The sequence below is a fragment of the Polypterus senegalus genome, unplaced genomic scaffold, assembly GCF_016835505.1.
Source record: "Polypterus senegalus isolate Bchr_013 unplaced genomic scaffold, ASM1683550v1 scaffold_4688, whole genome shotgun sequence".
NCBI lineage: Eukaryota > Metazoa > Chordata > Cladistia > Polypteriformes > Polypteridae > Polypterus > Polypterus senegalus.
Genome location: NW_024378926.1, coordinates 212 through 72,300, shown reverse-complemented (window position 1 = coordinate 72,300; position 72,089 = coordinate 212). Strand labels below are relative to the sequence as shown.

Genomic DNA, 72,089 nt, shown 5'->3' with positions numbered 1-72,089 from the left:
GCCACACCATTGACTAGGCGATTTCTAAGAATGTTGTGATCAATGGTGTCAAATGCAACACTCAGATCTAGAGGATGAGAACAGATAAATGGCCTCTGTCGCATTTCCCCAAGTCATTACTACTTTAACGAGTGCAGTTTCTGTGCTGTGATTTGTTCAAACCTGACTGAAATTTATCAAGAATAGCATGTTTATTTAGGTGGTCATTTAACTGCATAATGACTGCCTTCTCTAGAACTTTACTTAGAAGGGCAGGTTAGAGATGGGTCTAAAATTTTCAAGAGCCGAGGGTCAAGATTATGTTTCTTAAGTAGGGGTTTAACTACAGTCTTAAGACAGTCTGGGAAGACCCCAGTATCTAGTGACGAATTACTATGTCAAGAACATTATCAATTAACGCCTGATACTTCTTTGAAAAACCTTGTTGGTATCGGGTCAAGGACCGGTGGAGGGTTTTAATTGAGATATTATTTTTGTAAATCAGGTAAATCTATCCTAGTGAAAGAGTTTAATTTGTTTATAAAAGGATGTTGGGGTTTAGGGGATCCTTAGTGTTGGGGAGATATACTATGTTATTTCTAATATCATTAATTTTTGATTGAAGAATACAGCGACAGCCTCACAGTTTCACTGGAAGCACTAGGAGGCATTCCTTTGAGCTACCTGGGTTTAGTAGGCGATCAATTGTTGAAAATAAGACTCTGGGATTACTAGCATTGTATTTATAATCTTGGAGAAATAGCAGCGTCTCTCAAGACGGACAGTGTGATTGTATTCTGTTATTTTGACTTTTAATATTTCGTGGTGGATAGTAAGTTTAGTCTTCCTCCATTGACGCTCAGCTCTACGGCATGTTCTCTTTAAATCAGACACTCTTTGGGTCTTCCATGGTATACCAATGCTAGAAGATTTTTCACTGTCTTTTCAGGTGAATCTATGTCAACAGCAGCTCTCACTTTAGAATTAAATCTTCCACTTACTTTACATTGTCCTCGCTATTATAGCTGGCATATAAACGGACTGATTGCTTAAAATGTTTGTAAGTTTTAAAGCTGCTGTAATCAAAGCGTTTTTCAATATGCTTCTCATGAGTGTTTTTATCATTATTTCTATATTAAAAGTAGAAAAAATGGTCTGATAGACCTATATCAATGATCTGTTTTATATCAACTTTCAGTCCTTTAGTAATCACTAAGTCTAACGTGATGACCTGCTTTTGTGTAGGCTGATTTCGAGCTTTCTCAAATCAAAAGAATCCAGGAGGTTCATAAATTCTTTTACTTTTAGATCACACTGATTATCTATATGAAAATTAAAGTCGCCAACTATTAGGAGTGTGTCATAATTGTAATTAAATTGACATTAAGTCAGAGAATTCCTCAAAAAGCCGGTTATATTTAGGAGGTCTATACCGGATAGTATTAGAACTTGAGAATCTCCATGAATAACAACGCGCGATACTCAAAGGACTTGAACTTACAAAACTGACATCTTTACATTTTAATCGGCTCGAGTAAATGTTAGCCAATCCGCCCCTTTCCCTGGCGTTTGAATGAGAAACGTAATCCGGGGCTAGATTCGATTAAAACTGCCTGACATCTAATTCATGCCATGTTTCATTTAGTGCAATAAGATCTATTTTTTTATCACTAATAAGATCGTTGATAAAAAAACGTTTTGTTAGTTAAAGCTCTACATTTAATAGTGCCATATTTAATGTTTCGAGGTGCAGAGATGAGTACTATGTATGTATTGTTATTTGGAATAGGAACTAAATTATTATTATTAGCGCCTGTGTATATTTTTGTTTAATCTCAGATCTGTTTTTATAGTTTTAATACATTGTTCCTCTAAAATAGTGATTTAATTAGATTATTGGAGTTTATGCCGTTTCCTAGGTTTTCAGTGCATTGAGATTGCTTATTAGCAGTATTAATGGTGTGAACTTTAACGGAAGACTCTATTAAACATTCATCATGTCCTGGCACAGCAGTATTATTTCGGAAGGGGTTAAGAGCAGAGATAGATAGTCAAGAAAACGAATTACCTTACATGTTTCGGAGAGGACCGGCTCGACTGTTCGGATGCAGGCCATCACGCTTGAAGAGCCTGCCTTTCAAAAGGATTCAATTGTTGATGAGCACATCCTTCTTCTTGCAGAAACCCTGTAGCCAGTTGTTCAACCCTAGCAGCGACTGTAGTACTCGTGGATCGTCTGGACGAGAGTGTAGTGGACCAACGGAGATCTTTACCGATGGGGTCCTCTCCTTCGTGTTCTAATCAGAGCAAGTCAGCCTTCAGGATTTCTGATTGTCGGTGCCTTATCGTTTACGCGCATGCAAGACGATTGATCAACTGCCCTCTCCTTGTGTTTCTGTAGACTGCTGGCGACGTTCGTTACATCTCGGACACGAGGACCGGAAAACAAGAAACAAACGTTTTGATTAGGGCATGACATTAAGGTTTCTAACGATGGAATCACCTACTACTAATACATCACCAGGTGCTGAAGGCGAAATGGGGACGTGAGAGGTCAAGCCGGTTCTGAGATAAAATGTCCTGTGCCGTGGAGGTGTCTGGCCTTGGAACCCCGCCTGCATAGCTGAAATCCACCGAGGTCAGCAGCGCGCTCGCCTCACGCAGGACGCTGGGTGAGGTCGGCACAACGCGGGTTGATGTTCCGTTCCAGATGGCAGGACGGTTTATCCAACAGCTGGGCCTTCAGATTTCAGGTATTTCCCGCGGGCAGAGTTTCTGAATCTTTTCATCAAGTGCTGAGTTCCTCAATTACGTTTCAACTGAGTTACCCACTGTCGGCCATTTTACTTGGCCCTAGGAGATGGGAGGAGAGAGAGAGAGGTTGGTCTGGACTTCCAACCCTGTCGAAAATTACCTAAAAGGGAAGGATCTAAACCATCAAACCATTGTTGTTATTATCAATGTAACACTAATATTACATTTGCTTTGTCTAATGTCAGAGGTGGCTGGTGGCGACGGCTGGGATGCCAGGAGGGACTGGAGGAGGCTGCCTTCCCCAGACCATCTGAGGCGACCGCCCTGGTTCCTTTGGGCACGGGTGCAGAGCTTTGAAGTTCCACCCTGTTAGGGGCCCATGGTCATCGCCAGGGTTGCTCCCATGCCTTTGGAGACCTGGACCTCAGCACTTCACACCAGGAAGTGCTGGGGAAGAGGTGATAGGACACCTGAGTGCTTCCAGGATACAGCCAGCACTTCTGCCATACGGGGGTGTTTGGGAGATTGCCGGAAGCACCTGGAAATACATCAGATGTGAATAAAGGTGGCGCGTCCCTTCATTCGAGGCGAGAGTCAAGAGTGGAGTGGACTGAGCTTGCTGGAGGAGGCAAGGAGGCAGCCTGAAGAAAGTAAGGCAATGTGTGGCCAGGACTTTGGGGACTGTGGGGGGTTGTGGTGCACTTTTGACTATGACTGTGTACATAAAACGTGTTTGTGGGTGACATGATCGTGTTGCTTGTCTGTGTCCGGCCAGCCGCCATACATTAAGTTACAGATAAAGGCATACAAATATTTATCAACATGTATGCAAAATTTCACATCACAACAAACACATACTATAAATGAAACAGATATTAAATCATTATTAAATAACAACAATTACCATATTAACTACATTTATTCATACTGGAAGAGAAAGTGTTACCACAGAAACTTACCAATCAACATTGTGACTAAATTCATCTTCTGATGAGCTACTAGTGTCACTTTCAACTAGAATTGGAGCATAAAACTCTGCATATGTTCTTGGAAAAATAAGAAAGCAATTACATATTGAGCTAGAAGGATCAATAGTAAAAGTGATGAATTTCAAATTTTGTCTATAGGCAAGATGGACCATCCCCCATGAAATCTGTTTACTGAGTTGTTCTTCCTGTCTTATTGTGTTTTTATATTGTAAGAAATTTTAAATTAATTACATTTATTATTACTTTGCCCATAGGTAACAATTTGGCTAATGTATGACACTACTACATCTATACTAATAAAGGCAAAGCCTTCACCGACTGACTGACTGGACTCACTGACTCATCACTAATTCTCCAACTTTCCGTGTGTAGGTAGAAGGCTGAAATTTGGTAGGCTCATTCCATACAGCTTACTTACAAAAGTTGGGCAGGTTTCATTTCTGAAATTCTACGCGTAATGTCATAACTGGAAGCTATTTTTCTCCATATACTGTAATGGAGTTGAGCTGGATGGCCGTGGGGGCGGGAGTTTCGTGTGACATCATCACGCCTCCCACGTAATCACGTGAACTGACTATCAACGCAGTACGTAGAAAACCAGGAATAGCTCAAAAAAGCCCTGAAGAAAACATGCATTATATAATTGAGAAGGCAGGAAAAACAATAAGAAGCGAGCGACTGACATATACAACCATATTCATGAGTGCTGCTACTTCGGAAACAAACCACGGTGTAAACCTAAAGTTTAAATTAAGTTCATAGACAGGCTGCTGCTGGCGTTTGTAATTTAGTGCATATAAGGCCGTCTGTCAGCGGCAATCCAATAGAAACACTGCCGCTAAATATTCACGGGTGAAGGACTGTGCTTATGCAGAGGAAGATGAGATGGTCAGGGTGGTGTTTGGCACAAACTCAGCGAAACTGCAAGAGAAACTTTTAAGTGCCGGGTCTTAGCTAACATTACATACAGCCGTGGGGTGGAAAAAGTCAATGTCACGCTAAAGGAAGACAGTATAAAAAAAATCCCGTACATGCAGTGTGTCACGTCTCAGATAAAGAGAAACACGAGCTGTTTACTGATGCAGTAAGAAACAACCACACAATGTGGCGTAATGGTAGAGGCTTCGCCTCTAGCGCCGACGTCTGAGGTTCGATTCCCGAGAGGGAGTGCACTGAGTATGTACGTGCGCTTCCTGATTTATTTTACCCGCGCATCCCCTTGGTTTGAAAAAATATGCGGTTAACGCAGAAAGACAGATCACCAATTGAAACTTGATCTGAATTGTGCAATCACATTCAAAAAATATATCTTTTCAAGTTCTATTTAGTCTAAACAAATATCTTTGGTTGGAATGTAAGGCGAATTTACTCTTTACATTTGTATGGTGAAGAAAAATTTATGCAATGATGCCTACATTTAACACATTCCTACCAAAGATATTTCTGTCGACTAAATAAAATTCCTTCTCATTTAAAATTTAAATAGAACTCTGAACAGATACCATAGTTCATAATATCCACGCAGATTCCATCGTGAAGAGCGGGAGTCATCCGTTTTAACAAACAGCGCATTGCACTGATACGAAATAGCCTGCCCATTTAATTATTTAGGAATGGATAAATAAATTAAGATTTTGTACAAATAATGTTTTTCATTTTTCTTCCTCGATGGATTCTGGCACCCCTAGCAACAGTTGCTCGCAGTACCGCCGCTCCCTATACGCAGAGTATGCAGTCTGCGTAGGGCACCAACTCCCAGGGGGGCACCATACCACCTGCTAAAAAAATTGTTTTAATATATTATAATAATAAATTAATATTAATAATATATATATACAAATAAACAAAAATATAAACGTATATACAGTGGTGTGAAAACTATTTGCCCCTTCCTGATTTCTTATTCTTGCATGTTTGTCACACAAAATGTTTCTGATCATCAAACACATTTAACCATTAATCAAATATAACACAAGTAAACACAAAATGCAGTTTTAAATGATGGTTTTATTATTTAGGAGAAAAAAAATCCAAACCTACATGGCCCTGTGTGAAAAGTAATTGCCCCTTGTTCAAAAATAACCTAACTGTGGTGTATCACACCTGAGTTCAATTTCCATAGCCCCCCCAGGCCTGATTACTGCCACACCTGTTTCAATCAAGAAATCACTTAAATAGGAGCTGCCTGACACAGAGAAGTAGACCAAAAGCAACTCAAAAGCTAGACATCATGCCAAGATCCAAAGAAATTCAGGAACAAATGAGAACAGAAGTAATTGAGATCTATCAGTCTGGTAAAGGTTATAAAGCCATTTCTAAAGCTTTGGGACTCCAGTGAACCACAGTGAGAGCCATTATCCACAAATGGCAAAAACATGGAACAGTGGTGAACCTTCCCAGGAGTGGCCGGCCCGACCACAATTACCCCAAGAGCGCAGAGACTACTCATCCGAGAGGTCACAAAGACCCCAGGACAACGTTTAAAGAACTGCAGGCCTCACTTGCCTCAATTAAGGTCAGTGTTCACGACTCCACCATAAGAAAGAGACTGGGCAAAACGGCCTGCATGGCAGATTTCCAAGACGCAAAACCACTGTTAAGCAAAAGAACATTAGGGCTCGTCTCAATTTTGCTAAGAAACATCTCAATGATTGCCAAGACTTTTGGGAAAATACCTTGTGGACTGATGAGACAAAAGTTGAACTTTTGGAAGGCAAATGTCCCGCTACATCTCGCAGTAAAAGGAACACCGCGATTTCAGAAAAAGAACATGATACCAACAGTAAAATATGGTGGCGGTAGTGTGATGGTCTGGGGGTTGTTTTGCTGCTTCAGGACCTGGAAGGCTTGCTGTGATAGATGGAACCATGAATTCTACTGTCTACCAAAAATCCTGAAGGAGAATGTCCGCCATCTGTTCGTCAACTCAAGCTGAAGCGATCTTGGTGCTGCAACAGGACAATGACCCAAAACACACCAGCAAATCCACCTCTGAATGGCTGAAGAAAAACAAAATGAAGATTTTGGAGTGGCCTAGTCAAAGTCCTGACCTGAATCCAATTGAGATGCTATGGCATGACCTTAAAAAGGCGGTTCATGCTAGAAAACCCTCAAATAAAGCTGAATTACAACAATTCTGCAAAGACGAAAAGTGGGCCAAAATTCCTTCAGAGAGCTGTAAGAGACTCATTGCAAGTTATCGAACGCTTGATTGCAGTTATTGCTGCTAAGGTGGCCCAACCAGTTATTAGGTTCAGGGGCAATTACTTTTCACACAGGGCCATGTAGGTTTGGATTTTTTTTCCCTAAATAATAAAAACCATCATTTAAAAACTGCATTTTGTGTTTACTTGTGTTATATTTGACTAATGGTTAAATGTGTCTGATGATCAGAAACATTTTGTGTGACAAACATGCAAAAGAGTAAGAAATCAGGAAGGGGGCAAATAGTTTTTCACACCACTGTATTGCATTTACGGTGAACGCAGAGTAGGCTAAGCACACGTGATGCGCGCAACGCCGCCTCACCTCTGTTACGGCTGCCTATTTGGCCAAAATGATAATAATTGAACAATATGCCTGGTTCTGGAAAGAGACATCAACAGTCCGCCGGAGAAACTAAAGAAAAAAGCCCAAGATGAAGCCCATGCATCACTTTCAGGTACGTTCATAATCCTGTGAAACTTTATTTTATTCTGTCGACATTAATATTGTGTTTTAATGTCGGTAAAAATTTCACGACTAATGCATCTTTCTTAATATGAATCCAAGAATATCTAAATAAACAAAATGACTTAAAATGCATTATATTAAAACACAGAGGCAATTATGATTATTGATTAATAATGACCATATGGTGTCATTAAGTAGGTGTTTTTTTTATTATTTTATTTTTACTGTAATATTTGGGGAGAGGGGCACAAAAAGTAAATTTCTGTTAAGGGCACCCATTTGTCCAGCACCGCCCTGGTTGTCTCGCACCCCAAAGAGTGTATATACTGTATATACTGTACACATACATATATACATATATATGCACATACATATCTTCATATCTATATACATATCTACATATACACATATATATATACAATATATATACATACCTATCTACATAATATATACACATACATACATACACACACACAAATTATATATATCTGGTGTGTGTGTGTATGTATATGTGTGTGTATATATATATATATATATACACATACTGTACATACAAACATACACACAGGTATATATATATGTGTATATATATGTATGTGTCTATATGTGTGTGTATAGCTTTGGTCACTGAGTGCAAAGGAAAAATAATAAAATATAGTCTATAAGTTATTAAACAGTAAAACATTAATGTTTTAAGAAGTACAGGTACATTGAGCACTACTGGAGTGGTTGCGGGTAAACTACCTTTTAAAGACGGTGTAACACAACAGGTAAGTAGAACTAACAGCAGCTAAAATGTATATGGATCATCTCTCGGTAGTAGATCCCTTTTGAAAGGCACTACACGGCGGCTGTGGTGTAGAAATTACATTTTCTATGTGAACGTTCAAATTTCTGCCTCTGGTAATGTGCCTTACCGGCATTACCAGCAACTAAAGAAAATTAGTTTTGTGTCCTCTGCAGTGTTAAGAGAGAAAGGATTTGGTTTGGAATAAAAGGAAAAAAGGTGTAAAGAAAGGAAAGTTGCCTTTTTCTTTTATATAGTATAGAGAGATGTGTTCGCTGACGATATGATCGCCTTTTTGGGGACGGTCGCTGTGGGTCTTGTGTAGACTGGTGAGACGCCCCTGCCATTAATCGGCTGTGATGGCACTGTCAGTCCTCCACTTGTGTGCGTGTCTTCATAATCCGAGCTGACGACCTCATAATCATATACACGCAAAAAAGTGCTTGAATCGCCTTAATATTAGTTTGCCGCTGAGGTGTAGAAAAGGGGTCCGTGTTTGCATTTGTCTGGGCTATAGCTCAGGGGAGTGATGAAAAAATTAAAAGTGCTCACTTTGACTTAAGGCAGAAGCGCAGTCAGCGTCTCAAAGGCCAGCACAGCTATGCACGCGCGCTGGCTGCTCGACTTTTGCTGGGCAGGAGACCCCAGTTTTTGTACACACGTTTATGATATCAAAAGTCTCAGCGCTCTTTGGAGGTCATTCATATATTATATATATAGCAAAATACCCGCGCCTCGCGGACATATATATGACAGCAACACTCATGACAATGTCAATCATGTTACGTTATTATTAAAATGTTTCCTTTTCTATTTCATTACTTTTTAACACACTACTTCTCCAGCAGCTGGCTGGGTATTTTGCTATATAGGATAGTGCCCCGAGGTCCAGCAGGGCCTCATGGACTTTGTAGTATTTATACACAGCCCTGCTGGATACCTTGGGGGCCACCAGGAGTCGCTCTGGGGGGAGGCTTATGGGCTCTTTTGTGCCTTATGACCCAGGAGTACGTCATGGTCACGTGACTGGAAGGAACGACGTGCTCCCGGGTTGAAGAAAAAGACTGTTTGCCCTGACCCGGAAGGAATAAGGATCACATGTACTGAGGATTGAGAACACTTCCGGGTCAGGGAATATAAAGGGACTGTGGGAGGTCCCAGACGGCGAGCTGAGCTGGGTGGATAGGTGGCAACGCGTCTGGGAGCTGGAGGATTGGTTTGTTAGTGATTATTGTGTAGTATATGAGTATTGTGGATAAGAGTGTGCTTTGTGCACTGTGGCAACAAAATAAAACCAACAATTGGGCTTTTACCTGGAGTCAGGAGTCGTGGACAGGGGTTCAAGGGAGCGAGAGCGCCCCCTATCTACCACTATATATATATATATATAGATATATATAGATATATATATATATATATATGCATATATAGATATATATATATACTAGCAGAATACCCAGCCTGCGCATGAGAAGTAGTGTGTTAAAGAAGGTACGAAAAGAAAAGGAAAAATTTTAAAAATAACGTAACATGATTGTTAATGTAATTGTTTTGTCATTGATATGAGTGTTGTTCTCATATCTATCTATATATATATATACATATATATATATATATCTATCTACAGTATCTATATATATATATATATATTTTGTTCTCATATCTATCTATATATATATATCTCTATCTATCTATATATATATATATACTCGCGCTTGGCAGCGGAGAAGTAGTGTGTTAAAGAAGGAAAGAGAAAGAAAAGGAAACATTTTGAAAATAACGTAACATGATTGTCAATGTAATTGTTTTGTCACTGTTATGAGTGTCGCTGTGATATATATATATATATATATAGCAAAATACCAGCGTTAAGCGCGATGTCATGTGTTTAAGAAGTTATGAAAAAAAAAGGAAACATTTTAAAAATAATGTAACATGATTGTCAAAGTAATGGTTTTGTGTATTTGGCGGCAGCGTCAATAAGTTGTTTTCGTAGCTGCATCAGAAAATGTACCTGACGTCTGACACGCCTCCTTTTTACTGTTTTCTCAAAGCTTGATTGCTGCTGTCATATATATATAAACACACACATACACACATACATACATATATATATAATATAACGTATATATATACACACACACATACATACATACATATATATATATATATACATACACATACATATATTCATATCTACATATCTATATATACATATCTACATATACACATATATATATACATACCTATCTATTATATATATATACACATATATACATACATACACACACACAAATTATATATATGTGTGTATGTATGTATGTATGTATGTGTGTGTTTGTGTGTATATATATATATATATATATATATATTGTCACACACGTGTGCATGGGAAGCAGCTGAAGGGCTTAGACAATACTGTTTATACATCTGCCCAGGGGGGGGCGGGTACGCTGACGCTCTTTCTGAGTTCTCTGCAGGTCTTACCCGGGAAATCCCACCAGGAGCCGCCATTTCCAGGAAGGACACACCACCTCCGGCCCCCCAAGAATGAGGTCACTTCCGTTCCGCCCCAAGGGTGATGTCACTTCAGTTCCGCCCAGAGGACTACATCATTTCCGCCCTCTGAGCTATAAAGCTCACTGCCTTGCTTAGGCAGGCAGTTCTGTTTTGGACTCTGTTGTGTAAACTTGACTATGATGCCTCAAAGCTTTGCAGCCGGAAACCGAATTAAACGGGTGGCTGCCCCAAACCTTTCACGCCTCAAGTCTCTACTTATTACAGTGGCGTAGTCGGCAGGATGGTGTCCCCTGAAGAACCCGGGACACGACCTTCAAGGAACCAGGTGGGTGAGTACCGGGGCCGAAGTTTCGGGGCAGGGAGTGCGCCGGAGGGTCAGGAAGGACGCGGTGCAGGCTCTGCTCCACGAGCATAACCCGGGCTACCAACCCATCTCGTGGAGAAGGTAGAGGGGACCCACAGGCGGGCTGGCTTCTGGGGAAACACACGAGTGGCTCAGTATGCTCTTCCTGGGCAGGAAAGCCGAAGGCCCATCGGGACCAAGGTCCCTGTTAATGATGGGTTGTCCCCAGGCCAGCAGGTAAAGAAATATTAAACTGGGAGTTTAACCCAGTAAAGGGCTGTCAGAGCAGGCTATGGCTCTCTGGCAACAGGTGGGTGAGTGGCTACGCCATTTGATTGACCCCTTACAAATAGTGCAGCAAGTGGCCTGTTTTTGCTGCTACAACACCTACCCCAGGAATTTGCCCAGCCGCCTGGGGCTTAATTCCATTCAATGGACGAGCTACAGCTCCTAAAACCCAGAGGCCGGCTGTGAAACCTGGGAGGGCAGAACAGCGCTGTGGACTACCCGGAGTTATGTCCCACTAAAGCAGTCCCTTCCACGCAATCCAGAGCCTGTTCAAAGTCGCCGGGCCGCCTGGCTTGCGACCTGTCGGGAACAAGGCGGACCGTAGGGGACAATGGCGGGTTGTTTGTGTGCCCTTAGCAATCCCTGGCGGATAAACATACGGGAGAGCTTATTATTAATGGACATAGGTAACAGCGCTGTTTGATTCCGCAGTAACGCGTGTCTGTCGTTGCTCGCCGCTTTGTTCTACCGCAACAATGGATTAAGAAAAGACCAGTCTAAAATGTATACACGGAGATATCCGCTCGTACAATACCGCCGGTGTTACGTATGTCTCGGAGGAACCCTTCGGCTTACCGTGCGGTACACCGGATCCTCCGCTTCCGTAATCCTCGGGCGGACTGGTCTGACAGTAACGCGGTAGTTTAGAAAGCATTCCCGAAAAGCTTTTGGCCTCGTTATAGATGATAAAGACTCATCTCAAGCTGCTTCCACACCGTGTAATCAGCCGACAGGGTGGGCGGTGGGCCAAGAGAGTGACGAAGATACTCCCGGACCGTCGCGGGCTACTACGTCATCCACTAGCGCCCCGGCAGCGAGGGAGGATTCTCCGCCCCTTGAGGTCAGACCGGACCCGCTCTCTGAGTTGCACTTTCAGTTTAGAGCGACTCCGGCTTCTTTCAAGAGAGAACAGTGGAATGGCGACTCTCTGAAGCACATAAAGAATGCAGTGGTTCTCGTTAACGCCAACGACGCATTTGCCCATGCCACAGGGACCTCACTTTGTCATGGATAATGAATTATTGTATCGGGTTGCTGAACATGAGGGGAAGGTCCGGAAGTTGTTGCTAGTCCCGGACCTACCGGCGGCAGGTTTGCGAAGTTAGCCCACTCTCACCTTCTTGGAGGCCATCTCGGCTCCGATAAAACATTAGAGCGCATTAAGCTCCGTTTTTTGGCCGGGGATTAATGAGGAGGTTCGCCGCTTTTGCATTTCCTGCCCGGAGTGTCAACTGCGGCAAATTCCTAGGAAGGACCGTGCTCCTCTGATTCCCCTTCCCTTATTGACGTTCCTTTGACAGGATTGGGGTGGATATAGTAGGACCCTGGAGCCCTCAGCCCGAGGATATAAATATATACTCGTCCTCGTGGATTATGCAACCCGATTCCCTGAAGCCGCTCCATTGCGCCGCTACCACTAAAAATATTGCACGGAACTAGTAGGAGTCTTTTCACGTGGGCATTCCTAGAGAAGTCCTGACGGACCAAGGAACGCCTTTCACCTCGGAAACGTTCAAGGAGACTGCCAAGTTACTGAAAATAAAGCATTTAAAAACCTCGGTGTATCATCCTCAAACCGATGGGCTAGTGGAGAGATTCAATCAAACTCTCAAGCAAATGCTACGTAAGGTAGTCAGCAAGGATGGGAGGAATTGGGACCAACTCCTCCCCCTTGTCCTCTTTGCCTACCGGAAGTCCTCAAGCCTCTACGGGTTCTCTCCCTTTGAATTACTATACGGAAGACAGCCCCGGGGCTTATTAGATATTTTAAAAGAGGGCTGGGAAGGGGAGGCACAGCCCTCCACTAACATTTTGGAGTATATCGCCCAATTCGCGATAGATTTGATGTAATAAGACCTATACTAAAAGTCATATCGAGGAGGCACAATCAGCACAGGCCGCCTGTATGACCGTGTACGACTCTCCGGGAGTTCCAACCGGGGATCGCCATGGTATTGGTTCCTACTTCACACTCTAAACTGCTCGCATTGGCTAGGCCCCTACTGAAATTAAGGAGAGGAAGGGATTGGTCGACTATTTGGTGAAACAGCCCAATCGCCGACCAGCTGAGCGAATATATCATGTAAACCTGCTGAAACCGGGAAGGAGAGGGATCCCGATCCCTCCTCCGGACAGCCCTGCTCTCTCTGCTGAAGTAAGTGCCCTTAATTTCGCGAACAGCTATCTCCCAGACAGAGACAGGAGCTCGAAGCAGCTATCCGCCGGTCCCAGAGGTGGTAAGTGAACAACCAGGTCGGACCTCTCTGATTGCGCACACATATTGACTGACCGGGGTGATCGTCCGTGGCGACCCTACAGACTCCCGGAGGCAAAGAAAGTAGAAGTGGAACTGGAAATCAAGCGAATGCTGGCACTAGGAGTGATCGAGGAAAGTAGTAGTCCCTGGTCCAGCCCCATCGTCTTGATTGCTAAGCCTGACGGCAGTTGGAGGGTTTTGCAATGACTTCCGCCGGCTCAACCAAGTTTCCGATTTGATGCTTATCCCATGCCTCGCGTGGGCGACCTCCTCGAGACTGGGACCAGCCAAATTCTTGACTACACTTGACATGACAAAGGGGTACTGGCAGGTTCCTTTAACGGAGTCCGAAGGAAAACCGCTTTAGCACTCCTAGCGGACACTGGCAGTATCGTGTCCTTCCATTCGGGTTACACGGGGCGCCTGCGACTTTTCAGCGTCTGGTGGACAAAGTGCTCCGGCCCCATAACTCGTTCTGTGCTGCCTATCTGGATGACGTTGTCATCTATTCCAGCACCTGGAAGGAGCACATACAGCAGGTCACAGCAGTATTACGGACATTGGGAGGCGGGCTCGATCAACCCCAAGAAATGTTACTTGGGTTGAGGAAGCCAAATATTTGGGCTACCTAGTGGGCCGGGGTACTGTGAGGCCACAGTGTTCCAAGTTGCAAGCCATAATGGCCTGGCCCCGTCCGCAAACCAAGCGGCAAGTCCAATCCTTTCTCGGTTTGGCCGGGTACTACCGCCGGTTTGTGCCTCGCTTCTCCGAGAGAGCGGCGCCCTTGACCGACTTGACAAAGAAAAGAGCTCCTAATACGGTGGTATGGTCTGATAAAGCGGGGGCTGCATTCAGTGACTTAAAAAGGGCTCTGACTTCAGCACCTATCTTAATCTCCCCTAACTTCTCTCTCCCTTTTGTCCTCCAGACGGACGCTCGGACACAGGCTTGGGAGCCGTGTTGAGCCAAAGCGCCGACGGTGTTGAACACCCCGTTATGTACCTGAGCGGAAACTGTTGGACCGGAGACCAGGTACGCGGCGGTGGAGAAGGAGGCTCTGGCGATCAAATGGGCGGTGACGCAGCTGCGGTACTACCTCTTGGGTCGCGTGTTCACTCTGGTGACGGATCATGCGCCTTTAAAGTGGATGGCCCTTCACAGGGAGTCGAATCCGCGGGTCACGAGGTGGTTTCTTGACCTGCAGCAGTACAAATATGCGCTCGTTCATCGACAGGGGTCCCTTCATGCCAACGCCGATGCCCTCTCCGGGCCCACGACCTCGGTGCAGGTCGCCCGACCCGACGGGTCTGGGCTGAGGGGAGTCTTGTCACACTGCGTGTGCATGGGAAGCAGCTGAAGGGCTTAGACAATACTGTTTATACATCTGCCCAGGGGCGGGTACGCTGACGCTTTCTGAGTTCTCTGCAGGTCTTACCGGGGAAATCCCACCAGGAGCCGCCATTTCCAGGAAGGACACACACCTCCGGTTCCGGCCCCAAGAATGAGGTCACTTCCGGTTCCGGCCCCAAGGGTGATGTCACTTCCAGTTCCGGCCCAGAGGGCGACATCATTTCCGCCCTCTGAGCTATAAAGCTCACTGCCTTTGCTTAGGCAGGCAGTTCTGTTTTGGACTCTGTTGTGTAAACTTGACTATGATGTCTCAAAGCTTTTGCAGGAAACCGAATTAAGCGGGTGGCTGCCCCAAACCTTTCCGCCTCAAGTCTCTACTTATTACAATATATATATATATATATATGTATATATAATATATGTGTGTGTATATATATATACACATACATACATATATATACATATATATACTTGTGTGTATGTTTGTATGTGTCTATACGTGTGTGTATAGCTTTGGTCACTGAGTGCAAGGGAAAAATAATAAAATATAGTCTATAAGTTATTAAACAGTAAAACATTAACGTTTTAAGAAGTACAGGTACATTGAGCCCTACTGGAGTGGTTGCGGGTAAACTACATTTTAAAGACTGTGTAACACAACAGTAACTAACAGCAGCTAAAATACTGTATATATGGATCATCTCTCGGTAGTAGATCCCTTTTGAAAGGCTACACTACGCTGTGGTATAGAAATGACATTTTCTATGTGAACGTTCAAATTTGTGCCTCTGGTAATGTGCCTTACCGGCATTTAAAGAAAATTAGTTTTGTGTCCTCTGCACTGTTAAGAGAGAAAGGCTTTGGTTTGGGATAAAAGGTGTAAAAGAAAGGAAAGTTGCCTTTTTCTTTTATATAGTATAGAGAGATGTGTTCTCTGACGTTATGATCGCCTTTTGGGGACAGTCGCGGTGGGTCTTGTGTAGACTGGTGAGACGCCCTGCCATTAATCAGCTGTGATGGCACTGTCAGTCCTCCACTCGTGTGCGTGTCTTCATAATCCGAGGTGATGACCTCATAATCGTATACGGCCAAAGAAAGTGTGAATGCCTTAATATTATTTTTCCGTGGTGTAGAAAAGGGGTCCTGTGTTTGCACTTGTCTGGGCTATAGCGCAGGGGGAGGATGAAAAAAATGAAAAGTGCTCACTTTGACTTAAGGCAGAAGCGCAGTCAGCGCCTCAAAGGCCGCATTAGCTATGCTTGCCGCTGGCTGCTCGACTTTTGCTGGGCAGGAGACCACAGTTTTTGCAGACACGTTCATGATATCAAAAGTCTCAGCGCTCTTTGGAGGTCATTCATATATTATATATATAGCAAAATCCGCCTCGCAGCGGAGAAGTAGTGTGTTAAAGAAGTAATGAAAAAGAAAAGGAAACATTTTAATAATAACGTAACATGATTGACATTGTCATGAGTGTTGCTGTCATATATATGCCTGCCTAAATAAGTCACCCTCGCTTTGCTCTTACTTTATTTACCGTTCATTTAATCATGGCTATTGGGGAAAAATTATAAAATGGAAGGAGGATGGCTTTACCAAAACAATTATTGATGGCTTAATCGATTATTCATAAAGCTTGAATTGGTGATGTTTTTCTGTGTTAACCTCATATTTTTCAGACTTCTTCTCAAACTAAGGTGGTGCGAGGGTAAAATGAATCGATGCGCTGATCAATGTAATCCGTGTACCAGGAAATCATGCATTGACAAAAGCTCCCCTTTGCTTGTAATGCAAAGTGTGATTAAATGCATTATTTTAACGCTTATGGAGCACATGCATCGAAGCTTCTCAGCTGTGCTTGTGCTAAGAAAAGGAAAGATTTTACAAATAACGTAACCGATTGTCAATGTGACCTTTGTAAGTAGTGCCTGGAGGATTCAGTGTGGAGAAACTCGAGAGATAGCGTGTGTATTGACTTGTGGATTTTTCTGTGAGTATTTGGTGGCAGTCTGGCGGTTGCTTGAAGACGGCATTACCTGAGCTCAGCTCAGACCGAAATTAGATGAATGGGGGGAGATGATGACGTGACCCCCCCACCCGCCTTAACTGTCAATCCCCCACAAACACAGTCTCTCAGAATTTGCATAAGCACACCCCTTCACCTACAATTTTAACTTAGTTACAAAGTGATCAAAACTCTCGTTTATATCCTGCGTCCTCTCATTAAACTTGTATCCCGCATTACCTGTGGGCATGTGAAACGCCAGCGTAGCCTGTCTATGAACTTAATTTAAAGTTTAGGTTTACACCTTTCTTTCTTTCGAGGCAGCAACACTCATGAATATGGTAGTATATGTCACTCGCTCGCTTCTTATTGTTTTTCGCTGCCTTCTCAATTATATAATGCATGTTTTCTTAAGTGCTTTTTGGAGGTCTTCCTGGTTTTCGACGCACTGCGTTGACAATCAGTTCACGTGATTACGGGAGGCGTGATGATGTCACACGAAACTCCCCCACGTCATTCCAGCTCAACTCCATTACAGTTAATGGAGAAAAATACCTTCCAGTTATGACCATTAGCGTAGAATTTCAAAAATGAAACCTGCCCAAGTTTTGTAAGTAAGCTGTAAGGAACAGCCTGCCAAATTTCAGCCTTCTACCTACACGGGAAGTTGGAGAATTAGTGATGAGTCAGTGAGTGAGTGAGTGAGTGAGTGAGTGAGTGAGGCTTTTGCCTTTTATTAGTATAGATACATATATATAGAGATATTTATATATATACATATATATAAGATATATATATATACAAATATATAGAGATATATATATAAATATATATTGAGAGATATATAGATATGACAGCAACACTCTTATCAATGACAAAACAATTACATTAACAATCATGTTACATTATTTTTAAAATTTTTCCTTTTCTTTTTCATAACTTCTTTAACACACTACTTCTCCTCTGCGAAGTGCGGGTATTTTGCTAGTTGAATATAAAACAGAAAAAGAAAATAATAACACAGCTAAAAATGCAGTGACAAATTTCGGCAAAAGTTAAATGCTTGTGTCATGAGCACGAGGCGGCTAGTGTCTGCAACGGACGTGGCCATCCGCCCGCGCATAAGGTACCTTATTGACATCGGCGGCTTAAGGAGCCACCAATTCTTCCTCTGCCCAGTGCCACCACAAGCCTAGAGCCGCCCCCTGAGTACTGCTGCAATAAATTATTTCATCGAAGGTCTTGACACAATCACTTTTCCGTGAAAGCCATGTTTAATAACGTGCTTTAACTCTTATCATCATAAAAATGATATCACGTATAAATCTCAGTATTTTAGTTATTCAGAGAGCTGTAATATCACAAATGTAATGGACTCTGTGTCCAGTTGGAGGAAGAGAGCTGGTGTAAGAAGTAATTAGTGATTCACACACATTGAGCACATAGAAGATCAAATACAAAACAAAGCATTTAATGTGCTACTTTAATTACGATGTGATTTGAGAAATTGGTTAATTAAAAGATTTTAAGATTAAGTTTATGATGTTCTACTTTAATGACAAAATAAACTACATGATTAAAGTGGAAATGTCGAGATTGAAGTTGACATTTCGTGCTTTTTTCCCCACTTTGTGCCTTTTTCTCTGTACCCTAATAAGCTTTCATATGACACTCAGACAGTGGGCTTACAACTCGCTTTCACGGCGACTTTGATATGTGACTTCTTTTTATTTCTGGCAAATAAAATCGTGCGATTTTGTGAACGCAGCTTTCAAGTTTCTCCAACACGCTATGTCACTCGATCAATTTCCTTTTTTGTTGATTATACCACGGGTTATTTGAACAAATAGTATGTTTTTCCTTTGCCTCCACTTGGTATTCGCTGAAATTCTTATAATTCCCCCCGTGCTTTTCCCATTGTCTTTTCACAGAAGGCTGAGCTTAAGGGTGATTTATATTGGTTTGCATATTCAAAGAGGCGTAATTCTGGGAGGAGTTGGGGCGTTACAAAGCGCAGCGTGCCTAGAAGCATTACTTTTCACGCTGATCGGGATTTATGTAGCTGAAGAATGTGGAAGTTGAGCACGCACAGATTCCTGCATCTGGATTTTTCTGTGCGTAGTAATACATTTTGTGCTTGTCTGCGCCATGTCATAGTGCGAGTTCTACACCACGGTGTTATACATGAGGCCCCAGCGCCTTTCTCAAAAATCATCCAAATTAATCACAAAGACTCTTCTTTTATTTGAATGCCAGATCTCAAACCAGCACAGAATGGAATGCAATCTGTTATACACAACATCCTCTCTAATCCTGCTGTGGACAGACACAATTAAATTCCAACTTTTTTTTTTATCTTTAGTGCAAAAGGTTAGTAAATTCCTGTTTAATACAACAAGATTGCTGAAAAATTATATTATTAGTGTCACCATGAAGCAGGTAGATAGTATATGTATTAGTAAAGTATATCTGAGTATTAGTATAAAGTAATCAAAGATAAGAAAAAAATATTAAACCGTGATACACAAGATAAGCATGAATATACATTTCACATTTACCATATCGTTACTAATTTGCAGTTAGATTTTCATTTTTCCCGGGGCTGTGGGCCGAAAGCCTGAAGATAAAAGTGAACTCAAAAAAGCAGCAACTGGATTTCTACACAATGCTTGCTAGTTAGCTGTTTATAAGGAATTGGAGTGAAACATTATGAGAACTGTTTTATTTTTATAAACAGGCTGCACACAGGCAAGCGGGCAGTGAGTGGAGATAAAGACGCTAGATACATTGTATACAACAGGCAAAATAGCGACCACTTGATAACAGTATTAGCTATAATGAATGAAAGCATGAATTAATAACAGAAATAACTGCAATCAACATTTTAATTTAAATGATTTACTTAAGAAAAAAAATAAAAATAGCCCCAGAACACAGAAAAGACGCTTGCAGGCAGGCAGGGGGTGAAGGTTAAAAAGAAAACAAAAGTAACACTTTCCCCCCAGCAGGGAATCAAACTCGGGTCTCTGAAGCACGGTAAGTCTGCTACGCCCTGAGAAGCAAATCTTAGCGCTACGCCACAGAACCTTTTGTGAAAGTGTTTATTTGATCTTTGGAAATCAGGCTTCACACATTCTATAATTTATGCCTACACATTGTAACATTTATTACTAAAATATGACAAAGTTTCTGTTTTAACAATGTGTTTAAAAGATTTGTAAAAACGGAACACACATGAAATGCATGTGTTCCAAATAACGATCTATTATTTCCACTCTAAAACTCCAGCAGTTGAGTCACTCCCAGATAATCAAACAAGGCATGAGCTGGAAAAACTTAGTGAACGTTCTGCTACTGTTGGGGATGGAATAGCCGGCTGCTTGCTGCTTGTCTTAATTGGCACATTTAGAAGACAAAGCGGTAGGAGGGGGTGAAACGGTTTTAAGGTGGGCCCAGATCTATGAGTTTTTGCGTAGACTCTGGTAATTCTAGTGTTAAGTTCATTTAAATATTCATTCATATGTTTCATAAAAAATAAATGAGTAAGACCTCGTAAATAATGATGCCTTTAATTGTTAATTGGACAGATTTTTAAATAATACTTCATGTGTGTAATTTTAAAAAATATTCGGGCGTACCTTACAAAAATACTGCAAGCTTCTGAGACTTATTTTAGTGGTAAAACTAACGTATTTTTTCTTTTTTATTTTTTGAAATGAAAACCTCCATCAGTGTTGGAGAATTTTCAGGATGCTGACTTAGCAAACATTTTCCAACGGGTTATTCGCTTAGCGCGCAAAAAGTACTGTAGCAAGAAAATGACATATACTTAAATGCAAGAAACTATTTACATGTTGGTGGTTCTAACGGGCCACGGACATTGGTAACCTGACAACAGAAAGGCAAGTGATTGCCCACAGGTGTAAAAAAGGTGGCGCTTCACCCGTACCCAGCTGACTGCCACAATAGGGACAAAACATTGTCCGCCTTTGGAGAATGAGAACGTTTGTTACAGGAAGAAGTACAGCATTGTAACAAAACAGTAAAATGAATGATAAACTGCACTAGATGCACTCGAAACTTTATGATAACAAAATATGTCATTAATAACACCGTAGGAGTAAGAAGAACAACAACAGTGTAGCCGGTTATTTAGCTCAAGTTTGACATTTTTATTTTAAAAGTTTGTGAAGATGTAAACTTTTGCTCAGTTTCCAAGGAAACGTTTTGTTTTCGCTACCAGGAAGTCACAAAACTAGTTGTGAAAAAGATTAAAATTTAAAAAAGAACAACCAGTATACTTATGTTGCTTTTTGTATGAAATCTGGGCAGTTATTACAACCAACCATTAACCCCCTTGCTGAAGCGGGACATTCCCACACTTAACATTCCAACGTTTACAAAAAGGTTTAAAATATAAAGAATATTCTGCATTTCACCTTTAAATGTGATCAGTTGAAGATTAGTCTGTTGCACAAATTTCTCCTCCAACTAGGGATGCAGAGATTGAAAATCTCTTTTCCCGTGTGGACATTTCCGTTTAAATCCCTATTTCCATTGTGAAGTTCATTTTTTGTTGATTTCATGCTGCAGCTTCTTTATGTACATTTCATGCTGTCGTTTTTGTAAATTCTACACCTTATTTTTAGTTAATTTCGACTTCCTTTTGTTAATTTCATGCTCTGTAGTTTAATTGTTAATTTCATGCTCTCACTACTGTTTATGCCCTCACATTTTATTGTTAACTTTATGTTTCCATATGTTAATTAATTTTTTATTTTTTATTTTGTTTTTCGTTTGGTTTTTGTTGAATTTTTTGAGAGCCACCGTACAAAACTGAAGACACAGCCATTATTGCTACACTACAAGCAATATTAAGGAAGTTCTTACTGTAACCTATACAGAATCATTACCAAAATGTTTCCTTTCCCAATAAAAAGAAAAGAATTTGTTAAAATGTTAAAAACATATCCTTTCTACCCTTTACATAACTTTTATTATTCAGATAGCATCCATTTTGCATTAAAGATAAATAAATAAGTGTGGATGTCACAGTTTTAAAGGAAATCTTAACCCAAAACTCACAGGAAAAACAGCTTACAGAATATAGCATAATGCATAACCACACTACCATAAAAGCCAAATACAAGCTTCTTGCATTGAAAAGAAAAGGAAAGCAAACTGTGACATCCAAAGCAAAGTATGGTGTTGCTCATCCTGATCATTTAGATGTTTCAAATTTTTTTCTGACATTGTGTGCAGCAATACAGGGGCACCGCAGGGGACTGTACTTTCTCCGGTCCTGTTCAGTCTATATACATCAGACTTCCAATATGAGTCCTGCCACGTGCAAAAGTTCGCTGATGACACTGCTATTGTGGTCTGCAATCAGGAGTGGGCAGGAGGAGGAGTATAGGAACCTAATCAAAGACTTTGTTAAATGGTGCGCTCAAACCACTTATACACTGAACACCAGCAAGACCAAGGAGCTGGTGGTGGATTTTAGGAGGCCCAGGCCCCTCATGGACCCGTGATTATCAGAGACGACTGTGTGCAGAGGGTGCAGACCTATAAATATCTGGGAGTGCAGCTGGATGACAAATTGGACTGGACTGCCAATACTGATGCTCTATGTAAGAAAGCTCAGAGCAGACTTTACTTTCTGAGAAGGTTGGCATCCTTCAACATCTGCAGTAAGATGCTGCAGATGTTCTACCAGACGGTTGTATGCTGCCCTCTTTACGCGGTGGTGTGCTGGGGTGGCAGCATAAAGATGAAAGACGCCTCACGCCTGGACAAACTTGTTAAGAAGGCAGGCTCCATTGTAGGATTAAAGTTGCACAGTTTAACATCTGTGGCAGAGCTGACGGGCACTAAGCAAACTCCTGTCAATCATGGAGAATCCACTTCATCCACTGAACAGCGTCATCTCCATGCAGAGGAGTAGCTTCAGTGACAGACTTTTGTCACTGTCCTGTTCCACTGACAGACTGAGGAGATCGTTCCTCCCCCACACTATGCGACTCTTCAGTTCCACCCGGGGGAGTAAATGTGAACATTAATTTTATTTTAATTCATTTCATTTTATTACTATTTAATTTAATATTGTTTCTTTTGTTTCAGTATACTGCTGCTGAATTATGTGAATTTCCTTGGGATTAATAAAGTATCTATCTATCTATCTATCTATCTATCTAAAGAAGTGTTCTGCCCATATTTAAAGCAAAACCAGTAAATGTACATTAATGTGCAAACTTTCAATAACAATGAAAAAATGTCAGTTTAGAAGCATACACAGGCCAACAGGTGAAGACGCTAGTATAGATGCCCATCCAGGAGGATGCCGTAATATGATGAGATTTCAAAAAGAAATGTTTAACTTGGTTAATTAACTGTCAGTTTTACCTTCAGCAATACCGGTAATTAATCAAATAATTTGGCAAGGCTCCTACTTGATTTACCTTACCATTCTGTGTTGTAGCAGGCAGTCTCCAGTCTTTAGGCTTATATCAATGTGACTAGGGACAGTCATTTTTAAAAACAGAATAATATAATTTAGATAGATAGATAGATAGATACTTTATTAATCCCAAGTGGAAATTCACATTTATTGATCAGCACAAGGATTATAGAAGTATGATAAATGTTATATGTTGACATATAAGCCTGGAAGCAAACACACTAGACAGACAAACATATAACATACAGGCTGGCTGTTTATTCTTATTTATAGTTCTACTTTATCTTGACACAGATAAATAGTTTTATGGTACCAACTCATTATGGATGATGTCTGATGTTGTGTGGAGATGTTGCTTTGTTGCTGGTCTAAGTTCAAGTTTAAGATTCTTCTTGCATGGAGTGAACTCATTCTCTTTGCTGTATGATCCTTGTCAGTGCTGTGCTGCTGCTTCCTCAGTTTGCCTTTTACTGTTAGGCCCTTTGCTGTGATGTGTGCAACTTAGGGAGAAACATTACTCCCTCAGGCACAAGAGTTTGAATGCTTTTGAAGTGATGGCTGCTTCTCAGCCTTCAGACTGGCTCACTGCTTATCTTGAAAAATTAGATCTGAAGTTCACAAGGAAGAGAGTTTGTCAGAATAAGATTTCTAGGCTTATTACTTTTCATTTCAGAGACCAGGTTTCAGAAAGCCATTTTGTATATTATACCTACCCCAAAGGAATCCCAGAGAGGGTGCCCTGAGAGAACCTCCATGGAGTTCAGTGAGTGTCCAGCAGATATACCTGAGACAGAGGGAGCTTCTTCAGGGTGGTGCACAGAGTTTTAAAGGAAGATTGAACCTTCTCCTAATGGGATTAAAGTCACTTCCAGTTAGAATATCAGCATCTTCTAATAGGGTTTCATCTGTCATCCCCTGAATTACAGGACCTATTTCACGTCTTCTGGCAGAGGTACTTCTGGAAAGATGTTAGTACAACTTTGTTATCAGATGAAGTCCAGGCAGATCCGGGTACAGGTTTTGGAATGCATGTGAGAGTTTTGTGCAGCTGGGTGCCTGTATCCCTGTTAAATCTGCTTTCTTAAGAGGTCTGGAGTGTCTTGAAAGCCTAATAGAATGGGGATTGCCCAATTTGTCCTACACCAGTAAAGCGAAAAATTGACTAATTGTGTCTTTCTGACCATGAAGAAGCGGTATCCTTGCAGTTTGGAACCTGTTTAGTCACTTGAGCTGAAGGCGTTCCTTTGGTTCTGCTCACTAAGATAGTTCCAATGCTCACTCCATACAGTGTATGGACCTGAGTTTGTGTCTGGATGGCCTAGTGCAGAGGTTCCCAAACTTTTTTTATTTGTGACCCCATTTTGAAATCTGAGCTTTTTCACAACCCCAGCTGTTTGAAATATTGACATTCACTTCACATTCAATACATTCTTTAATGTTTTGTTTTTCTATTGTTAAATATTTTCTCGTGACCCCATTAGCATATCAGGTGGCCCCACTTGTGGTCACGTTGTGTTGAGAGCACTGCACAAATGAAGAGAACCCATTTACAATGTAATGCTTTAAATTTGTGAGTCAAAGATTACATAGTTCTTCTCATCTGTGTAGGCCTTACTTCTTCATGAGATTCTGGAGGCAAATGTAATGATAGGTGTGGTATCAAGAATGCCTGAAATACAAAGTGAGGAGAGAAGATTTGCCAAGGTATGATTTATGTATTGACCAAGACCCCAAACTCCAGCTTGGAGTTTTAAAAATATGACAGGTTTGCATATTTATTTTCAGTCCTCAAGTAATAAAAATATGGTTATTTTAGCTAAGGGTTCTCTGACAGGCATTTTAGTTTTACATAAAGATATGAGGAACACCAATGTGTTGATTAGTGAGTGTATCAGTGTTATTTCAAAACTTTTGTCTTCTTTACCTAGAAAATCTCAGAACACATTTGTTAGACAATCTATATATAAGAGAGCTAGCCAAAGTACTCAATATTGCTCAGGTATGATTTTATATAATGGATTAAGGCAAGAAAACAAATATTTAGGTGCTTTATAAATGTTGTTGTTGTCATTGCTCTATCAATTCATTTCCTATCATGAGTCGAGAATTTCTTCTTTTTGTTTACAACTGAATTCCATAACTGTGGTAACACCTTGCTGGTTTAGAACATTTAGTCCTACATTAATAAACTGTATAACTTGTTGAATAATTGAATTGATGAATGGAAAGCATCTACAATAGGGCCTGATGTGGGCAGGGGGGTGTGTGATTTGGAAGGGGGACTGTGGTTCAAAGATGCTGCTCCAGGCCTATGTATTATTACAAGAGACAGCACCATTAGTGGTATTTGATAATGTCATAAAGATGATTCAAACCCAGTTCATTCGATGATGATATATAATTGCTAAAACTCACAACACTGTATTGGCATCAAAGCCTACCATAGTCTGCTTGCAACCACCATTACCAGTGTCTTGATTCCAGGACAAGAGTTTGAGGCTTGATTCACTAAGACAGTTCTATTCTGCACTCCATGCAGTGTGTGCATTTGAGTTTGTATCCTGGGAGCTCTGTAGAAGTGTACAGTATCAAGAACACTGACAAAGTGAAGAGTACCCGGCTACACAGGAATGTTTAATTTGTAACTTAATGATTGATTACATAGTCCTTCTGTTCTGTGAAATCTTCTAGACACAGCAGTATCAAAAGTAATGAAGTGTGTAGTGTAGAGAACGCATGGGATACAAAGTGAAGAGAAAAGTTTTACTGCGTTTAAATCGCCAAGATGTACTTGATACATTGAATAAGAAAACTTTATTACTTTTTTATATTTACTTTTCTATTTACTGGGCATATGATAAACTTCTAATAATGTAGGTATGAGTTATCACTACCTGAACTTTATTTGTTGAAAAATAATTCTAACACACAACCTTATCCGAGGTTGGGTCGCAGGGGCAGCAGCTTGAGCAGCGAGGCCCAGACCTCCCTCTCCCGACCACTTCTTCTAGCTCTTCCCAAAGCCGCTCCCAGGCTAGCCGGGAGACATAGTCCCTGCTGCGTGTCCTGGGTCTTCCCCAGGTTCCTCCTCCCAGTTGGACGTGCCCGGAACACCTCACTAGGTAGGCGTCCAGGAGGCATCCTGATCAGATGCCCAAGCCAACTCATCTGACTCCTCACTATGTGGAGAAGCAGCGGCTCTACTCTAAGCCCCTCCCGGATGACTGAGCTTCTCACCCTATCTTTAAGGGAAAGCCCAGACACCCTGCGGAGGAAACTCATTTCAGCCACTTGTATTCGCGATCTTGTTCTTTCGGTCACTACCCATAGCTCATGACCATAGGTGAGGGTAGGAGCGTAGATCGACTGGTAAATTGAGAGCTTTGCCTTACGGCTCAGCTCCTTTTTCACCACGACAGACCGATGCAGAGCCAGCATCACTGCGGATGCCGCACCATCCGCCTGTCGATCTCACGCTCCATTCTTCCCTCACTCGTGAACAAGACCCGAGATACTTGAACTCCTCCACTTGGGGCAGGATCTCTCCCCCAACCCTGAGAGGGCACTCCACCCTTTTCCGGCTGAGGACCATGGTCTCGGATTTGGAGGTGCTGATTCTCATCCCAGCCGCTTCACACTCAGCTGCGAACCGATCCAGAGAGAGCTGAAGATCACGGCCTGATGAAGCAAACAGGACAACATCATCTGCAAAAAGCAGTGACCCAATCCTGAGTCCACCACACCAGACACCCTTCAACACCCTGGCTCGCGCCTAGAAATTCTGTCCATAAAAGTTATGAACAGAATCTGTGACAAAGGGCAGCCCTGGCGGAGTCCAACTCTCACTGGAAACGGGCTCGACTTACTGCCGCAATGCGGACCAAGCTCTGACACCGGTTGTACAGGGACCGAACAGCTCTTATCAGGGGGTCCGTACCCCATACTCCCGGAGCACCCCCACAGGATTCCATGAAGGACCCGGTCGAATGCCTTTCCAAGTCCACAAAACACATGTAGACTGGTTAGGCAAACTCCCATGCACCCTCCAGGATTCTGCTAAGGGTGTAGAGCTGGTCCACTGTTCCGCGACCAGGATGAAAACCACACTGTTCCTCCTGAATCCGAGGTTGACTATCCGATGGACACTCCTCTCCAGAACCCCCAATAGACTTTTCCAGGGAGGCTGAGGAGTGTGATCCCTCTATAGTTGGAACACACCCTCCGGTCCCACTTTTTAAAGAGGGGACCACCACCCCGTCTGCCAATCCAGAGGCACTGTCCCGATGTCCATGCGTTGTTGCTGAGACGTGTCAACCAAGACAGTCCTACAACATCCAGAGCCTTGAGGAACTCATCCACCCCCAGGGCCCTGCCACCAAGGAGTTTTTTGACCACCTCGGTGACTTCAGTCCCAGAGATGGGAGAGCCCACCTCAGAGTCCCCAGGCTCTGCTTCCTCATTGGAAGGCATGTTAGTGGGATTGAGGAGGTCTTCGAAGTACTCCTCCCACCGACCCACAACATCCCGAGTCGAGGTCAGCAGCGCACCATCCCCACCATATACGGTGTTGACACTGCACTGCTTCCCCCTCCTGAGATGCCGGACGGTGGACCAGAATCTCCTCGAGCCATCTGAAAGTCGTTTTCCATGGCCTCCTAAACTCCTCCCATGCCCGAGTTTTGCCTCAGCAACACCGAAGCCGCATTCCGCTTGGCCTGTCGGTACCTATCAGCTGCCTCCAGAGACCCACAGGACAAAAGGGTCTATAGGACTCCTTCTTCAGCTTGACAGCATCCCTCACCACCGTGTCCACCAACGAAGTTCGGGATTGCCGCCACGACAGGCACTGACCACCCACGGCCACAGTTCCGTCAGCCTCCTTAACAATAGAGGCACGGAACATGGCCCATTCAGACTCAATGTCCCCACCTCCCTCGGGACAAGTTGAAGTTCTGCCGGAGGTGGGAGTTGAAGCTACTTCTGACAGGGGACTCTGCCAGCCGTTCGCAGCAGACCCTCACAACACTTTGGGCCTACCAGGTCTGACCGCATCTTCTCCCACCATCGAAGCCAACTCACCACCAGGTGGTGATCAGTTGACAGCTCCGCCTCTCTCACCCGAAAGTGTCCAAGACATATGATTGCAAGTCCGGCGACACAACCACAAAATCGATCATCGAACCTGAGGCCTAGGGTGTCCTGGTGCCAAGTGCACATATGAACACCCCTATGCTTGAACATGGTGTTTGTTATGGACAATCTGTGACAAGCACAGAAGTCCAATAACAAAACACCACTCGGGTTCAGATCAGGGTGCCATTCCTCCCAATCACGCCATTCCAGGTCTCACTGTCATTGCCCACATGAGCATTGAAGTCTCCCAGCATTACAAGGGAGTCCCCAGAAGGTATGCCCTCTAGCACCCCTCCAGAGACTCCAAAAGGGTGGATACTCCAAACTGCTGTTCGCATATGCACAAACAACAGTCAGGACCTGTTCCCCACCCGAAGGTGGAGGGAAGCTACCCTCTCCCCGGGTAAACCCCAATGCACAGGCTCCGAGTCGGGGCAATAAGTATGCCCACACCTGCTGAGTGGTAGAGAGTCCAGCCCCTCTCAAGGAGATTGGTTCCAGAGTCCAAGCTGTGCATTGAGGTCAACCCGACTATATCTAGCCGGAACCTCTCGACCTCATGCACTAGCTCAGGCTTCTTCACCTTCAGAGAGGTAATATTCCACGTCCCAAGAGCCAGCTTCTGTAGCCGAGGATTAGACCGCTAAGGTCCCTCGCCACCACCCAACTCACACTGCACCCGACCTCCTTGGCCCCTCCCATAGGTGGTGAGCCCATGAGAAAGTTGTTGAGCCCATGAGAATTGTATTGGCTACTTGAACACCAAAATGTAGCTCCTCTTACAAATACTGCACTAATGCTCCTGAAGGGATGTGATCTGTGGATCTTGACAATTTACCACTAGAGTTACACATAATTTGATAAACATATACATATTTTTACAGAACGACACGATTTTTATTGTTTTTCTTAAAAGGTATATTTAATGTGATTTGTTTGTGGATAAAGAAACAAGAATGTGTTGCATAAATGTTGGTACTTTTTAAAACTGAACATATACTTATAATTTTCATAGCTTGTTTGATTTATGAATAAATAAAGGATAATATAACACAATTTGCTGTGTTTCAGATGTCAAAAGCATGTTGCACTGTTTTTGGTACAAGTAGTCAAAATGTAAATTTTAAGTATCAATATCTTCTTTTTTTCAGATGTTCCTGCTCTGGAAATAGTGGTGCATTCATCTTTGGTGATTTAAAACAAGTTAGAAAATACCCACATAGCGTAACATTCAGGTCCATTTGGGGGTTACTTAACTGGTTTGAAAGTTGGAGCAGTCAGATTTTTTAATTACTTCATTAAAAAGTCAATTATCAGATATTCATTGTATATTTTGTAACAATGAGTTGTATTCAAAAATTGTAATAATAATAGAATGCAATTACATGTGTTAGAGGATTAACAAGTACCCAGCAAACTAACAAGTAAATAGGAAAGAGACAAAAATCTCAGTTGAAGTCTCATGGGAAAATTATTGACTGCTTCAGAACTTGGTAAGGAGCAGAGTTTGAAGCTTTGGCTAAAAGTAATCCTCTTTTCTTTTGGCTGGTCCCATTAGGGATTGCCACAGCGGATCATCTTCTTCCATATCTTTCTGTCCTCTACATCTTGTTCTGTCACACCCATCACCAGTATGTCCTCTCTCACCTCATCCATACACCTCCTCTTAGGCCTTTCTCTTTCCTCTTACCTGGCAGCTCCATTCTTAACATCCTTTTCCCAATATACTCAGCATCTCTCCTCTGCACATGACCAAACCAGCGCAATCTCGCCTCTGACTTTGTCTCCCAACCGTCCCAACTTGAGCTGACCCTCTAATGCACTCATTGCTAATCCAATCCATCCTTGTCACACCCAGTGCAAATCTTAGCATATTTAACTCTGCTACCTCCAGCTCTGTCTCCTGCTTTCTGGTTAGTTCCACCATCTCCAACCTTTATAACATAGCTGGTTTCATGCTCTTTCTTGGCATAAAACCATACTGCTGCTTACTAATCATCATCTCACTTCTTAACTGAGCTTCCACTGCTCTTTCCCATAACTTCATGCTGTGGCTGATCAATTTTATCCCCTTGTAGTTACTACAGTCCTGCACATCCCCCTTATTCTTAAATATCGGCACCAGTACACTTCTTCTCCAGTCCTCAGGCATCCTTTCACTTTCCAAGATTCCATTAAACAATCTGGTTAAAACTCCACTGCCATCTCTCCTAAACACCTACATGCATCCACAGGTATGTAATCTGGACCAACCGCCTTTCCATTTCTCATCCTCTTCATAGCTGTCCTTACTTCTCCTTGCTAATCTGTTGCACTTCCTGATTCACTATCTCCACATCATCCAACCTTCTCTCTCTCTCATTCTCTTCATTCATCAACTTCTCAAAGTACTCTTTCCATCAGCTCAACACACTGTCCTCATTTGTGAGTTTATTTCCATCTTTATCCTTTATCACCCTAACCTGCTGAACATCTTTCCTAGCTCTGTCTCTCTGTCTAGCCAATCAGTATAGGTCCTTTTCTCCCTCCTTAGTGTCCAACCTTTGATATAACTCATAATTTGCCTTTTCTTTAGCCTTCACTACCCCTCTCTTCAGCTTGCACTTCATCGTCTTGTACTCTTGTCTACATTCTGCATCTCTCTGACTATCCCACTTCTTCTTTGCCATCCTCTTCCTTTGTATACTCTCCTATACTTCCCCATTCCACCATCAGATTTCCTTTTCCTCCTTCCTCTGTCCAGATCTCATGCCAAGCACCCTTCTTGCTGTCACCCTTACTACATCTGCTGTAGTTGGCCAACAGTCTGGTAATTCTTCACTGCCATCCAGTGCCTGTCTCACCTCCACCCTAAACAAAACCTTGCAGTCTTCCTTTTTCAACTTCTGGCCTCACTGTCTTCCTCTTCTTGATCTCCAATGTCATCCTACAGACCACCATCCTATGCTGCTTAACTACACTTCCCCCCCAAACTTTGCAGTCTTCGGTCTCCTTCAGATTGACTCTTCTGTTGGATGTAAACCACCTGTGTGCATCTTCCTCCACTCTTGTACATCACCCTATGTTCCTCCCTCTTCTTAAAATATGCACTCACCACAGCCATGTCCAGCCTTTTGGCAAAATCCACTATCCTCTGACTTTCTTCATTCCTCTCCTTGACACCATACCTGCCCATCACCTCCTCATCTCCTCTGTTCCCTTCACCAACATGTCCATTGAAATCCACTCCAATCACCACTTTCTGTCCCTTGGGTACACTGCTCATCACTTCATCCAACTCACTCCAAAAATCTTCTTTCTCATCCATCACACACTCAACTTGCGCAGCATATGCACTAACAACATTTATCATCACACCTCCAATTTCCATATTCATAATCATTACTCTGTCTGACGCCCTTTTCACCTCCAAACTAGTCTTGACATACTGTTCCTTCAGAATAACCCCTACCCCATTTCTCCTCCCATCTACACTAATATAGAACAATTTGAATCCACCTCTGATCCACCTGGCCTTACTCCCCTTCCATTTAGTCTCTTGCATGCACAATATATCAACCTTCCTTCTCTCCATCATATCTGCTAACTCTTTCCCCTTACCAGTCATTCTGCCAACATTCAAAGTTCCTACTCTCAGTTCCACTCTATTTACTTTCCTCCTCTTCTCCTGCCTCCAGACACATCTTCGCCCTCTTCTTCTTCTTCGACAAACAATAGCTCAATTTCCGCCAGCACCCTGTTGGCTAAAAGTTCTGGCGGCGGTCATTGTTAACCCGGGGTTCAACCGATCCGGTATGGAAATTTGTATTGTTGGCCACATATAATTAATAATATATTTTATTATAAATATTATAAATGTATATATAATAGCGTTGCAGAAATGCAAAAAGATTGCAATGTGCAGATAATACACTGTTAGAGGTTGTTTTTAGTGTAACGTAAATACAGAGTACATTTTGTTCACTCTGTTCTTGCTGAATGATGCTTATACTCTATAATTCCTTTCCTCTTACTGTATATTCATTTCGCAGTTAACATACCTCAAGCAGTTGGATACGTTTTGCTCACAGGAGTGGCTATCAGATTTGATCCTCAGAGGAATTTTAAAGAGTCTTAAGAAGAGGAATAGTAGCCCATAAACAATGACAGAACTTTCCCTGATCGACTGGTGTTGCCATGCAAGTAGTACCCTGACCCACCTCTTAGGTTACAGTGGATTTTCAGAGCACCTCCCAACAAGGTAAAATGATTTTCAAAAAGGTATTAACTTACAGAAGGGGTCCTGACTCTCCAAAGAGTGATGACCGTGTACAAGATTATGAGGCCGTAATAGCTTTTGGGACATGGAGTTGCATACTACTTTAGTAGCTTATCCTGTCTTTTGAGGACCCACTTTGATTACATGGGTAAAACAGTACATGTCGGAGTGCTAGGAGATGGCACCATGTTTTAGGGGGACCATCTGTCTTCAGTATGGTATGTCTCACATGATTGATCAAATCACTACAAATAGAAAAATAAAACAAAACTCACTGACAAGGTGGCAAGATTTGAAGAATAAGAAGGTTATTTGTTCATGGAAATAAAATAAAATAATTGTAATGGACATTCATACCACTAAATGAAAATGTCAAAGTTTAACTTAGTTTATGCAAGTTAGTCAATTTTTTTTATTCAGATTTGGTTTTACTTCTGCTTATACTGTAGGTCACATTCTGCTAAATATAAAAACACAGGATTGTAGTAAGGCAGATGTTTTGGAAGTATCTGGCCAGTGTTACTGTATTGCATTGTCTCAGGATCTATGCTCAATTCCTGGCTTCACCACTTTCTGTGAAACACATGTACATTCACTATGTGTGGGATGTCTCATTCTATCAGATTCTAAATACACACACATTAGGTTCACTGGACATTCTAAACTGATCCCACGTTGGTGAGTCAATTAAACTTTATTTCAATAGTGACTTTTTAAGAGCTCACTAGCACAAAGGGCCAATTTGTGAGTCCTGTAAGACATTTGTTGGTGGAGTTCAATTCAGTCAGTCATCAGTCATTTTCCAACCTGCTATATTCTAACACAGGGTCACGGGGGTCTGCTGGGGCCAATCCCAGCCAGCACAGGGTGCAAGGTCACCACTGCTCGCTGGTAAATTTTTAACTTTTTTACGATTAACTTACAATCTAATGGACTAAGCAACTGTTTTCATTTTGGGCAGATTTATTCGTTGAGTTTTATTTTTCAGTCATTTAAAGCTAGACTGGTTTCTAGCTCGACTGGTGATTTGGCTGTGTATGGACAATTTTTCAGCCTATTCCCGCTTTGAAATGTACCTGGCTTTGTTCTCTGGACATCTGAGTTGTCGGCATCTTCGCTTAAAGAGCAAACTAACAGTGGTGTCCTGTCAGATATTTTTTTTGCTATATCTCAATTCGGAAAAACAAAGATGTAGATCACAACTAAGACTGTGACTCATGATTTAATCACTATAGTTGGATATTTTATAACAATAGTACTCTTATTTTGTAAAAAAAAAAATAAATGTACTATTCAATTATTCACAAAGAACTGAGCCATCCTAATAAAGCTGAACAAATTATGAGAACTCCACAGAAATAACTTCTACTAAAGCAAATAGATTATATTTTAATTAATCAAATTATTTGTTCGAGGTTGCACTGTGGATAGTGCTTATGGTGCTGTGTCAGGTTTCCATCTTCTTGTCTCCTCTGGAGACTCGTGCAGGTTAGGTTGATAGGCAGTGCTAAACTAGTCTGTGTGGGTATGTAGGGGAATGTTTTCTGCCACAGACCAGTGTACCATCCTGGATAGGTTCCTGCCTTGTGCTGTCAGTATGAGCTATAATTCTATATAATCCTAAAATAGAAAGCATATTCAAAAAGCAGACATATAGTGGTCAGTGATCAGTGTTACTCATATTGTAAAGTCCAGTGAATGTATCAAAAATGTGTATGGAGCCCTGTGTTGTCTTCCCTGGTTCTGCTTGCTCCATTGGCATACTTTCTATTTAGTTCGTTCAGTCACTTAAAGTATTTCATCTATTCTTGTCTAGTTTACCATCAGCATATTTTTCATATGAAGAACACACAACACATAGTGATTATATGAAATGGAATATGAAGGTGATATGAACTTTCACAATTTTACAGTATTTCCAAAAATACCAAAAACAACAACAACAACATTTATATATATAGCATTTTCATACAAAAAAATGTAGCTCAAAGTGCTTTACAAAATGAAGAATACAAAAATAGAACACACAATAAAAAATAAAAATAAGTCAACATTAATTAACATAGAATAAGTAAGGTCCGATGGCCAGGGTGGACAGAAAAAAAAAAAAAAAAAACAGATGGCTGGAGAGAAAAAAAATAAAATCTGTAGGGATTCCAGACCAACAGACCAGTCCCCACTGGGTAATCTACCTAACATAAATGAAACAGTCCTCTTTGTATTTGCCAAAAAGTATTTACTGTCCAAAAATTGACAAAAAAGAGAGGCTGAGCAATCCATCCATTTTGAATATTTCTCCTTATCCTGACTCTTCCTGCAGCTTGTTACATAGATGTTGAAAATAAATAAAGACATGTGAATTGTATACATTTAAAAGTTTGGGAGATTTGCTGTTTTTGAGTTAAAACATACAAAGTATGTTAAATATTTACGTCCTTCATTATGTTTCATTTCTCTCTGGTATCTGAGCAATGAAGGAAATTAATGTTTATAAACACTTTAACCATTCACAAGAAAAAAATATTTGTTTATATAAGATTAATATTGAAAAAGCTATTACAAAAGGGAATTATCTTTTCTCCTGTTATATGAATTCTCAGTTCTTAAATATTCCCTTCATATGTCATGCATACATTATGCAAATAAAGTGATTTTGTTTTGTCATATAAACTGTCAGGTCACTCCTACTGTATCTTTAGGGTTTTCTTTCTCACACTCAATAACGGTTATGGAGACTCTGTATATTTCAGTGTTTATGGCCATTTTATCATGTAAGTCATGATTCCTTTATATTTTTGCTTTGCTCTTTATTTTTTTAATACCCTGTGCTCTGGCTTTAGATCACACATTTTTCCATTTCTCTTTTGTTTTTTTAGGTGTCCAGTCAGATATTGTCTTGATGCAAAAAAGTAGTGAAGTCAAAAATCCTGGAGAGGCTCTGCAACTGACCTGCCAAGGTTCAGGACAGGATAGTGATGTGTATACCGTCACTGGTTATGGCTTGAAGTGGATTAGACAAGAGCCAGGAAAAGGACTTGAATGGCTGGCTTACATTGACCCTGGCAGCAGCACTATAGAGTACGCCAGCAGAATTAAAGGAAGGTTTACAATCTCCAGAGACAACTCTAAACAGGTTGGGTATATGGACATGAGCAGCCTCAAAATTGAAGACACTGCCAAATATTATTGTGTTACAAGCACAGTGAAGAACTTCTTGTTATTGCTTATATAAAATCCTGAATAAAAGCCTTTTAGCAAATGTTAGAAACAATTTCCTTCCTATCCTTCTCACAACTTGCCTATAAAGTGTTTTATTTTTATTTTTAGTGTTGTGCTACAGTTATAAAATGTAATTAAAATACTTTTTCACCCAAAATACACATTAAAATTCTGTCATGCATGATATCTTCAAGGGAAACAAAGAGGGCAAGTTGAATGTTTTGTCAGACTATTGTTCATATGAAAGATGAAAGCTCCTCAGTAGCTAAGCCTGCATTTCCCTTCATAACCACAAAGCCACAAGGAATCCTAAGGTAGTAAAGAATAACATGTCAGATGCAAACTTCATGCCATGAAAGCAAAATCTGTTTTTTTTTTGTTTTTTGAAACATTACAAATTTGACAAACAAGTGGAAACCATTCAGTCCATCAAGCCTGTTTGTTTATCTAATAGCTAAGCCGTTCCCATATCTCATCCAGATTCTTCTTAATGGTTGTCAAGGTTTCTTCTTCAACATCATGTCTCGCTAGTTTGTTCTAAAGTCCCACGACTCTTTGCATGCGTAAAGAAGTACTTACTAGCTTCTGTTTTAAATGCACTTCTTCTTACTTTCCACTGATGTCCTTGAGTACGTGATTCACCCTTAAGGAGAAAAAAATTTTGCTGGATCTACTTTATCAATGTCTTTGAGGATTTTAAATACCTGAATTAAGTCTCCACGCAGTTTTCTCTGCTCGAGAATAAAACGGTTTAATTCTCCGAGTCTGTCACAGTAGGACATGTCCTTAGTTCCGGGGATGCACTTGGTTGCTCTCCTCTCCACTGCTGCTGCTATGTCTTTCTTGTAGTGTGGTGACCAGAACTGCACACAATACTCCAGTTGAGGTCTTACTAGTGCATTATATAGTTTAAGCGCATACTGTCCCTTGACTTAAATTCAACAGTTTTTATGATAAAACCTACCATTTTATTTGCCTTATTAATTGCTTCTGTGCATTACTTACGCAATGAAAATATTGCGTCAACATAAACCCCTAAATCCTTTCCAGAGGTTGCTTCCTGTATGACAATATCTCCCATCTTGTATTTAAAAATGATGGAACAGACAGAGAGGACGCAGGCGTTGTTTGTTCGCCGCTTCTCTGCCTCTGATTTAGTGGTGTTTGTTGGTATTACTGAGTTAGTGTTTGTCTTAAAATTGCTTTAAATCCGCGGCTGTGTTTCGGTGTTCGACAGGCTGGTTAACCTTACTACCTTGCCACACAAACGGTTTGGGCCAAGACGGCAAATATCAGCTGGATAGCCACTGCTGGAGCTGTGAAATGACGTCTGGGAGCATTTTAAAATACTCTATCTCTCAGCTGCTGAGCTTCAATCGGTGGCTACCTCCGCCTTGTCTTCGAACCATTGAAAAGCTCGGACTTCTACGTCGGCCTCGCTACATCCATAGAAGTTCCCGCAGAAAGTTTTTCTACCGCCAGCGTGATGCCGCTTCGATTCCCTCCGTCTGGTCGTCGGCTGTACATCGCGCACCAGCGGGACGTCATCTGAGCACTGGCGCATCTGGACTATGTAGCAGCTACCCGCCCTTCCTTCCTCTGAGAGCCTCTAGTGCTGGGCGAAATGGAAATCACGGAGTGGATTACAGTGTCTTGAGGAGTTTAAAGAGACTCGCATCTAAAGAACTGCCCTCCGCTACAATGGAACTATTTAATACTCAATCTCTCACTAATAAATCCCTCCTTATTTGTGATCATATTCTGGACAAAAAGCTGGATTTTATGTGCCTGGTTGAAACTTGGCACAAACCTGATGATTATTCAGTGCTTAATGAAGCCTGTCCCCAGGGATATTGTTACCTGGAGAAAGCCCGTGGCTCTGGGCGGGGAGGAGGTTTGGCTGTTATCCATCGAGCTGATCTGCAACTTTCTCCTCTTCCACTACCTGATTTTTCCTCCATGGAATGCTTAGCCTTTAAATGCAAACCCCCCCTTTCAATGACAGTGCTGCTTATATATCGCCCTCCCAAATCACACTCCTCATTTCTTCCGGAAATTCAAGATTTGCTTACATCACTTTGTTCATTGTCAGCTAACATTGTCATTGTTGGTGATGTTAATATTCATGTGGACAATCCTTCTTGCCATCTCTCAACAGAATTTCTGAATGTGCTCGATTGTTTAGGTCTTCAGCAGCATGTAAAGGCCCCAACACACACCAGGGGGCACACGCTAGATCTTGTCATCACTGACTCAGCTCTTTTGAAAAGCTTAGAAGTCTATGATCTGGGTGTGTCTGACCACAAGGTGGTCTCTATGGCCTTCACATTTTTACTGCCTGTCACAAGACCTAAACGCCAAATATCTTTCCGGAATTGGAAACAAATTGACTTAACCTCTATGGCTGCAGACCTCAAACAAATTCCCTGTCCAACGGTTACAATGGTGGATGAGCTAGTTGATCATTATAATACATCATTGAGCAGTGTGTTTGACCTCCATGCCCCTATCAGGACACGTGAAGTTATGTTTGTACGCTCTGCTCCCTGGTATACACCAGAGCTACGCCAAATCAAGAGGGCAGGACGTGCTTTGGAGCGCAACTATAGGAAGACTGGACTCACTGTCCATAAGCTTGCATTTCGTGACCATCAAAAGGCCTATTCCAAGTCCCTAAAAGATGTGAAAGGCCAATTTTATTCAAATCAGATAAATAAAAATATAGGAAACTCAAAGCAGTTGTTTGCTACAATGAATCAACTTATGGAACCACAGCAGCCATCTTTCTCAACGCCAGTTACTAAGGAGCATTGTAACAGTTTTATTGACTTCTTTAGATCAAAAATCTATAACATTCGCTCCTTAATGCCTGGACCACATGTTCCGCCTATGCCTGCTTCAAATCCATCAGCTGGGAATGTGTCATCTTTCACACATTTCACGGAGGTTTCCAGCAGCTACATTGGTGGAATTGTGCAAGGAATGAAACCATCATCCTGCACATTGGATCCTATTCCGACAGTTCTGCTTAAGTCATTTATCCCCATTGTCAGTCCAACTATTACAAAGTTAGCCAATCTCTCGCTACAAACAGGCCATATGCCACCATCTCTCAAAGCAGCTGTCATTCGCCCACTGCTGAAGAAGTCCTCATTAGATCCTGAGGTTCTTGCAAACTACAGGCCCATCTCAAACCTGACGTTTTTGTCAAAGATTATAGAAAAGACAGTTGCCCTTCAACTCCAGAGTCATCTTACATGTAATAACCTGTTTGAAAAGTTCAAGTCAGGCTTTCGTTCAACCCACAGCACGGAAACAGCACTGCTCAGGGTGACAAATGATTTACTGATGGCAGCTGATGCAGGCTCACCATCCCTGCTTATTCTTCTGGACTTGTCAGCGGCCTTCGATACAGTTGATCATTCCATCCTCCTGGATTGTCTTCATCACACAGCTGGACTCTCGGAACTGCAAACTACGGTGGTTCCAGTCCTACCTGTCTGGCAGGACTGAACAGGTCTCGTTGGGAGATTGCTCCTCCAGATTGTCAACTGTTTTATGTGGGGTCCCGCAGGGGTCAGTTCTTGGTCCTATTCTTTTCACTATTTATATGTTACCTCTTGGGCATGTCATTGCCAAACACAGACTGTCTTTTCATTGTTATGCCGACGACACGCAGCTTTACATTAAAACTGCCCCAAACCCTTCAGAGGCCATATTACATCTTACTACATGCCTGGAGGAGATAAAGGCTTGGATGAACACCAATTTTCTACAGCTGAATAGCAATAAAACTGAGGGACTCCTTGTTGGCACCCCCCACCAGATTCGTTCTTTTCCAATACTCCAGTTCACTTTTGACAGCCAGGTCATTACTCTTTCTTCTGCAGTCACTAATCTGGGGGTTCGGTTTGATCCACAGTTGACCTTCAGTGACCATATAAAACATGTGTGTAAGGCATCATTTTACCATTTACTTAAAAATTTCCAAACTTCGCCCCCTATTAACCATCCCAGATGCAGAGAAACTTGTCCATGCCTTTATCTCCTCAAGGCTGGACTACTGCAATGGACTTTTTGCGGGAATTCATACCAAGGACATACAAAAGCTTCAATATATCCAAAATAGTGCTGCAAGAATCCTACTAAGAGTAAGGAAATTTGAACATATTACTCCCATCCTCAAATCACTTCATTGGCTCCCTGTTTCCTTCCGGATTGAGTACAAAATTCTTCTATTGACCCACAGATGTATCTACGGCCAGGCACCTTCTTACCTTCAGGATTTGATTCACTTAAAAACTTCCAATCGGATCCTCAGATCATCTGGCAGCATGCAGCTTCATACTCCCCTTACTAAGCTCTGACTATGGGGGTCGAGCTTTTTGCTCTGCTGCACCACAGCTCTGGAATCAGCTCCCAGTTGAACTGAGAACTACACAAAACCTGGACACTTTTAAAGCAAATTTGAAGACTTTTTTATTTAGGAAAGCATATAATTGCTGTGATTGTTGATTTAATCTAGTCTTTTAAACTTTAAAATTTTGTGGTTATTGCTTTTGTTGTAGCACTTTGAGATCTTATCAATGAAAAGTGCGTTACAAATAAAATCTATTATTATTATTATTATTATGTTTCTTTTAGCCCATGTGTAGCACTTTGCACTATTGTACAATAAACTGAATTTTCCAGGTGTTGGCCCAGTTCTGACGCTTGTCCAGGTCATTTTGAAACCTTTTTGCTGCTTCCTCAGTGTCTGCCATTGCTTCAATTTCAGTGTCATCTGCGAATTTAACATTTTACTAACTATGCCAGAATCAATGTAATTAATATTAATCAGAAAAAATCCTGGGATGCGCTTAGTTGCCGTAAAGGAACCCCCGTAGCATTTCTTGACACACTTCAGCTGAATAATTTATTGTTTGAAAGTCCACAGTGTTAGTGTGTCAGAGAGAGACCATGCAGCATTGCTTATAGAGGCACTCAGTTTTGGTTAACTTCTGTCCTTCACTAGGACATCCAGGGGTACTGAGTGTGTTCTATGACTGAGCCTGCGCTTTAATGACTTTGTGGATTCTGAGGGCTTCTCTTGAAGTGATGTTACCAGTCCTGCACACCACAGTGTAGGAAATCACACTGGCCATCACACAGTTACAGAAGATGAAGAGGATTTGAATACCCAAATTAAAGCAATGCGGTCTCCTAAGGAAGAAGAGTCTGCTCTGTCCTTTCTTGTCGAGTTCCTCTGTGTTTTGAATCCAATCCTACCTGACATTAATGTGGAACCGCAACTAACTGTAGGAATGGACCACCTCTACATCCACTCCTTAAATAATGATGGACATAGAGGCACTTTGGTGCAGTGAAAGTCAATAACAACCAGTTCCTTGGTTTTGCTGATGTTAAGATGAAGACCTCTTCTCTTTGCACCAATATCAAAGTGAGGAGAAAATATAATATATATATATATAAAATAAATTGGTTTAAATTGTGAAGATGTAATTGGTGGATAACCCAAATGGAATTTTGAAAGCAAACAGGTTGATATATTTATATTTAGTCCTAAACTTCACACTGACTTACAAGAATATCTTGGCCAACCGTTCTGAAAGAGAGTTTTTTTTTTTTTGTTTTTTTTTAAATAGTGCAGTGTTAGTACTGCTGCCTCGCAGTTAGGAGACCTGGGTTCGCTTCCCGGGTCCTTCCTGCATGGAGTTTGCATGTTCTCCCCGTGTCTGCATGGGTTTCCTCCCGCAGTCCAAAGACATGCAGGTTAGGTGCACTGGTGGTCCTAAATGACCCTAGTGTGTGCTTGGTGTGTGTGTGTGTGCCCTGCGGTGGGCTGGCACCCTGCCTGGGATTTGTTCCTGCCTTGTGCCCTGTGCTGGCTGGGATTGGCTCCAGCAGACCCCCTTGACCCTGTGTTAGTATATAGCGGGTTGGAAATTGACTGGCTGATTTCATTTTTATCTACTTCCTTCTCATTTTATACCCCCAGCAGTGTGACTAGATGGCAACTCACAACATCAGGGGCCTCATGTATAAACGGTGCGTACGCACAGAAATGTTGCGTAAGAACTTTTCCACACTCAAATCGCGATGTATAAAACCTACACTTGGTGTAAAGCCCCGCACTTTTCCACGGTACCTCATGCCTTGTCGTACGCAAGTTCTCTGCTCGGTTTTGCAGTCTGGCGGCACCCAGCGTCAAAGCAGTGCTACTGTTCCTGTGTGGTTACACCTTATTTTCCTGACGCGGCTTTATAAATACACTGAAACTAGCCGCATATTGTTTATTAGTGTAGTAACTTGTAACAATATAATGGTCCACAGAATGGTCAAACTAAATACCATAACTGCTTTAGCGTTGTTACTCTCCTCTTCTTCTTCTAGCTCCTCCCGTTAGGAGTTGCCACAGCTGATCATCTTTTTCCATATTTCTCTCACTGCACCACTCGGAGTATTTATATCACTGTATCTGAGTGTGAATCACAACAGCAGCTGATCGGAAAGGGAATTATCGATATACAGCTTTAAGGACACGCTGTCTCAGCCACTGCAAAACGTTTTAAAGCCTTTCCTGTACGGACCTCGCGGTTCAGAAACAGTTTCATCCCAAGAACTTTAAATGCACTCAATCAATTGCTCCTTGTAGAACGGTTTGTACTTATAAGTACAATCACCCCACTGTAAACTTGCACTACAGTTATAATATCGCACAACCTGCGAACATTGTAAAAAGCGTATTTACATATGATGACGATATCATTTGTAAGATGAAATGCAGCAAAATATGTTTTATTATATCATACAGATAAAACTTTAACTTCATTTAAATAATCTGTATTGTTAATAATTAAACATCTGAGGACACGGTGCCACAGCGCTAGCAAGTTCAGATATTGTTCCTGCCTCACGTTGTATATTTGCTGAGGCTGGCGCGACACTGGAAGGATAGATGGATAGAATAATTAAACACGTACTATGAATACATTTTAATGTTCCTTAAAAGTTAGTTGTAAGCTTACAGATGGCTTAACATCTATTAAAGAGCTGATTGTGTGGTGATTGGGTATTTGGGGAAAGAAAAGTAAGGACAGGAATTGAAGGTTAGTAAGTTTGAAAGAGACAGTACTGCTGCAATAAATTATTTCATCGAAAGTCGTGCATACAAAGCGCGTATTTACATATGATGACGATATCATTTTTAAGGTGAAATGCAGCAAAATATGTTTATTAAATTATACAGATAAAACTTTAACTTCATTTAAATAATCTATATTCTTCACTGGGAGTGTCGTTAAGGATAGAATAATTAAACATGTACTACGAAGATATTTCAATGTTCTTTAAACGTTTTGAAGAATGGCGCTAAGCTTACAGATGGCTTACCTTCTATTACAGAGCTGATTGTATGGCGGTCGGTTACTTGGGGAAAGAAAAGCACTGACTGCAGTGACGGCTACGCCAATATATATTGAATATAAAACAGAAAGATAAAATAACAACACAGCTAAAAATGCAGCGACAAATTTCGGCAAAAGTTAAATGCTTGTGTCATGAGCATGAGGCGGCTATGCACTGTCTGCAACGGATGTAGCCTTCCACCGTGCATAAGCTACCTTACTGACGGGTGGGCGAAGGAGCCACCGATTCTTCCTCTGCCCAGTGCCACCCACAAGCCTAGAGCCGCCCCTGAGTACTGCTGCAATAAATTATTTCATCGAAGTGAAACACATGTTTAATAACGTGCTTTAATTCCTATCATCATGAAAATGACATCACGTATACATCTCAGTATTTTAGTTATTCAGAGAATATGTAATGTAATTGATTCTGTGTCCAGTTGGAGGAAGAGAGCCATTTTAAAAAGCAAGTAGTGATTCACACACATAGGCACATAGAAGATCAAATACAAAACAAAACATTTAATGTGCTACTTTAATTACGATGTGATTTGAGAAACTGGTTAATTAAATGATTTTAAGATGAAGTTTATGATGTTCTACTTTAATGACAAAATAAACTACATGATTAAAGTGGAAATGTCGAGATTGAAGTTGACATTTCGTGCTTTTTCCTCAATGTGTGCCTTTTTTCTCTGTACCCTAATAAGCTTTCATATGACACTCAGACAGTGGGCTTACAACTCTTCTTTTCACGGCAACTTTGATATGTGACTTCTTTTTATTTCCGGCACTGTGCGATTTTGTGAATGTGAGCTTTCAAGTTTCTCCAACACGCTATGTCACTCGATCAACTTCATTTTGTTGATTATACCACGGTTTATTTGAACAAATAGTATGTTTTTCCTTTGCCTCCACTTGGTATTCGCTGAAATTCTTATATTTTCCCCGTGCTTTTCCCATTGTCTTTTCACAGAAGGCTGCGCTTAAGGGCGATTTATATTGATTTGCATATTCAAATAGGCGTAATTCTAAGAGGATTTGGGGCGTTACATAATGCGCGTGCACGAGCGTTAGTTTTCACGCTGATCGGGATTTATGTAGCAGAAGAACGCGGAAGTTGGAGTACGCACAGATTCCTGCATCTGGATTTTCTGTGCATAAGCACATTTCGGCTTTTGTGCTTACGCCATGTTGTAGTGCGAGTTCTACGCACGGCGTTATACATGAGGCCCCAGGACACTTTATTTGTTATAGCTGGAGCACAGGTGAGATACGAATATTGAAGATTAACTTGAAATCTTGTTTTTTGTTTGTTTTGTTTTTTACATTTTTATTTTATTTTCAAAAATTAGAATATTACAATGGCATACTGCCCAATCAAACATACAGTATAACAACATTACAGATAGAACGATTTCAAAATCTGGAGGAAAAAAGAAACAAATACAATCAAAAAACACAAAACAATATTCAACCTTAGTTTTAAAGTTCAGTGTTTTAAGAAGTCAAGTAGTAGTCACACTGCCTACCTGCTATCTGATTATTAGCTGCCCTACTTTAAAATATGGATGCATGATACAGTGATTTAAAACATTTTTTTTCTGCTTACATAATTATTTATCATAAAGATCATTAACTTTCTGTGTAGTGGTGCCTTTAACAACTACCTTATCTTTATTTGTGGAAAAACAATTTTAACACAAAATTGCACATTTTCATCAGTTGTCACCTGTTGCATTAACTAAAACAGCTTGCAACAACTTCAGCCAACAACCCCTGAAAAGATGTCAGCCTGAATCTTAAATCTTTCTCACTAGATGTTACAGAGTAGTGGCTTTGGTGAACTTCCAGTTTCTCACTAGCTTTTACTGTAGCACATTACTACGTGTACTGAAATGCCATCCTGATTTATAATCCTTGCAGTCATAAGGATTCAGGGCCAAACTGGAATCAAGGAAGGAGCCCATCTTACATAGGATGCCAGCCCACTGCATGTGAATTTTACACACCTATTTTCTCTCACACATGGGAGGAAAGTTTACACAGTAATTACTAATAGGTCTGTAAGACCATTATTGTCGTGTGTGCAGAGTACAATGCATGCCATCATACAATATGTCACCAGTCTCCAGTGCTTTGATTAGTGAGTGTAACAATGTTACTTAAGTCTACCTTACCTAGAAAAATCTCAGAACACATTTGTTATGCAATCCTTTTACAAGAGAGCCAGTCAAAGTACCTGATGTCGCTCAGGTATGATTGTTAAACAGTGTGTTCATCAAACTGGTGTGTACATAGTACCAAATCCTAATTCCCAGTAAGGCGGATGAAGCAGACCAGAGTTATAGTAGAATGAGTTCATTAACTGCCAAACGTTAAAGAAGGATTAATTGCAACGGCCTTGTAAAGCTAAACATTTACTGGCAGATGTGTGTGGATTCTGAAACACAACAAATACAATAACATTAAACAACTGTCACAAAATAAATGCCTACAGAATACTACAAACAGGTAATACCCAAAAACAGCAGTAGATGATGGCAGAAATTAACAGAGTGCTATGGCATGCCTTCGTTGGCAAAGACACTGAAAAGAAGTTACTAAATGCATTAAAACTGTACAGTCATGGAGTGTTCACAGTCATTACTACTCAAACAGCGATTACCATCTTTTTTCTAGAAGTACATATATATGAATAAAGAAACAACATTTCTTAATGTATTTTACACAGTTTTACACATTAAACTGAACACACTTCAACATAAAAATTTGCCTGAACATGTTAGTAAAACTTTGTTAGAGCTTTAAACATTACTCACAGAATTCAAAAATGTGTTATATTTCTAATGGAGCTAACAACAAAACATCAACTTACTTCAAAATAGACGCACACAAGGTTAACAAGTAAACAAATGAGAACATGCAGGCTCTGGGAAGTACAGCGTTTCAGCATATCATTCAGCATATCTATATACTGTATATAATTCACTAAGGGCACGCAAGACAGAGAGCCACACCAGCCAACTCACAGAGCACCGCTCGCCAACTCTAATAGAGCCCCGCCCGCCAACTGTAAGACCATGGGATACTATGGAATACGCGACAGGGCTAGGCCGCTCACTCACAGAGCCCCCCCCAACTCTAAGACCATGGGATACGCATGACAGAGCCCGCCTACTGTAGCCCTCCTCCCATGTCCACTGTCGCTCTTGAAGCATGTGCACTGCCTGCTCATGTACCCGTACACAACAACTTACCAAACATAGCCTCAGTCGCTTCATCAGTCCACATGCTCCTCTGAGCCACGTTAACTTTTCATTGTTCTTTTCGGTTCCGGGTGCTTTTCTATATATATATAATCGACCAAGTCGCCCAACCATGGGATACGCATGACAGAGCCCTAACCGCCCACTCTAACCCTCCTCCCGTGTCATGGGGAACGCATGACAGAGCCCCGACCACCCACTCTAACCCTCCTCCCATGTCATGGGGTACGCACAACAGAGCTCCGTCCCCCATTCACTAAGGGCACGCAAGACGCACGCAAGACAGAGAGTCATGCCCGCCAACTCACAGAGCCCCGTCCGCCAACTGTAAGACCATGGGATACGCACGACAGGGCCAGGCCCCCCAACTTCTCTGATGGCCAATGAAGAGCATTGCAAGAAGTACATACTGCAGTAGGTAGGCCAATGTTATTTTCTTGGATGGGAATGGCGGTATCTTCTTGAAAAGCAACGTAAAACTGAATGCGATGACTGTGCATGGGGTTTGCGAGTTGACACTGAAAGGAATTGGAATGAGTTTGTAAGTGATTCTTGAGAGCACGAGTTGTTTTGAAGCATTGCTGGCAATGTTCACATTGCATAATTTGTTCAGTGGAGTGTGATTTTAAATGTGCGTTGAAATATCCCTGCAGTCGGAACGTTTTCAAACAAATAGTGCATTGAAAGACCTGTGTGGAATGCGTTTGTTCAGTGGAGTGTGTGTTTAAATGTGCTTTGAGATATTTCTGGAGCGTGAAGGTTTTTGAGCAAATGTTGTATCCTCAAACCCTCCCCATTTACACAACTGTGTCTTTCAGGAAGTGTTCACACATCACTAAATAATTATGCAGTGTATGCTACGCCGCAGGTTGGCTAGTTATTATTATTATTATTATTATTATTATTCTTATTATTATTATTATTATTATTATTATATCAGGGACGAAAACTAACACATGCGCATGCTGACATATAACCAGTGTGCGTGATGACGTAACTGACAGCATGCTCAGACTTTTGTACAGTGATTGTATAATGGGCTAAGGCAAGAAAGCAAATATTTATGTGCTTTTTAGATGTTGACTCTTTTGTCTTTGCTCTATCAATTCATTGCCTATCATGAGTGTTGTTTGTTGTTTTTGTGTATGACTCTGTTCCATAATTGTGGTAACTCCTTTACAGGTTTGGGAACAATAACTTTTTGTTTTTCCTGGTTTACTGCAGTTTTATGAATATATATTTAATTCTACATTAATAACCTGGATTGCTTGTTGAATAATTGAATCCATAAATAGAAACCATCTATAGTAGAGGAGGCTGTAATGGGGATTGGGATTTACAGACAGCAGCAGTGGTGGTATTTGATAATGTCAAAGATGACTCAAAGTTAATTCATTCAACAATGACATAAAACTGCTGAATATCTCAACATTGTATTGGCATCAACACTTACCCTACTCTGCTAGCAACCTCCAGTTAATGTGTCTGGGTCCCTGCACTAAAAGTTGAGGAGATGCACTCTCCAAGCACCATGGAGATTCAAGTTTCTTCTGTGTTTTGGATACATCTTTAAGACTGTGATCACGTCACTTATTCTCATAAGTAGCAAAGTTGGGTATTGTTCTAACAGAACTGAGTTAAAAAAAATTATACATTACAGCAAAATCTGTTTTTTATTTTTTTTTGTTCAATTGTGATCGTTATTTAAATACTCACTGACAGTCAGATGTACATGAAAGTAAATGCTTCTGGACTGGACTAAACATCTTTTTTATCAATGGCATGAACTTCACTTAAAGCAAAACACAACTTGTTTAACTTTATTTTTCTGTGTGAAGTGAAACACTGAGCTGCAAATTCAACTTTACGTGAATCACATTCCTCATCACTAACTGCCAAGAATGTTGAAAGAATAAAGTAACTTGGATCCACAGACCTGGGGCCTTGTGTACATTTTGCGTACTCCCATTTCCATGCTCAAATTGCGATGTATAAAACCTAAACTTGGCGTAAAACCATGCACATTTTCATGCTAGCTCAAACCCTGGCATACGCAAGTTCACCGCTCGGTTTTGCAAAATGGTGGCACCCAGCGTCAAAGCAGTGCTTTTGTTCCAGTGTGGTTTCCTTTCTTTTTAGATCCACATCCCTGATGCGGCTTTATCATATACACTGAAATTAACCGTAAATTGTTTATTAGTTTAATGCATCTGATTGTAATTAACCTGTAACAATATAAGGGTCCACAGAATGACCAAACTATTCCAAATAACATAGCTGCTTTTGCGTTGTTACTCTCACTGCACCATCTTCTTCTTCCAGCTGCTCCTGTTAGGGGTTGCCACAGCAGATTATCTTTTTCCATATTACTTTCACTGCACCACTCAGAGTATTTATATCACTGTATCTGAGTGGGGAATCACAGCTGTACAGCAGCTGATCGGCAGAGAGAACTATCGGTATACAGCATCAAGCACATGCTGCCTATTTGAACTGCTCTCATAAGGCAAATGCTTCAGATCCTTTCCTGTACTGACTTCACAGTTCAGAAACAGTTTCATCCCAAGAACTATAAACACAATCAATCAGTCCATCAAGTGATCCTTGTAGAACTGTTTGTACTTATAAGTACAATTACCTCACTGTAAACTTGCAATACAGTTATAATATTGCACAACGTGAGCCACTTTATAAAGCGCATATTTACATATGATAGACAATATAATTTTTAGGATGAAATGCAGCAAAATGTTTATTACATTATACAAATAAAACTTTAACTTCATTTAAATCTGTATTGTTAATAATTAAACATGTGAGGACACGGTGTCGCAGCGCTAGTAAGGCGCTGGCGCTCCATTCAGGGATTGTTCCTGCCTTGCGCTGTTTTCTTGCTGGGGATGGTGCGACACTGGAAGGATAGATGGATAGAATAATTAAACATGTACTACGAAGATATTTCTATGTTCCTTAAAAGTTCTGAAGAATCTGCGTTCTCAGCTTACAGATGGCTTAATGTCTATTACTAAGCTGATTGCGTGGCAATTGGGTATTTGGAGAAAGAAAAGGAAGGACAGGAACTGGGGCTTAGTACATTTGAAAGAGACAGTACTGCTGCAATAAATTATTTCGTCGAAGGTCGCGCATGGCACAGCAATCATCTTGCGTGAGGCATGAACAATGACTGCACCACCATGTTACCATTTTTAATAACATGTTTTAATTCCTGTCATCATGAAAATGATATCACGTATACTTCTCAGTATTTTAATTATTCAGAGAGCTGTAGTATCATGAATGTAATGGATTCTGTGTCCTGTCGGAGGAAGAGTAAACCCATTTAAGAAGCACATAGTGATTCACCACATAGAGCACATAGAAGAACACATACAAAACAAAGCATTTAACATGCTACTTTAGTTACGATGGTATTTGAGAAACTAGTAAATTAAACGATTTTAAGATGAAGTTTATGATGTTCTACTTTAATGACAAAATAAACTACGTGATTACAGTGGAAATTTCGAGATTAAAGTTGACATTTTGAGCTTTATTCCTCACTATGTCCCTATTTGTTTTACAACTTGCCTTTTCATGGCAACTTTGATATCTGACAACTTATTTTTTATTTTGGGCACTGTGCGACTTTGTGAACTTGAGCTTTCGAGTTTCTCCGACACTCTATGTCACTCAATCAGCTTCCTTTTGTTGTTTATAGCGCTGTTTAAATCAACAAATAGTATGTTTTTCCTTGCCTCCACTTGGTATTCGCTGACATTCTTCTATTTACCCCTGTGCTTTTGCCATTGCATTTTCACAGAATGCTGAGCTTAAGGGATATTTATATTAATTTGCAAATTCAAAGAGGCGTAATTTGCACAGATTTATGCATCTGGATTTTTTTGTGCATCTGCACATTTCCGCTTTTGTCCTTATGCCATGCGTTAGTGTGAATTCTATGCATGGTGTTATGCATGAGGCCCCTTGTCCCATCAGTTATTGTATGTTTTCCAATAGTCATAGTTCAACAATTCATTAATGAGTAGATATTGCTTGGCTCCATTTTTGTTGATGTCACACACGTGTGCATAGGAGGCAGCTGAAGGGCTTAGACAGGACTGATTATACATCTGCCCGGAGGGGGCGGGGTACGCTGACGCTCTTTATAAGTTCCCTACAGGTCTTTCCCGGGAAATCCCACCAGGAGCCACCACCTCGAATTGGGACACACCACTTCCGGTCCCGAGGACAACATCACTTCCGGCCCTGGCCCCGAGGACGACATCACTTCCGGTCCCGGCCCCAAGGACGACGTCACTTCCACCCAACGTCCTATAAAGCCTCCCGCCTTTTCTCTGGGAGGCAGTTCTGTTTTGGACTCTGTTGTGTAAACTTGACTCACATGAATCATTTGCTTTTGCAGCCAGGAAACCGCATTAAAACGGGTGGCTGCCCCAAACCTTGCCATGCCTCGTGTCTCTTCTTGTTACATTGATCAGTTTCAAACACTTTTGTTTTTTGCTTGTTAAATCAAAGCTACTATATGTCTTTATGGATACACATTACGTAATTAGTAATATGTAAAGTTTGTATTTGTATCTATCATGAACTTGTCACAGTGCTTCACAATTAGTGAAGAACACTATATAAAAAAAAGTGAATTCACCTGAATTATGCTGCTAGCACTAGACATCCACAGCTTCAACAGAACTTTTAAAAACAATAATATTTTTAAACTAAACATAAAAATACTTTTTCATAGAAAAAAAATTAATTGTTTAGCTTATGAGCTGAAGTTAAAGGATCATGATAGTATGTCAGGTGCCAAAAATGTGTTACAGATTTTGAGGCAAATAGTTTTAATGTAAATATTATCTGCTAATATTTTATTGTTTTTCAGATGTTCTTTCAGTGGAAATAGTGATGTGTTCAAATTTGATGATACAAACAAGTTAGAAAATGTACACACATAGTATAACATTCAGGTGTGTTAGGTGAATAAGTGAACTGATTTGAAAATTAGAACATTATAACAATCTAGAAGAGAACAGGCCATTCAGCCCAACAAAGCTCACCAGTCCTGTCCACTTATTTCTTCCAAAAAACTTACTGTCTACCACACTACTTGGTAGCTTATTTCAAGTGTTTATGGTTCTCTGTATAAAGAAAAACTTCCTAATGTTTGTGCAAAATTTACCCTTAAAAAGTTCCAACTGTGTTCCTGTGTTCTTGATGAACTTATTTTAAAATAACAGTCTTGATCCAATCTACTAATTATCTTCATAATTTTACACACTTCAATCATGCCCCCTCTTAATATTCTTTTGCTTAAACTGTAAAGGCTCAGCTCTTCTAATTTATCCTCAAAATTCATCCCCTTTAGCCCAGATACAGTACCAGTATAGTCGCTCTTTTGTGGACCTTTTCTAGCGCAGTTATGTTCCTTTTGAAGCCTGGAGACCAAAACTGCATACAGTACTCCAGATGAGGCATCACCATTGCATTATAAAGCTTGAGCAGAACCTCCAGTGACTTGTACTCCACACATCAAGGCGCTATATAACCTAACATTTTGTTTGCCTTCTTAATTGCTTCTGAACACTGTCTCAGGAAGTTGATAGTAGAGTCGACTATGGCTACTAAATCCTTCTCATAAGGTGGACTCTCAGTTTTCCGACAGTCCATTGTGTATTCAAACCTAACATTTTTCCTTCTAATGTGTAATACTTTACAATTACTGACATTAAATTTCATCTGCCACAAATCTGCCCAAGCCTGTATGCTATCCAAGTCCTTCTGTAATGATATAACAGATTCCAAATTAGCTGCTAAACCACCTTTCTTGGTATCATTTGCAAACTTAACCAGCTTGTTACTTATATTCCTATCTAAATCACTTGTATATTTTAAAAATATCAGAACTGACTCCTGTGGAACACCATTCTTAACATCGGCCAGATCCTATGAGGTTCCTCGCACCCTGTGCTTCCTGTGCCTGAGCCAATTCTGCACCCATCTAAAAACATCACCCACATCTTTCAGTTTGATGTCCAACCTCTCATGCTCTATCCAAAAAAAAAAAAAAATTCTAAATTGCCTCAAGAATGCTACAAAAGACTTCAGTTTGCATAAAAGGCCAACTAGTCTGTGTATGATGCAGATATTTATCCACACCAAGGGCATGTGTGAGGATTACGTTTGTGGACTTCAGCTCTGCTTTCAATACAATAATCCTAGAGCTCCTAAATAAGAAACTCACCCAGTTCAACCTGCTCAGTTCAATCTGCCATTGGATCACAGACTTTTTTACAGATAGGAAACAGTATGTACGGTTGGGCACACAGGCCTGACCCATTAGGCCATGGTACTGGTGCACCGCAGAGATGTGTCCTTTCTTTGCTTCTCTTTTCACTTTATACAAATGACTTTACCTCTGGCAACACATCTGTCAAATCCCTTAAATTTGCAAATGATATGACACTAATAGGCCTCATTTCAAACAATGAATCCATATACAAACAAGAGGTGGAAAATTGGACATTGTGGTGCAGCCCTAATAATCTGCACCTTAACATTCAAAACCCAGGAGATCATCATAGATTTTCAGGAAACAGTCACCTGCTCACCTACAACAGCACTTCCTATCCATAGTTCAGCTGGAATGACATAATCATTTACATTTCTGGGTACAGTGCTGTCACAAAACCTTATGTGAGATAATAACATTGCATGCATTATTAAGAAAGTGCATCAGAGAATGTTCTTTTTTGCATCAGCTCAGGAAATTCAATCACCTTCAAGTAATATTGGTCCAATTTTAAACAGCCATCACTGAGTCTATTCTGACCTCATGTCTGGTTTGGTGCTGTCTCTGTTCAGACTAAGAACAATCTGCAACACATCATCAAAGTCTGTGATCATAGGCTGTAACTTACTGCACATTGAAGTCCTATATGAATCCATGGTAAGGATGAGGGCAGCAAAGATCATTGCTGATCTGACTCAGGAAGGACATCACCTGTTCTAAAGACTTCCCTCCAGCAAATGTCTTTGTGCAGTGAAAAGCTAAAACAACATGCCATCTAAACACATTTTTCCACATGCAGTTATTCTTACTAATCAGGTCGGAGTTTCTATTCTGTATCTATGTATACCTGCACACATGTCCGCCTGGACATTTTAATCCTACTGTCTCTTTTTTTTTTGTATTGACCTTGTATGCTGTATCATATTTTATCATTTTATGTTATATCATTCTATATTTTACCTTCTTATATTTATCTATTGTATTCTGAGTTGTTCTTGTATATTCCACTAATACTATCAAAATAAATTCCTAGTACACAGTAGTGTATCTGGCCAATAAAGTGAATTCTGATTCTGATTAACCTTTAAGTTACATTTAGTTAACCCTTGAGTTACACTGAGTCCCTTTCCTTCTGTTCAATTATTCATTCAGTTATATCTGACAGAATCCCCAGTGAGTATTTCAGCGGATGTCCCAGAGAGCTTCTTCAGGATGGCGCTGAGGGTTTTAAAGGAAGGCTGAATCTTCTCCTGATTGGATTTAAGTCACTTCCAGTTAACATATCAATGTCCTCTAATAGATCGGTTCTTCTGTCCATCCTAGTTATCATCTCTTGAATTATAGGTCATTTTCCTTGCTTTGGTTTAATTCACACCATCTGGCTCAAAAGGTCTACAGATGGGTCTCTGGAGAGATGTCAAGTCACCTCTGATTTACACCTTTGTTATCAGGTGAAGTCGTGGCTGATCCTGGTACAACCTGGAGTTCAGTCACTTAATTTGGAATGCAAGTAGGGGTTTTGTGTAGATGGATGCCTGCAACCCAGTTAAATCTGCTTTCTTAAAAGGCCTACTATGCCTCGAAGCCTAACAGAATGGACAATGCCCACTTTGTCCTGCACCAGTAAAGTGAAAAATTGACTATTTGTACTGTAAAGAATCTTTCTGACCATGAAGAAGAGGTATCCTTGCAGTTAAAAGCCTATTTAGTCACTTGAGCTGATGGAGTGACTTTGGCTCGACTCACTAAGACATTTCCTCCATTTGAGTTTGTGATCTGGGGGGCTCATATGGAGTGCACTGTGTCGAGACCTCTTCCAAAGTGAAGAAAACCCGGCTGCATGAAGAAGTTTTAAATATGTTACTCAATTTTTGATTATATAGTGCTTCTCTTTTGTGTAATTCCCCGGATACAGTAGCTACAAAAGAAATGAAGGATGTAATTTAGAACAATGTTTCCCAACCTCGTGACGCTGAGAATATACTCATGTTCTTGTATGACACAGCTTGTGCATCAGGTGTGTGGGGCTTATGTGAAACTCAGTTTTTCTCACATGTAGTTGAAGTCTCTTCTCAAAAGTGTTACTTGGTATAAAAGCCACACATTGTCTTTTCATTGTTTGATTTTGATTTGATATACTTTATTAATCCTTAAGAGGATATTGTCTTTTCATATGACCTTTGGTGGTCAAAGCGCAGGGTCAGCCTATTACATATTGTAAAAAAAATCACATCATGTAAAACTCACTTCATATAATATACTATTAGAAAACTGTAAACACAGAGTTCCTTTAATGATAACAACATTTCTTTCTGTTTACTAATTCTATGTTAATTAATGTTGACTTATTTTTATTTTTTATTGCGTCTTATATTTTTCTATTCTTCATTTTGTAAAGCACTTTGAGCTACATTTTTTTTTGTATGAAAATGTGCTATATAAGTAAATGTTGTTTATTAACATCCATCCATTATTCAACCCACTATATCCTAACTACAGGGTTACGGGGGTCTGCTCGAGCCAATCACAGCCAACAAGGCAGGAAACAAACCCCGAGCAGGGTGCCAGCCCACCGCAGGGCGCACACACACACTAGGGACAATTTAGAATCACCAATGCACCTAACCTGCATGTCTTTGGACTGTGGAAGGAGTGCCCGGAGGAAACCCACGCAGACATGGGCACTTCACACAGGGATGACCCGGGAAGTGAACCCAGATCTCCTAACTGCGAGGCAGTAGCGCCACCCACTGCGCCACCGTGCCTCCCCTGTTTACTAACAGTCATTGGGAAAGATCACAAAACAAAATTAAGATAAAATGAATGAGGTGTGTTTAAGCTCCTATCTTAAAGACTGAGTGGTTTAACTACTGCACTTAACCAAATCTCCAATGCCACTAAGACCTCCTTTCTTCCCAACTGCTTTACTTTTATGCCTGCCAGGAAACCTTTACCTCTGTCACCCCTCTCAACAGCCATCTGGCTTAGAGCAGCTTTAAAACAATATCCTCAAGTCAAATCCAGCCCATCCTCAGGTTTAATTTTGGCAAATCGGGAATTTATTGATCCTGGCATACCAGACTAAAACTTTACTCCCTCTAGTGGAATCAAATGTCAGTGCAGCTCCAAAATTACATACTTTTCACTCAGCTTCTACTTCCTTTAGAATATCTATCTATCTATCTATCTATCTATCTATCTATCTATCTATCTATCTATCTATCTATCTGTGTCACATTCTGCTATATATAAAAACACATTTAGGTTTTATTACCATCTGGTCAATGTTGCTGCATTGCAGGTCCATGGATCTGGGTTTAATTCCTGGATTTACTACTTCTGTGAAGATTATGCACATTATCTTTTTGTGGGATATCTTATTCTATCAGATTCCAAAGACACACAAGTTAGGTTCTCTGGACACTCTAAACTGATCACATGTAGGTGTATCAGTCAAACTTCATTTAAATAGTGACTTTTGAAGAGCTCACTTGCACAAAAGGCCCATTTTGGTGCCAGCCTGTCAGACATTTGTTGATGGCATTCAATTCATAAAAGACAAAAAAGATGGGATCACTAATAAGATGGGTGATTCCTGCTTTAGACAAAAAGATTGACTGAGGAATCCATCCATTGTGGACATTTCTCCTAACCCTGACTCTTCCTGCAGCTTGACATAGCCAAAGCAAATAAATAAAGTCACATGAATTGTGTATGTTTAAAAGCTTGTGTTTTCACTCAAAAAAAGCAAATCTTCCAACATATACTAAAAGCTTATGTCTACGTTGGGTTTTTATCTGCTATATAAGCAGTGTAATAAATTAATATTTATAAATATTTTTACAATTCAAAAGAAAAAAAAAATATATATATATATACAGTATATATATATATATGTATAAAATTATTTACAAAAGGTTTAAAAAGTGCATTATTCTTTGTAAATACCTTCCCCTCTCTTATGTGAGTTGTCAGTTCTTAAATACTCCCGTCATATCTGATGCCTGCATTATGCAAATAAAGCGATTTGGTTTTTATCATATAAATTCCTTCAGGTCACTCCTGCTGTACCTTTAGTGTATTATTTTCTCATACTCATAATGGCCATGGAGACTTTATATATTTTCATGTTTATGACCGTTTTGTCATGTAAGTCAAGATTAATTTGTATTTTTGCTTTGCTCTTTATTTGTTTTTAAATAACTTTTAATCCAACTTTAGATCGCATGGCATCTTTCTAATTCTCTTTTGTTTTCTAGGTGTCCAGTCAGATATTGTTCTGATCCAAAAAAGCAGTGAAGTAAAAAATCCTGGAGAGTCTCTGCGACTGACCTGTCAAGGTTCAGGGCAGGACAGTGATGGAGATACCATTGCTGCTTATAGCTTGAGTTGGATTCGACAAGAGCCTGGAAAAGGACTTGAATGGCTGGCTTACATTAGCCCTGACAGCGATGATATAGAGTACGCCAGCAGCATTAAAGGAAGATTTACAATCTCCAGAGACAACTCTAAACAAGCTCTGTATTTAGATATGAACAGTCTCAAAATTGAAGACACGGCCACATATTATTGTGCTACAGGCACAATGAGGAACTTCTTGATATCTCTCATACAAAATCCAAATAATAAACAAAGGGAAATTGATGCATTTTGTCAAAGTCAAGAATAAGATCTAGTTCCTGTCCTTTCCAGAAATTGAGGAAATGTTTTTGTCATTATTATTAATATAGTTAACAGTTATACTGCAGTTATAAATTAAAATGAAAATAAAATCTCCACACCAGATAGGCTTGCATCTCCCTACACGCCACACAAACACAGAGACTCCAGGGGTAGTGAAGAATGACATGGTAGATCAAAATTTCATATCATGAAAAAGAGAAAAATACACAAGTCGTAATACTTAAAAATGCTATAGTAGTTGAAAATTAACCATGATGAAGGGTGTGTCTTGTCTGTATTTCAGTCAAAAACAGTTAAGTTTCCTTAATGTGGCATACTTTTGTAACAATATTAAAAAAACAAATGTGAGTGTAGAACCTCAAACGACTCAAAGGTGAAAACACCAATAGTGATGCGAAGCTTTTACCTGAGTCCTAGAAAGCTGTACATTTGATCACATCTTGAAGAAGATTATGGGTTTTCTGCAGATACAACAATTTCAAAATCAATCCAGAGAAAACAAAAGAGAAACAGAAATATAATGGAAAAAACAAAACAGTATTCAACTTTGGTTTTAAAGTTCAGTGTCTTAAGAACTACGTCACACTGCCTACCTATTATATAATCATGAATTGTCCTTCTTTAGAATAAGGGTGCATGATACAGTGATTTAAAATATAATTTTTTCTGCTTAAAAAATGATTTGTTGAAAAGATAATGAACTTTCTGTATTGTGATGCCTTTCGCAACTTCCTTTGTGGAAAAATAATTTTAACACACAATTGCACACTTTTACCAGTTATCAAAATTTGCATTGACTGTCAAAAATCAACAACTTTGTAAAAATATTGAGCCAGCAGCCCTGAAAAGATGTCAGCCCTGAATCTTAAAGCTTTATCACTAGAAGTTACACAGTAGTGGCGCTGGTGAACACAACTGACATTTCAATTTCTCTCCTACTTTTACTGCGGCACCTTACTATTTGAAGTGAAATTCCATCCACCTGATTTACAACCCTTACAGTCATAAGGATTCAGGGCCAAAGTGGAATCGAGGCAGGAACCCATCCTAGATATCCAGATGCCAGACTACTGCATATGAATTGTACACACCATTTCCACTCACGGATGGAAGGAAAGATTACAGTTACTAATTGGTTTTTAAGATCATTATTGTCATGAGTACAGAGAATAGTGAATATGCTAATCTTCATACCAAATGTCACCACTCTCTGGTGCCTTGATTAGTGAGTTTAATAACGTTATTTCAAAACTCCTTTCTTTCTTGCCTAGAAAATCTTAGAAGACATTTGTTAGACAATCCATTTTTAAGACAGCCAGCCAAAGTACTCGGTGTTGCTCAGGTATGATTGCATAATGGTTAAGGCAAGAAAGTGTAATGGTCTAGAATTCCGTGTTTTAAAGAAAATGACATTTCTGCGTGTTGCTTAGTGTAGTGGACTATAAATCAGTGTTTTAAAGAAAAGGCAAAATTTCTGGAAAATTCTGCTACATGTTATTGTTGATGGCTATCTACAGGGCATAAATATTTACCTGTCTTGCTAAAGAGTCACCTGCTTTGAATAGTCAGACTGCTTTGATTCAGTATCTCATCTACACACAATGTGGTGATACAGAATTGCCTGCTTCCTTTGAAAATGAACAAGTTCTGGGGACATTGGTTTCTAATCAGGTACTTTTTGATAGCTGACCACAATATTATTTTTGAACAAAAGTAAATGTGTTTACACTATTTGTTCTGCAGAGGAAATTGGCATGCACCATTGTTTCACTGATCATCATGTTCATCTATGAAGAGATTGAAGCATTTATATACTTCTGGGTAAATGAGAATAGTAGAGAACAGAGAAGTATGGTCTGAGACTCATGACTGCTGCCTGCTTCTTTTATGCTCTTTCACCATATTGCTGTGGCTACACCTTGTAGCAACAGTGGCTTGTACCTGGCCCAGGATCCCTAGGCCTGAAGCCGGTAACAAAAGCAAATATTTATGTGCTTTATAAATCAAAGTCAAAGTGAACTTTATTGTCATCTCAACCATATACAAGTATACAGATAGACGAAATTGTGAAGCTCAGGGTCCACAGTGTAACAACATGACGTGCAAATAATAAATTAAAAATAGAATTAAAATTTAAATTTAAAACACAAACAAGACAAGACAAGACAAAGAAATAGCAGCAATATTGATGTGTAAGATATGTAATATAATAAATATATAATAGATATAGATAATACAGAAATGATCAGTGAATGATAATCGTTGTTTTAGACATGTGTAAACAATGACAGGTCAGAATGTTTCACAGCAGAAGGATATCAAGAGTGTCAAAATCCTTAAAGGTCGGTATGAGATTTTGAGTTCTTTTCTACATGCACACTTCTCTTTGCAGGAAAGTGACTCGCATGTATAAAAGTTCTGTTTTTAGAGGTGGTTGAAGCAGTGTGGAAGATCCCAGAGGGCAGCACGGTGTTAAGGAGTCTTAACAGCTTGGGGGTAAAAACTCTCCTGCAGCCTGTCAGATCTGGCTTTGATGCTGCAGTATCTTCTCTTGGATGGCAGGACACTGCGTTTGTAAAATATATCCTGTAGTGAAGGGAGAGGCAAACCAATAATGTTCTCTTCTGTCTTCACTATCCTTTGCAGGCACTTGCGGTCGGATATGCTGCAGTTGCCATAGCAGACCGTGATGCAGCTGGTCAGAACACTCTCATTGGTGCCTCTGTAGAACATGGTGAGGATGGGTGGGGGAAGACTTGCTCGCTTCAGCCTCTTCAGGAAGTGTAGTCTCTGCTGGGCTTTCTTGATTAGTGATGAAGTGTTATGCGTCCACGTAAGTTCCTCAGTTATGTGCACACTGAGGAACTTGGTACTCCTAACAGTCTGCACATCTAAACCGTTGATGCTGAGTGGGATGTGGGCAGGATGTGATTTTCTGAAGTCCACGATTATCTCTTGTCAACATTGAGAGATAGATTGTTGTCTTCACACCATGTTGACTCTTTTGTCATTGCTCTATCAAATCATCTGCTATCATGAGTCGAGAATTCATTCTTTCTATGTATGACTGAATTCCATAATTTTGGTAACTCCTGGCTAGTTGGAACCATGAACTTCTTTGTTTTTCCTGGTTAACTGTGGTTTCATGATTATACATTTAATCCTACATTAATAAACTGGATAGCTTGTTGAATAATTGAATCCATAAATGGAAAACATCTACAGGAGAGGGGGCTGTAGAGGTAGGCAATGGGGAATTGAAGTTCACAGACACTGCTTTGTACAATATATTGGCATAAAAGCCTACTCTGCCTAGCAACCACCAGTTCCTGTGTCTTGATTTCTGCACAAGAGGTCGAGGAGCTGCACTAAAAAAATGTATTATTATATTATTACTCGCCAAGCACCATTCAAGTTTCTTCTCTGTCTCTCATTACTAAGAGAAAATGAATGACAGCTCAAAAAATTCTCACACGGTGACAGCAAATGAAGTTGTGATTTTTTATGTTCAGTAGAAATCTTTTTTGAAATGCTCAATGGCAGTCAGATGTACATGAAATTAAAGCATGTAAATGCTACAACACTGGACTAGACATCTTTTTCTGTTAATGGAACAAACTTCACTTAAAGCACTTTTGTGTATTGAAACACTGAGCTACAAATTCAACTCTACATGAAGCACTTCACTTATCATTAACTGTCAATATGTGGAGAATAAAAAGTGGTTTTGATCCAGAGGCCTGATCTCATTAGTTATGTTTTCCTCTCCCCTACTGTTTTTTCTCTACTTTCTAGTTTCAAAAAATTCATTAATGGATAGATATCGCCGGGCTCCATTTTTGTCTTTTGCCTCTTTAAACAAATCTACGTCTTTATGGGTACATATTATGTAATTAGTAATTTTTGCTCCTGCCACCCAAACCCGACATAGACAGACACAGGACACAAGTTCAGCACATGCTTTTTATTTTTATTTCCCATTAGAAATGCCTTCCTACATTTTCTGCCTGTACAGCACAGTTCACAGCACAACACTCTGAAGTGCTGCCACATGGGGCTCAACAGTACCTGCAGCACCACCCATGTAACCCAAAAGGGCTGCACAAAACTCCAACTCCCATGGAACCCTGTGGGAGTCCGAGGCATTTCTACAACCCAGGGCGGCTGCCATCTATCACTCCTGGGGAAGTAATGCACTGAATATGTTCGCTTCCCCAGTCTTTCTGGTAGAGAGGCATCCCGGCTGGGTAAGGTATCTATCTATTGGTGAATTTGTCGCAATGCTCTGTGCCAGCACTTAGTGAAGAGCACTATATAAAAATAAATGTAATTATGTCCCATGTACTCAGCTTCAGCACAGTCTTTAAAAACTGTTAATAAATGTGAAACAGCACTGGGTGTTTCTCCAGTCCATTTGGGTTCATGCCTTGTATTGTCAGTATAAGCTATAACTCCATATGATCTTAAAGTAGAATGTATTTTCAAAAAACAAATAAATAGTGGTTAATGATCAGCAATGTACTGTAATTTAATGATAATCTGAAGCCCTGTGTTGTTTTTGTTCCTTCTGTTTGCTTCATTGCCCTACCAGTTACTTAGCTCATTCAGTCACTTGCAGTATTTGTTCCAGTCTTGTTAAGGGTACTATCGGTACTTTTTAACATGTAAAGCATAAGGCACACAGTCCTGAAGTGAAATAAATAAAAAAAAATCACTGAGGGTGGCTACTATGAAGGTGATAGGAAATTTCATCATTTTGCAGTATTACCAAAGATACCAAAAAGTGCTTACTTTACAAAAAAAGGCAAAAAGAGTCTCTGAGGAATCCATTAATTGTGAATATTTCTCTTAACCCTGAGTCTCTCTGCAGCTTGCAGACAGACAATGCAAATAAAGTTATGCGAATTGTATACATTAAAAAGCTTGAATATTTCTTCTCAAAGTCAGCAAATCTCCCAAAATGTGTTAATTATACATGTCCTTCATTGTGTGTTTTCTCTCTCTGGTATATACAGTAAGTAATGTAACAGTCTAATATTTATAAATACTGAAACAATTCACAAGCACAAAAATATAATTATTTAATTTAAAAAAGTGATTAAAACAGGGTATTCTGATTTGTAAGTATCTTTCATCCTGTTATCTGAATTCTCAGTTCTTAAATGTTCCCTTCATATCTGACGCCTACATTATGCAAATAAATCAATTTTCTTTTCATCATATAAATTCAGGCAGGTCACCCCTAATGCACTTTGCTTACAACAGCAATGGCTATGGAGACCTTATATATTTTCATGTTTATGAACATTTTGTCACGTAAGCCAAGTTTCAATTATGTTTTGAGTTTGTTTTTCATATTTTGAATTAAACACCCTGTTATTTTGCTTTAGATCACATTAAGGCTTTCTAATTTTTTTTTTTTTTCTTTAGATGTCCGCTCGGATATTGTCTTGACCCAGAAAGTCAGTGAAGTCAGAAAGCCCGGAGAATCTCTGCGATTGACCTGCCAAGGTTCAGGGCAGGACAGTTCTGGAAGAACCGTTGCTGCTTACGGCTTGCACTGGATCAGACAAGAGCCTGGAAAAGGACTTGAATGGCAGGCTTACATTAACTCTGGTAGCAGCACTATAGAGTATGCCAGCAGCATTAAAGGGAGGTTTACAGTCTCCAGAGACAACTCTAAACAAGCTCTGTATTTGGACATTAGCAGCCTCAAGCCTGAAGATACAGCCAAATATTACTGCACTACATGCACAATGAGGAACTTCATGCTGTTTCTTATACAAAATCCTCAACAAAAGCTTTTCTGTCCAAAGTTAAAAAAAAACAGCAACATTAAAGCAAAACAACAAATTTTGTCAAATGTTAAAGAACATCCTTCTTATTTTCATATAAATTGTTTTTATTATTACGATCAGTGTCTATACCAGACTAATAAGAAATAAATAAAATTAATCATTGCTTTTTTTTAAGGAAATCTTAGTTAATAACTCAAAATACACATTAAAATTAACTTATGTAAGACACAAAGCTGGTTGTAAAACTGAGCAGGTTGGGCCTAAACACCACCCTCTGCAATTGGATCCTGGACTTCTTGACAGAGAGGCCCCAGTCAGTTCGGATGGGCTACAACACTTCCAGCATCATCACACTGAGCACTGGAGCACCGCAGGGCTGTGTGCTTAGTCCACTGCTCTTCACCCTGCTGACTCACGACTGCACAGCCACGCACAACACCAATCACATCATCAAGTTTGCGGATGATACGACGGTGCTGGGACTGATAAGCAGGGATGATGAAAGAGCATACAGAGATGAGGTGAAATGGCTGTCCGCATGGTGTGAAGACAACAATCTATCTCTCAATGTCGACAAAACAAAAGAGATAATCGTGGACTTCAGAAAATCACGTCCTGCCCACATCCCGCTCAGCATCAACGGTTTAGATGTGGAGATTGTTAGGAGTACCAAGTTCCTCGGTGTGCACTTAACTGAGGAACTTACGTGGACACATAACACCTCATCACTAATCAAGAAAGCCCAGCAGAGACTACACTTCCTGAGGCGGCTGAATCAAGCACGTCTTCCCCCTTCCATCCTCACCATGTTCTACAGAGGCATCATAGAGAGTGTCCTGACCAGCTGCATCACTGTCTGGTATGGCAACTGCAACATATCCGACCGCAAGCGCCTGCAAAGGATAGTGAAGACAGCAGAGAACATTATTGGGGTGCCTCTCCCTTCACTACAAGACATATTTTACAAACGCTCTGTCCGCAAGGCCTGCAGCATTGTGCAGGACCCCTTACACCCCTCACATGGACTTTTCACACTTCTGCCATCCAAGAGAAGATATTGCAGCATCAAAGCCAAATCTGCCAGGCTGCAGGAGAGTTTTTACCCCCAAGCTGTTAGACTCCTTAACACCAGGCTGCCCCCTGGGACCTTCCACACGGCCTCAACCTCCTCTACAAAACAGAACTTTTATACATGAAAACCACTATCCTGCAAAGAACTGAAAATCTCATACTGACCTCTAAGGATTTATGAAACATTCTGACCTGTCATTGTTTACACACGTCTTAAACAACTATTATCATACACTGATAATTTCTGTATTATCTATATCTATTATTTATTAATTTACTTATTATATTACATATCTTACACATCAATATTGCTGCTACTTGTTTGTCCTATCTTTGCACAATGTCTTGTCTTGTTTGTGTTTTAATTATAAATTTTAAAATTTTTATTCTATTTTTAATTTACTATTTGCACATCATGTTGTTACACTGTGGACCCTGAGCTTCGCAATTTCGTCTATCTGTATACTTGTATATGGTTGAGATGACAATAAAGTTCACTTTGACTTTGACTTTGACACAAGGGGATGCTGTGGCCCCTTTCAATGCAACACTGAACACAGGGTAAAATGACCAAGAAGGTTTTTAATTCTTTTTCTTCTTGTTACAGTGCCCAGAAGCACCTCCGCCACCATAAATAGGCAAAACTAATAATAATAACACAATCAACCAATACAAATCTCTCCTCCACACCTCCCAGCAATCTCTGTCCTCTGCATCCCAACTCTGGCTCACTTGCTGGGTCTCCAGCAGTCCTTTATATAGTCCTTGACCCAGAAGTGCTTCTCCTCTTCCATTCACGTGACTTGCCAGCATTTCCAGGTCAGATGGAGAACTTGCTTTATCTTCAGCCCGGGAGTACTTTGGGGGTTCCATCCCTTTGTCTTGGGAGTACTTCTGGCCTATACTCCTAGGAACAGCTGTAATTCCAGAAGAGTCACCGATCCACTTTTTTGGCCACTGGAAATGCCTCATAAACTAAAGTTACTGAAACTAGTCGCAGCTATGTTTCTGAAGTTGTGTTCACTCTTCTGGTTTTCCTGATCATCTTCTAGAATCATGTTCCGTGCCTCTCTCTGTAAACCCCATTACGTTTTGTGAGGCACAATTTATCTTAGTATTCACCTACTTGCCTTCCAAAGTGTAATGTGAATGTTCTTGGGGTTCATGCAATGCAGGGCTCAGCATACCTGGGTGACATTTCACTGCCAATCACCCGTCTAGCCCTGCCTATCTTCAAGGTAATATTCTGGGTACTGTAATAGAGTTTGCATTTACGTCCAACTCTATGTTGATACTGTGAAATCACTTGTAATTCACATACGCATGCTCATCTACACTTGGGACAATGATCTTTATGTGTATGCTGTCAAACATATCAACAACTACAGAAAAAAAACAATTGCCATTAATGCAGCTTACTTTGATGTTATGTCACGTGGAGTGGTAGGAATCCCCATGGCCAAAAACTATAATATTACCAACACTTTAATTTCAGCTGACAGTGTATGGCTTCTCTGCATAAATGAATTAATCAAATGATCACTCCACTTTGTTACTAATATTGTTTAATTTCTGTCAAATCAATGTATTTTTACGAGATGATTGTTGCACGCAAGTTTTAGAATGTGTTTACTGATCTCTTCCTGAATTTCAACGTGTGGTAGCTCCTAACAAGTTATCTGTTGGTGAAGTTCATAGTAGTTTTCTGAATTAGGAAAACTGATTAAATGCTTATATTTCTTCTCCTAAGAGTAAGACCATTTTCATTATTCTGAGATTTTTCAGTAAGTTGGGGCCTTTTTCCTATTTGAAGATGCTTGTGGTTGATCTGTCTTCCTTACTTCCATGTAAATGGAAGTTTGTTTTTGAGTAAGATTCAGATTTTGATTCTACAATGTTCAAAATATTGAGAAAAGTTGATTTTATAAAGGCATCTCTATGTGTGTCTGTGGCAAAACAAAATTTTGTTTAATGTCTTAAAATAACAATTTGAATCAGAAAATAATGCACTTTTTGTGTTGTGTAGAGCTCCTGTATGACTACATCCATGCAAAGACCAAAGAACAATTTATAACAAGTGGATTCTGAGATTTACACTTAACCAAAGACATATGTACAACGATAACTTCCAAAAAAATTGACCTATCTTTATTGTAAGTAAGTTGTATCATGTTTGTCTTGTTTAGGCTCCAGACCTCTGGGTTTTGGTTCAATTTGGCCTAGTACCTTTTTCCATTTTCTTCAAAAATCATTGGCCTTTGTCCAACAACAACTTATGTAGAACTTTAAGCTTAATAGTTTTTTAAAGTCTGCTCTGTTTTGCATGAGTAGTTTTTGAGATATATCATTTATTTAAATTGTGCCTAGTAGGGGACATCATAGACCCTACAAACCCTAAGCACAATTACTCAGACTTCAGTCTGGGCTCAAACATCTTTTTGTTCCAGGAAAATACCTCCTACAGGTTTGCTTTCCTCAATATGCATAATATTGTAATTCCTCATAAACTCCTCTTTCTCCTCCTTTCTTCACCTTCACCTTCTCTCAACTCCAACTCCCTGGGCTGTGTCAGCAGCTCCCTTTTCAGCTTAATATGAGGGTACTTCCAGGTCAGGCAGAACCACCTAAAGACAGACTCACCTCCCAATATGGAACCCAACAGGCTAACCCTACAGAACCACAACTAGCATGCTGCCCTACATGTATCCATATAGGGTCACATTGTTGATGTTGTTGTCTCAGCAGAAAGGACATTGACCTCAGTGTACGCAGAAGTGAGTTGAGTGCAGGAGGCTACAAAGGGAAATGCTAACAGACCTGACTGGGATGCCAGGGTAAGGGTAAGGGTAAGGAATTGCCAACCATTCCTGACTGAACGCCATTCCTGCTCTGTCTTCTGCCACATTGACTGAGACCATCCATTATATCATCCTTCCATCCAGGTAGGGGAACAGGCTTTAAGTTCAACAGGACGCTTGTTCATTTACAACATTACTTCCCTCTGAGAGGAGCCCCTGAGAAGAGAGCAGCCAGTCCTGAGAGAGTGTCAGAGAGTCCAGCATATGACAGAGGCCAGTAAACATTAACTGACCCATTCAGATAGGAAACAGAGCTTTTATAGACATAAGCTTCCCTTTTAACACCATTCTGATCTCTGTAATCTGGATTGCCATCTCCTCATCTTTGGGTGCAGTCATGGGTTTGTGCTGCTGCTGGAACTAGGGTTACCCGGTTCCCTTCACATATAGCAGGGACTTCTTCACACTGCATTCCTTATTGTTTACTGCACAGGATTTGCTTACCTGTACATTCACATAATTTGTTTGCAGGATTTCTATTCTCAACTTTTACAAGTTGGCAGTTACTAATTCCAACAGTACGTTGGTGATTGCCTGCAGTATTTGCATAGCACTCTTTGGTGTATTCAAGGTCTGTAAAACTGTGCAAATCAGATGGATTACTGTTTCCTCTGTTCCTCTGATGATTTCATGGTTTTGTCACTTAAGCTGGTCAGCATGCCAGTCTCTAATCGAATACCTTCAAAGGTTGTCTTCTCCAGAATCTGATCTGGCTTGGTGTCCAAAGTATATAACTCCCATGTATGTCTGTGGTAGGTCACTTACATGTCCTCCACCAATGATGGTGCAGACTTCTCATTACCCAGCTAGTGTATTGCTCTTGCCTGGGAATACAAATGTAGGGACAACAACTTGCGGCACTTTCACAGTTAGTGAGGTAATAACAGGGGATGACACGCTGCTTATTACCTGGTTTGTCATACCCAGCAACAGTACATACTTTGGTGTCCAACACATCATTAGGCAATCCCATGGGGTCATCTTTTTCCTTGCCTTCTAAGTATAACTCAATTTGATACTGCAGATAAACTCCATGGAGCACAAAAGGCAAAAGGAATTGTTAGAAAAGGAAAATGCAAAGTGTTTCAAACAAGTCCAAATCTCAAGTCCAAAAAAACAGAGCACAGGTTCAAAATATCCAGTATTAGATGTTCCCCATGGCTCTCTGCGCAGCAGTGAAACAGGACAAACTTTAAAAATCAGTAAGTTTTTTTTTTTTTAAATGTAATAATTTGTATTGAGAAGAATTTATATTTAGCTTTTATATCCAAGGGCCTCTTACCAGTTTTTCTTGATTGCTAAAACACTAAACCCTATTGTCTGAACCAAATTCTCAGTTGCCTGAACCCACTTATTGAATCAGTCACACTTTTGGCAAAACCATAAGCACTTGTCACCTGTTTAGACACATCTTGTCAACACATTGTCATTGTGATGCACCTGTGTTGCATAATAGTGAGCACAGGTGGCAAAAGTCAAACACAATTTAACCTCAGTTGTCACCGGTTGAACACAACAATTTAAAATTTATCGCACTTGTGGCTAATGATGTGAGGGTACATATAAGCCAGAGCACTGGTTTGTGAGGCACTACAATGGATAGAAATCTAAGAAGAGGAGTTCGTGTGAGAGGAAGTTGAGCAGGTCAAGGTGGTCGAGGTGGTCAGCGAGGACAAAGAACAGTAATATCTGATTACAGTAAATCAGAGCTACTGTGATTAACCATGTTCTTGTCCATGGTATGGCAATGAAGGAGGCTGGACTAAGGGTACAACCAAACATCAGTAGATTCACTGTGTCCACCAAAAATCCGAAGATTTAGAGAAGAGAACAGGTAGTTACCTTTTTTGACATTATAGTATGTAAATGTTGACAACAATTACATATGTACAATGACTGTACTATATACTGTACCACAGTAAACATGTTTCAGTACATCACTGTGCCAGTGTACTGTAGTATTGTAATGGAGGGTTAGTCTGACTGTTTGTAGGCCTATTCCATGTATGTATTTTTGTAAGTGCATGTTCTCTTTTTGTAGAAATGAAAGACTGCCACATGGGGTGGTAGGACATCTATGTTCTCCCCACACCAAGAGACCCTAATTGTCGACATGGTCCGTGAGAACAACACCATTAAACTGCGTGAAATTCAGCTGAGGATCATTGAGGACCATGTGCATTTTGAGGGTATTGACAGTGTCAGCCTCTCTACTGTTGACCGTGTCCTCAAGCGCAACAGACTGTGCATGAAACAGCTGTACAGAGTGCCCTTTGAACGCAACTCTGATAGAGTCAAAGAGCAAAGATTCCAGTATGTGCAGGTTGGTATATATCCAGACACATAAATGTTGGTTACTGTAAGTAGTGATTTACTGTAGTTGGCCTACATCACTTACAAAAATATATATCTATTCCTACAGAGAGTTTTTGAACTGGATGCAATGGAAAAACTCCATGAATACATCTACATGGATGAAGCTGGGTTTAATCTCACCAAAAGGATAAGGAGAGGCAGTAGTGTGATTGGCCAACGGGCCATTGTTGGTGTCCCTGGGCAGCGTGGTGGCAATGTCACACTGTGTGATGGTGTTGTCCACCATCAGGCCAACCTAGGGCCCTACAACACTCACCAGCTACTCATTTTCCTCCATCACATGCAAGATGCTCTGTTAGGGCAGCAGGATGAGCAGCCCATCTATGTCGTTATTTGGGACAATGTGAGTTTTCACAGAGGCTTCCAGGTTAGAGAGTGGTTCAATATGAACCAAGGTTTTATCAATTTTTGCCTTCCACCATACTCCCCTTTCCTGAACCCCATTGAAGAATTCTTCTCCTCATGGCGGTGGAAGGTATATGAATGCAAACCTTATACCAGGGTAAATCTCCTGCAAGCCATGGAACTGGCCTGTGGTGACATGGGTGTGGAGGCATGTCAAGCCTGGATACAGCATGCCAGGGGTTTTTTCCCCCTTTGCCTGGCCAGAGAAAATGTGGCCTGTGATGTAGATGAAGTCCTGTGGCCTGACCCAGTACGGAGAAATGATGCTGTGGCGGAGTAATGCACTTCTTTTCTTTGTACTTCATTTGTATATTTTTGTGCTTTATTTTTACGCACAAGTGCTACATGTAAATGCACAGAATTTCTGTTTTTTTGCAATTTTTTTCTATGTACAAGTGTTAAAAATGCCCAGGTATTTTGTTTTGCAACATGCATTTAGCCTAAATAAACATTTATTTCTACCGCTTCATGTCCTGAGCATTGTGTTTTCCTTTTTTCTATGTAGTGTTTAGTGACTACTCAGTAGAGTATTTAATTTAGATTGACTTGAGGCATGATTTGACAGCATAGTTCAGTTTTGAGCACAGATTGAACTGTTTTGGGGTGAAAGTTTGGTTTTGCAAGAAGAGTCAGAGGTTTTGTGAATGTAGCTTGAAAATTGGGTTTTGTGTTCATAGTTAAGGGAAAAGGAGAGCAGCTTTCCAGGAATATGTCTTAGCAATCGAGAAAAACTGTAATATACAGAGAGAGAGAGAGAGAGAAGAACAGAAAAAATCACTAGCAATACTCAATAACTCCCAAGTTATTCGATTGAACCACAAGGAAAATGGGTTGCCCCCAACTTTTATAACAACATTTATTTATATAGCAGATTTTCAAACAAACAATGTAGCTAAAAGTGTTTTACATGATGAAGAAAGAGAAAAAAGATAAAATAAATAAGAATTAAAATTAGGGAACACTAATTTACATAGAATAAAAGTAAGGTCCGAATGCCAGGGATGTTCCGGACGGCTGGAGAAAAAAATAAAATCTGCAGGGGTTCCAGGCCATGAGACCACCCAGCCCCCTCTAGGCACTTTACGTAACATTAATGATCTCAATCAGTCCTCATGGTATTCAGGGTTCTCATGGAAGAGTTTGATGATGACGGTCATGTGGACTTCTGGCCTTTAATCCATCAATGTAGGGACATCACGATGTTTTAATCAGGTGGTTGTGGCGCAGATCACCACCACAGAAAACCAGGAAAAGAACAGAAGATAAAGTATGGGTTTTTCCGGATTTTGGAGCCACCATGAATTATAATGGTAACTGAATATACAGAGCATGAGGATTTAAGTAAGATGAAGCTATGAGAAATCCATGTTAAAGTAATGTGTTTTCAGCAGTGTTTTAAAGTGCTCTACTGTATTTGCCTGGCGAATTCCTATTGGCAGGCTATTCCAGATTTTAGGTGCATAACAGCAGAAGGCCGCCTCACCACTTCTTTTAAGTTTAGCTTTTGGAATTATAAGGAGACACTCATTTGAAGATCTAAGGTTACAATTTGAAGGGTAAGGTGTAAGACATTCCGAAATATAAGATGGAGTGAGATTATTTAAGGCTTTGTAAACCATAAGCAGTATTTTAAAGTCAATTGTAAATGACACAGGTAACCAGTGTAGTGATATCAAAACTGGGGTGATGTGCTCAGATTTTCTTTTCCGAGTTAAGATTCTAGCAGCTGCATTCTGCACTCGTTGCAAACGATTGATGTCTTTTTTTGGTAGTCCTGAGAGGAGTGCGTTACAGTAATCTAGCCGACTGAAAGCAAAACAAGTGTTCAGTTTGTCTAACAATCCAATAGAGGTACGGAGAATACTATTGTCACCTTTCTATATTTGTGATAACTATTTGGAG

General features: G+C 40.5%; 3 gene segments (V, D, J or C); all 3 read left to right on the top strand.

Annotated features, from left to right (window-relative positions):
- Positions 1 to 35,506: 35,506 nt before the first annotated feature.
- On the top strand, positions 35,507 to 36,315 carry LOC120519721. The segment is given in 2 exon segments: positions 35,507 to 35,566; positions 35,672 to 36,315. Coding segments are annotated over 2 exon segments (399 nt in total).
- Positions 36,316 to 57,082: 20,767 nt separating this feature from the next.
- On the top strand, positions 57,083 to 57,665 carry LOC120519723. The segment is given in 2 exon segments: positions 57,083 to 57,145; positions 57,256 to 57,665. Coding segments are annotated over 2 exon segments (459 nt in total).
- A 5,281-nt stretch (positions 57,666 to 62,946) lies between these two features.
- LOC120519722 lies at positions 62,947 to 67,360 on the top strand. The segment is given in 3 exon segments: positions 62,947 to 62,995; positions 63,110 to 63,452; positions 67,294 to 67,360. Coding segments are annotated over 3 exon segments (459 nt in total).
- Positions 67,361 to 72,089: the final 4,729 nt, after the last annotated feature.